We start from the raw sequence: 72,089 nt of genomic DNA, 5'->3' as shown, positions 1-72,089 counted from the left end.
TGGCTCCTCTTTCTTCTTCTTTCATCGTAGATCTGATGCATGTTGATTTATCACGTGTTACACTAGATCTCCTTCCCAACCCAACTCCACATGACAGAAAGAAGGGGCACAGATGGCCTTGAACCAAGAACCTTCTGTTCAGTGGTACATCGACGTGGCAGGGAGTTTGAGGTGACTGTATCCCACCATCTCTCCAAGCCGCTGACCAAAGGTCTGATTAAAATATGAGAAAAGTCTTGTACAGACAAAGGCTGACTGACAAACAGAACAATATCACAGAACAACAACAACAAAAGATTAAATTTTAAACAGTAGAATAAGTAAGTTTTATGTTGAGGCCTACCCTGGTGGCAGCACATTTCTCCAGATTCCGTAGCATGAAGTAGATGAGCGTCTACGACTCCCCCTTGATGGGACACCGGTCCATCACAGGTTACTTCCCCAGCCAAAGTCAAAGGGTGGACTGAGACAGTGCAGACAAAGTGTCTTGTCTGCATTGAACACAAACAGATAGCATGAGCGGGAATCAAACCCAGGTCTACATATTGACAGTACATTTCACTGTCTCAGTCCACCTGGCTGCAAATGTGTACCAGCACTGGCTGGGGAAGTAACCTGCTGTGGACTGGTGGACTCTTCAGGTGGAGTTGTAGCGTATCATCTGCTTTATGGACCACAGTGATATATGAGGTACCAGTGGGGCCTTCACATGAGCATCAAAAGCTTCACCTGAAGTGGACTTTCTAATATCAAATGGAAAACTATTCCACAAAGGATCTAAAGCCTGCTGACTTCCTGACCCTAATAACGCAAATTAAACCTGCATCTTGAGACCACAAGAAGGAACATAAGACTTAAAAGCTTCTGCAAAATAAGTGGGCACACAAACCTGCAGAACCTTAGAACTCAACAACAAAACCTTAAAATCTGCTCATTCACAGGAAGCCAGTGAATGGACTAAAAAAAAAAACCGCGATGAGATCCAAACAACCACATTGTGACTCATCTGAAGACGCCTCCAGGGACAGACCAGATCACCGCAATGTTTTAATCACCTCTATTATATTATATATTATTATATTCAGCTCCAAGGACGATGGTGGATGAAAGATTTAACTTTAAAATTGCAGTATTATGAACCTGGATCTGACTTCTTGAGCAGTATTTGAGTAATGCATGTGCCGACACAGACCAGATCTTCCCGCCCTCCAGGGCTTTGTGAGGCCAATTAGTGCCGCCGCAGAGTTCTGTGGGAGTCAGGCACAAATATCATAAAAGCAGCGGCAGAAAATGCGTTGGTCATCACATCAGATTTGTGACCACATCGCAGTCATCGAACCATTTGTTTTCCAAATGGAAAACACAATGTTTTTACGGTACACGACACAAAGCGTATGATCCCTCATAAACGCCCACTCACTTTTCTCAATGGTATTTTTAGAGGGCTTTAGTTCCAATCGTCAAGTGGAAATGCCCGGAATTGTTTTTGTTGATGCTCCTCTTGTGACTGCAGCGCGGTGACTCGTAATGTCAAGACGGACCAAAGTGAGTAGGAGTCAGGCTCTGAGGGAGGGGGCAGCCTGTGACCAGGGATGGTCTTGTAGATTTCCACTTGCTGCTATTTCAGGGCGGCAGAAGGTCTGTTTCAAGTTTAGAGAGGAGCCACAACATCCTAACAGGCTTTGTTAGGGGAGGTGATGGTCTAGTGGTTAAGGCGTTGGGCTTGAGACCAGAAGATCCTCGGTTCAAATCCCAGCCTGACTGGAAAATCACTAAGGGCCCTTGGGCAAGGTCTTTAATCCCCTAGTTGCTCCCGGTGTGTAATGAAGTGAGTACCTTGTATGGGTGAATGTGAGGCATTATTGTAAAGCACTTTGAGCGTCTGATGCAGATGGAAAAGCGCTATATAAATGCAGTTAGTTAAAATAATTTACCCATGTTGACTCAAAGGGACCGTCTCCTTCACGAGAGGCTCCTGAATATCTGCACCTTCAGTGAGACAGGTTGTCTCCCTAGGGAGGTCTTCCAAGCATGTCCATCTGGCAGGAGGCCTCAGGAAAGTCCCAGGACATGCTAAAGGGACTGTGCCTCTCAGCTGACAAGGGAACACCTCCAAGTCTCCCAGAAAGGAGTCTGAGGACTTGGCCAAGGGTAGAGACGTGCTGGTCTGCTGCCACACCAACCCAGACTCAGATAAAATGCACAACATGAATGAATGAATGAATGAATGAATAATCTGAGTACAAATGAAGGTGCAGGACACACTTAGTCATATTATTAGGGTTTGTTTTGAACATAACATGAAATAAACTAATCAGATTGTCGTCTGTCATTATCGAGGTCTGTGACACAAAGCAGCTGGACACACGAAGTGTCTGACACAGATGGGTCACGTTTAAAAGGTTTTATTGAAGGTACTGGCAAGGTTCAGTACACAAGAAGCCAGTCCATAATCAGAAATGGTATCAGAAACATTAGGCAAAATGGGGTCCAAAAACAGGCAGGCAGTTCAAAAACACAGCAGGGCAATCAAGACAAAACTCAGAGGAAAAGGGTTAGACATGTCAGAAGGCGCAAGGCACAACAATCTGACAGGGGAAGAGTGAAAAAGGTGAGGCTTAAATACAGAGAGGTGATGAGCAGAAGATGAGGAACAGGTGTGAGGGAGTGGGTGTGAAAAGACAGAGGGAAACACCCACCACCGAGCACCAAGTGACAGACAAGAGAAAGCAGTGAAGCAAATCCAATCAAAAAAAAAAAAAACATCACACAAGACATTAGAGTCCCAATCCTGATGGCAGTCATCTCTTGAAGTTCTAATGTGAGCTGGAACCTGGAGATCTACACTCACTGGTCACTTTATTAGGGACACCTGTTCAATTGCTTGTCAACACAAATTGTGAATCAGCCAATCACACAACCTCAAATCAATGCTTTAGGCATCTAGACGTGGTGAAGACGACTTGCTGAAGTTGAAACTGAGCATCAGAATGTGGAAGAAAGCTGATTTAAGTGAGTTTGAATGTGGCATGGTTGTTGGTGGCAGACGGGCTGGTCTGAGTATTTCAGAACCTGCTGATCTGCTGGGATCTTCAGGTGCAACCATCTCTAGGGTTTACAGAGAATGGACTGTGGCTGTCCACTGCCCCTAGTGGTTGGATTGTGTCTAACTGTAATTAGGATGAGTTAAATGCAGAGGACAAATTTTGTTGTATGTATGTGTATATATGTACAATGACAATAAAGGCTTTTTCTCTCTTCTTCTTCTTCTCTTCTCTGAATGGGCGACTGCGTGATGCCATCATGTCAATATGGACAACATCTCTGAGGAATGTTTCCAACGCCTTGCTGAATCTATGCCATGAAGAATTAAGGCAGTTCTGAATAAAAAAGGCAATCCAACCAGGAACTAGCAAGGCCAACCAAAAAAGTGGGCACGAGTTCACAAAAAAAGGTGGTTTGCAGACCGTTTTCCTTGACTTTTGACCAAACTGCTCCAAAATCTAGTCAACTCTAAATATCCATCCCAGTAATATTCCTGCCAAGTTTGAAGGAAATCCATCCAGCTATTTTTGAGTTATCTTGCCCTGAACAAGCAAGGTGTACTAAATAAAATGTCCGGTGAGTGTATACGGTGGCGGATGAATTAGGTTACTGCAGAAACTTCTTGTAGTCCAAGATAATCACCAGTAAATAACAGACGCTAATTAAAATGTAATAAATAATATCACAAAACATTCTTAGTTGTTCCACTATTTTGAAAATCTCTTAAATATGATCAGTTAAATGTCCCTTTGGGGTCTCTGCTTAGTGTGGTACAAATATACTGTATTATAAGTACTGCATTTTTGCAGTTATTCCTGTTAGCCTGCATTATTGCATACCACTTTTTAAAACTGATTCAACTCATCAGGTTGAGTGGACAGAGACGTCTGGACATAAATAAAGGACTCAAACTCACAGCTCTGAATTTTAAAATCGTTTACTGGTCGGTAATGCAGTCCAATAACAGCAAACAAATCATAAATATCAGGCGATAAGGCGTGGTCGACAAAACAGGCAGGTGGTCAAAAACTACAACGTGGCAAACAGGACTTGGAACAAACAGGTACACAACTGGAAGCGAAGGCATAGAGCACAACGATCTGGCGGAGAACTGGTGCAACCAGTGAAGTTTATATATAATCTGGTGATGAGCTACAGATTATGAACAGGTGTGTGGAAAACTCCAAAACAGGGTGTGGCCCAGACATTGTGCACCTCCCACCACCAAGCACCAAGACAGAACAGACAAGAGAGATAGGGAAGACAAAGCCCAAGCAGGAAAACCCCAACAAGAGAAATCACACACAGACAAAACCAAACTAGGCAGAATAACACGGAGCAAGCATGACACAAAGTCCAGATCATGACACAACTTAATATTAAGTAGAAATTGTATTAGTAATTAAATTGTAGTCTGGTTTTAACATGAAGAAAAAAAATCTTTTAACCAATAAATATTTCCAGGAAAAGCAGACCCCACCCCCCAAAAATACTCTGTTCCCTGAAAGTTGATGGGTATTAATTGGTTTTCACAGTGTTTTTATACTTTGACTCATTCTGCACATTCACAGACGTTCTAATTGTCCCCTTTAAACATGGAGTCAGATGACAGCAAAAACACAACAACACAAAGGCAACAAAAGTTCTGATTTTTTTTTATGTGAAAGGACGAGTAACGTGTTTATGTGCGTTGTTTATTTGAGATGGGTTCGTGAACCACCTCTGCCTTTCTCCCACGTGGTTTTCTTCTGTCTCCTTCAGACACCTTCTGGTTCCAGAGCAAGACACAGCAAGCAGAAGAACGTCTTTACTGAGTCTGAGGTTTGGAGACAGTGGGTTGAATCTTCAGTCACCAGAAAAAAAGAAACAAAAAGAAAAGAAAAGGTCACACCTGAGTACCGATCTGACAAATTTAAATTCTTTATGCAGCTGAACTGTTGCCTAAAGCTTCAAAAGAGAGGAACTCAGAGAACCCAGCTATTTGTCAAACAGAAGTCTGTAGACTTTCACATTGTGTTATTCCATATATAACGCTCTGAGGTCAGACAGAAAATTGTGTCCCTGCTCCATCCTGGGGTGTCCTGGACCTGCCCAAGAACCTCCAAAAGAAATAGTCCAGCAGTGACCCGCGGGTCATATGTCTGTAACATCCTCAGCAGATTCCCGGGAAGGAGCAGTGCTTCTACTCCAAGATATTCCAGATGTCGTTGTTCCAAACCCTATGTCGAATAATAAATCCAACCACTGTGTAAAGGAAAACACCTTTAATCCACAATCTCAGTCTTTAGGTCACTGTGGTTTGTTAGAAGCAGATGGGAGTTTGGAACACGTCGGGTAACGGAGAGTTTAACGTTAGCAATCAGTCGTATTAGTGGTGTCAGGAGCTTTGTTTTGCTCCAACTCATAACGAAGACTCTCAGTACATGAAGGGTTTACACACCTTTACTGTGAACTGATACACCGCGTGTCTCCAGGTGTCACATTCCATTCACACACACACACACACACACACACGCTGGTGTCAGGGTCTCATGGAGCAAACAGATGTTCTGTTTGCTTCTTGTGCTTCTGCAGGACTAGCGACCGGTGGTTGTTTGTCCGACTGTTTTTATTCTCTTTTTGACGTCTTGAGTGGCAGATGTTTGATTGTACTTCTTCTTCTTCTTCTTCTTCTTCTGGTGATGATGTTGATGGCTTGTTGTTTTTGGCTTCCGTTTTGCAATTTGCAACAGTTGCAATTTTCTGTGTTCTGCTGTATCTGTTAGCTGTTTGAACTGAGCTGTTTGAGTTCTTTGAATTAACAGTCTTTTTCAAGACTTTTTTACTTTTTTACTTTTTTTTACTTTTTCACCGTGCTCCAACGCCTAAAGAAGACCTCTAACGGTCGAAGCATCGCGACGGAGCACTTTTATCAGCTAACCTTCATCAGCGTTGGCAAGCTAACTAGCTTGCTAACGCTTTCGTTTTTATTTTTATTTTATTTTTTAGCACTGTTGTCGTGCTGCTCCACAGCCTGCCTAGTGGATTTTTATTTTATTTTTTAGCACTGTTGTGTGTTACCTGTGCTGCTCCACAGCCTGTCCAGTGGATTTTTATTTTATTTTTTAGCACTGTTGTCGTGCGTTACCTGTGCTGCTCCACAGCCTGTCCAGTGGATTTTTATTTTATTTTTTAGCACTGTTGTCGTGCGTTACCTGTGCTGCTCCACAGCCTGTTCAGTGGATTTTTATTTTATTTTTTAGCACTGTTGTCGTGCGTTACCTGTGCTGCTCTACAGCCTGTTCAGTGGATTTTTATTTTATTTTTTAGCACTGTTGTTGTGCGTTACCTGTGCTGCTCCACAGCCTGTCCAGTGGATTTTTATTTTATTTTTTAGCACTGTTGTCGTGCGTTACCTGTGCTGCTCTACAGCCTGTTCAGTGGATTTTTATTTTATTTTTTAGCACTGTTGTTGTGCGTTACCTGTGCTGCTCCACAGCCTGTCCAGTGGATTTTTATTTTATTTTTTAGCACTGTTGTCGTGCGTTACCTGTGCTGCTCCACAGCCTGTTCAGTGGATTTTTATTTTATTTTTTAGCACTGTTGTCGTGTGTTACCTGTGCTGCTCTACAGCCTGTTCAGTGGATTTTTATTTTATTTTTTAGCACTGTTGTTGTGCGTTACCTGTGCTGCTCCACAGCCTGTCCAGTGGATTTTTATTTTATTTTTTAGCACTGTTGTCGTGCGTTACCTGTGCTGCTCCACAGCCTGTCCAGTGGATTTTTATTTTATTTTTTAGCACTGTTGTCGTGCGTTACCTGTGCTGCTCCACAGCCTGTCCAGTGGATTTTTATTTTATTTTTTAGCACTGTTGTCGTGTGTTACCTGTGCTGCTCCACAGCCTGTTCAGTGGATTTTTACCTGTGCTGCTCCACAGCCTGTCCAGTGGATTTTGATTTTGATTTTATTTTTTTTAGCACTGTTGTCGTGTGTTACCTGTGCTGCTCCACAGCCTGTCTAGTGGATTTTTATTTTATTTTTTACCACTGTTGTCGTGTGTTACCTGTGCTGTTCCACAGCCTGTCCAGTGGATTTTTATTTTATTTTTTACCACTGTTGTCGTGCGTTACCTGTGCTGCTCCACAGCCTGTCTAGTGGTTTTTTGTTTTGTTTTGGCACCGTTGTCGTGCGTTACCTGTGCTGCTCCACAGCCTGTCCAGTGGATTTTGATTTTTATTTTATTTTATTTTATTTTTTTTTTAGCACTGTTGTCGTGCGTTACCTGTGCTGCTCCACAGCCTGTCCAGTGGATTTTTATTTAGCACTGTTGTCGTGCGTTACCTGTGCTGCTCCACAGCCTGTCTAGTGGATTTTTATTTTGTTTTAGCACTGTTGTCGTGCGTTGCCTGTGCTGCTCCACAGCCTGTCCAGTGGATTTTTATTTTTATTTTATTTTATTTTTTAGCACTGTTGTCGTGCGTTACCTGTGCTGCTCCACAGCCTGTCTAGTGTCGGATTCCCTGTTTGGGAATCCGCTAGCTTAGCGTAGCTACTAGCTCTTAGCCGTTTTAGCATGGCGGCTTCTCCTGTCTCTCCCGTACTTTTCTGCTCTGGGTGTGAAATGTTTAGTTATTCCTCGGCCTCTTTTAGCAGTAACGGTACTTGTAGTAAGTGCAGCTTATTCGTAGCTTTGGAGGCCAGGCTGGGCGAATTGGAGGCTCGGCTCCGCACCGTGGAAAATTCTACAGCTAGCCAGGCCCCTGTAGTCGGTGCGGACCAAGGTAGCTTAGCCGCCGTTAGTTCCCCCCTGGCAGACCCCGTGCAGTCGGGAAGGCAGGCTGACTGGGTGACTGTGAGGAGGAAGCGTAGCCCTAAACAGAAGCCCCGTGTACACCGTCAACCCGTTCACATCTCTAACCGTTTTTCCCCACTCGACGATACACTCGCCGAGGATCAAACTCTGGTTATTAGCGACTCTGTTTTGAGAAATGTGAAGTTAGCGACACCAGCAACCATTGTCAATTGTCTTCCGGGGGCCAGAGCAGGCGACATCGAAGGACATTTGAAATTGCTGGCTAAGGCTAAGCGTAAATTTGGTAAGATTGTAATTCACGTCGGCAGTAATGACACTCGGTTACGCCAATCGGAGGTCACTAAAATTAACATTGAATCGGTGTGTAACTTTGCAAAAACAATGTCGGACTCTGTTGTTTTCTCTGGGCCCCTCCCCAATCAGACCGGGAGTGACATGTTTAGCCGCATGTTCTCCTTGAATTGCTGGCTGTCTGAGTGGTGTCCAAAAAATGAGGTGGGCTTCATTGATAATTGGCAAAGCTTCTGGGGAAAACCTGGTCTTGTTAGGAGAGACGGCATCCATCCCACTTTAGAGGGAGCAACTCTCATTTCTAGAAATCTGGCCAATTTTTTGGGATCCTCCAAACTGTGACTGTCTAGCGTTGGGACCAGGAGGCAGAGCTGTGGTCTTATACACCTCTCTGCAGCTTCTCTCCCCCTGCCATCCCCTTATTACCCCATCCCCGTAGAGACGGTGCCTGCTCCCAGACCACCAATAACTAGCAAAAATCTATTTAAGCATAAAAATTCAAAAAGAAAAAATAATATAGCACCTTCAATTGCACCACAGACTAAAACAGTTAAATGTGGTCTATTAAACATTAGGTCTCTTTCTTCTAAGTCCCTGTTGGTAAATGATATAATAATTGATCAACGTATTGATTTATTCTGCCTAACAGAAACTTGGTTACAGCAGGATGAATATGTTAGTTTAAATGAGTCAACACCCCCGAGTCACACTAACTGTCAGAATGCTAGTAGCACGGGCCGGGGCGGAGGATTAGCAGCAATCTTCCATTCCAGCTTATTAATTAATCAAAAACCTAGACAGAGCTTTAATTCATTTGAAAGCTTGTCTCTTAGTCTTGTCCATCCAAATTGGAAGTCCCAAAAACCAGTTTTATTTGTTATTATCTATCGTCCACCTGGTCGTTACTGTGAGTTTCTCTGTGAATTTTCAGACCTTTTGTCTGACTTAGTGCTTAGCTCAGATAAGATAATTATAGTGGGCGATTTTAACATCCACACAGATGCTGAGAATGACAGCCTCAACACTGCATTTAATCTATTATTAGACTCTATCGGCTTTGCTCAAAAAGTAAATGAGTCCACCCACCACTTTAATCATATTTTAGATCTTGTTCTGACTTATGGTATGGAAATAGAAGACTTAACAGTTTTCCCTGAAAACTCCCTTTTGTCTGATCATTTTTTAATAACATTTACATTTACTCTGATGGACTACCCAGCAGTGGGGAATAAGTTTCATTACACTAGAAGTCTTTCAGAAAGCGCTGTAACTAGGTTTAAGGATATGATTCCTTCTTTATGTTCTCTAATGTCATATACCAACACAGAGCAGAGTAGCTACCTAAACTCTGTAAGGGAGTTAGAGTATCTTGTCAATAGTTTTACATCCTTATTGAAGACAACTTTGAATGCTGTAGCTCCTCTAAAAAAGAGAGCTTTAAATCAGAAGTGTCTGACTCCGTGGTATAACTCACAAACTCGTAGCTTAAAGCAGATAACCCGTAAGTTGGAGAGGAAATGGCGTCTCACTAATTTAGAAGATCTTCACTTAGCCTGGAAAAAGAGTTTGTTGCTCTATAAGAAAGCCCTTCGTGAAGCTAGGACATCTTTCTACTCATCACTAATTGAAGAAAATAAGAACAACCCCAGGTTTCTTTTCAGCACTGTAGCCAGGCTGACAAAGAGTCAGAGCTCTATTGAGCTGAGTATTCCATTAACTTTAACTAGTAATGACTTCATGACTTTCTTTGCTAACAAAATTTTGACTATTAGAGAAAAAATTACTCATAACCATCCCAAAGATGTATCGTTATCTTTGGCTGCTTTCAGTGATGCCGGTATTTGGTTAGACTCTTTCTCTCCGATTGTTCTGTCTGAGTTATTTTCATTAGTTACTTCATCCAAACCATCAACATGCTTATTAGACCCCATTCCTGCCAGGCTGCTCAAGGAAGTCCTACCATTATTTAATGCTTCAATCTTAAATATGATCAATCTATCTTTGTTAGTTGGTTATGTACCACAGGCCTTTAAGGTGGCAGTAATTAAACCATTACTTAAAAAGCCATCACTTGACCCAGCTATCTTAGCTAATTATAGGCCAATCTCCAACCTTCCTTTTCTCTCAAAGATTCTTGAGAGGGTAGTTGTAAAACAGCTAACTGATCACCTGCAGAGGAATGGTCTATTTGAAGAGTTTCAGTCAGGTTTTAGAATTCATCATAGTACAGAAACAGCATTAGTGAAGGTTACAAATGATCTTCTTATGGCTTCGGACAGTGGACTTATCTCTGTGCTTGTTCTGTTGGACCTCAGTGCTGCTTTTGATACTGTTGACCATAAAATTTTATTACAGAGATTAGAGCATGTCATAGGTATTAAAGGCATTGCGCTGCGGTGGTTTGAATCATATTTGTCTAATAGATTACAGTTTGTTCATGTAAATGGGGAATCTTCTTCACAGACTAAAGTTAATTATGGAGTTCCACAAGGTTCTGTGCTAGGACCAATTTTATTCACTTTATACATGCTTCCCTTGGGCAGTATTATTAGACGGTATTGCTTAAATTTTCATTGTTACGCAGATGATACCCAGCTTTATCTATCCATGAAGCCAGAGGATACACACCAATTAGCTAAACTGCAGGATTGTCTTACAGACATAAAGACATGGATGACCTCTAATTTCCTGCTTTTAAACTCAGATAAAACTGAAGTTATTGTACTTGGCCCCACAAATCTTAGAAGCATGGTGTCTAACCAGATCGTTACTCTGGATGGCATTTCCCTGATCTCTGGTAATACTGTGAGAAATCTTGGAGTTATTTTTGATCAGGATATGTCATTCAAAGCGCATATTAAACAAATATGTAGGACTGCCTTTTTGCATTTACGCAATATCTCTAAAATCAGAAAGGTCTTGTCTCAGAGTGATGCTGAAAAACTAATTCATGCATTTATTTCCTCTAGGCTGGACTATTGTAATTCATTATTATCAGGTTGTCCTAAAAGTTCCCTAAAAAGCCTTCAGTTGGTTCAGAATGCTGCAGCTAGAGTACTGACGGGGACTAGCAGGAGAGAGCATATCTCACCCGTGTTGGCCTCTCTTCATTGGCTTCCTGTTAATGCTAGAATAGAATTTAAAATTCTTCTTCTTACTTATAAGGTTTTGAATAATCAGGTCCCATCTTATCTTAGGGACCTCGTAGTACCATATTACCCCATTAGAGCGCTTCGCTCTCAGACTGCGGGCTTACTTGTAGTTCCTAGGGTTTGTAAGAGTAGAATGGGAGGCAGAGCCTTCAGCTTTCAGGCTCCTCTCCTGTGGAACCAGCTCCCAATTCAGATCAGGGAGACAGATACCCTCTCTACTTTTAAGATTAGGCTTAAAACTTTCCTTTTCGCTAAGGCTTATAGTTAGGGCTGGATCAGGTGACCCTGGACCATCCCTTGGTTATGTTGCTTTAGACGTAGACTGTGGGGGGGTTCCCATGATGCACTGTTTCTTTCTCTTTTTGCTCCGTATGCATCACTCTGCATTTAATCATTAGTGATCGATCTCTTTTTCCTGGTTCTTTCCCTCAGCCCCAACCAGTCTCAGCAGAAGACTGCCCCTCCCTGAGCCTGTTCTGCTGGAGGTTTCTTCCTGTGAAAAGGGAATTTTTCCTTCCGACTGTGGCCAAGTGCTTGCTCATAGGGGGTCGTTTTGACCGTTGGGGTTTTTCATGAATGTTGTATGGCCTTGCCTTGCAATGTGGAGCGCCTTGGGGCAACTGTTTGTTGTGATTTGGCGCTATATAAGAAACAAGTTGATTGATTGATTGATTGACTCTGGTTGTGACTGTGTTCACTCTACAGGAGTTCAGCCGGCCTCACGGACTGAAGCCGCAGGTTTGTTCTTCAGTACCATAACACTTGCACAGCAGTATTGGAGCCTGCGATTGTAAATCCACCGGCAAGACATTAGAGTTCATGCCAACTTTACAAGGAACAGGACTGTTTGGGTAAGGACATTGGGGGGTGCACCTGAGAACATGGACAGTATCTCCCTGATCCTCTGTCACTCTGGCCAGTGGAGGCCACTGTGCTCACTGGGACCTTCAAAGCAGCAGAAATGTTTCTGTACTCTTCCAACAGATTTGTGCCTCGAGATGATCCTGTCTCTGAGGTCTACAGACAATTCCTTTGACATCTCAAGGATGATCAGTGGAAACAGGAGGCACGATGGACTAAAGTAGATGATTTACAGGCCAAAGCTAAGTTCTAGTCTGAACAGAGACTTTGTTGGATAATTTATTTGACTTACAGGACTCTGTTGCAGATCTGCTGATTGACAGTTTTTAGGTCATCCCTGTCCTCTTAGTCATGACACACGTGACTGGAAAATCACAGGAGGTGGGGCGGGGGTGTGCCTGAAGGCCAACAGCTGATGATGCCTGGTTTCGTCCAAACAAACAGTTCAATCTTTGTATCATCAGACCAGAGAATTTTGTTTCTTCTGGTTTGAGAGTCCTTCAGGTGCCTTTTGTCAAACTCCAGGTGGGCTGCCATGGGCCTTTTACTAAGGAGTGGTTTCCATCTGGCCACTCTACCATACAGGCCTGATTGGTGGATTGCTGCAGAGATGGTTGTAATGCAAGGTTTTCCTCTCTACACAGAGGAATGCTGGAGCTCTGACAGAGTGACCATCAGGTTCTTGGTCACCTCCCTGACTAAGGTCCTTCTCCCCCGATCGCTCAGTTTAGATGGGCGGCCAGCTCTAGGAAGAGTCCTGGTGGATCTGAACTTCTTCCATTTACAGATGATGGAGGCCACTGTGCTCATTGGGACCTTCAAAGCAGCAGAAATGTTTCTGTACACTTCCCCAGATTTGTGTCTTGAGACAATCCTGTTTTGGAGGTCTACAGACAATTCCTTTGACATCTCAAGGATGATCAGTGGAAACAGGAGGCACCTGAGCTCAATTTTGAGATTCATGGAAAAGGCTGTGAATACTTATGCACGTGTGATTTCTTAGTTTTTTTTAATTAAAACAATTGCAAAAATCTAAATAAAAAAACATTTTTCAAAACACTCACAACCTGCTTGAATGATGCAGGCTTTTTCCTGGACCACTGCTTGAAGAAAGTATCTTCTAAAAACTGGCAGTGGCTTTACCAGACTTCAGACTTCAGACGACTTTATTGATCCCAAAAAAGGGCAATTACGTTTACACTCCAATTACCTCAGACAAGATACAGCAATTAATCCACAATTATTACTTGTTTACTGTAATAATGGCACACATCAAAATGAAAGACAACACATATACATTTGACATTGTTTATGTGCACTGAACTTGAAGTAGTCCATCTTCTGAATTGAGGCAAAGTGGGTGATGGCCGCAGCAGGAGGGGCCCACACCGCCCAGCCTGGGGGTTGAAGGCTGCCGCAGTAAAAAACCGCGCTGCCTTCGAGGTGGCAAGGAGGAAGCCAGGGTGAGGGGAGTGGAGAGACACAGGGGGGGGTAATAGGGATGGAGGGAGGGAGACATGCGTCGTTTGCAGATGAGTTAAATTTCTGTCAATTTCTGTCCGTGTGTGTAAAGTCTGACAGTTTCTGTTCGTGTGTGTGTAAAGTCTGATGTTGCTAGGCAACAGCAGGCTGGGGGGGTAGATGAGAAGGGGGGGCAAATTCCTTCACCAAGGCTGTAGATCCTTCTGGGGGAAGAGCAGGGAATTTGGCCTTCAGGAGCCGATAAGGCTGCCATGTTGATGTTTGGTGGAGAGATACAGAATTCTATTTACTGCACCCCTGACCGTCGAGAGTCCAAATTTATGAATAATATTCTCTGGTCCTCAGCAGTACAATTCATTTGCAATGCAGTGATTTGCTCCGAGATTGAATCCATTTTGCGTTTGAGTTCAAGAGTTCACGCAGTCTGAGATTACACAGCATTGCCCAACTCATTAATTATGATGGACTGATGAGGGGACAAAATTCTGGAAGCAGCCGTCTTGCTAATATTCCTGTGGGTCAGGGCAGCACACAAACCAATCAGCACCAAACCTCCCACCATAAAAGTGAATATGAATGAATCCTCAACGTCTTCCACAGAGAGTGGAGCCACATGTCACACTCCATTCTCTCAGCTGTCGAGAGCAAAGCCCGTTGGGTAGGTTCCATCAGGGCACGCAGGGTCCCCAAACCCTGATCTCCTTGTCGAAAACAAATGGTGTCAATGGCGTTGAGAGACCAGCTGATCAATTCCATAGTTAATCCAAATCATAATTTGAAGAATTCACAGTCTGGTGAAGCTGGGACTTTGAAGGTCGGAGCAGAGATAGAGAGCAGAAAGGAGGAGAGGAGAGGGGAGGAATGCAACCGTCCTAGCCGGAGTCCAAGCTGTTCAGTTGATTTTAAGTCTGTCTTCAACTCGAAAATGTCCAACTAGCTTATCATGTAATGATAGCAGCCCACAGCAGTACCCTCCTCCACCCTGCTGATGTCTGACTCAAAGCAGTGTGTCCATTCGTGATTCCGACACAGGTCCATCCATCTGGTCCATCAAGAGTCACTCTCATTTCATCTGTCCAAACAATCTTTGGAAAATCTGTCTTCAGATATTTGTTGGCCCAGTCTTGACACTTCAACTTGGGGAAATCTTGCTCAGTGGTGGTCATGTTTTGGGTTTGGGCAAGTGTCTGAGCACTCAACACCTTGGATGTTTGGACACTGCAGGTTGGTTGCAGTGTCACTGGAGGATAACTGGTTCCTGGTAGCATCATGTTTAATTCTTCTCAAGTCTTTTCCAGTTAATTTGCATCTCTTCTCCAAACATTTCTGGTGACCCTGTTGACTATTTGCAACAAAATGTTTGTGTTACGGTTCTGTCTTCCCTGTGCACTTCCTGTTTTATTTTTGTGATCACCTTCACTTTGTAGAATTTTTAACTTTCTTCCTGTGTGTCTGTCCAGCTGTTTCCAGTTATCCGAGTCACCCACAGATGTCTCTGGTTCCCAGAATTAGTTCCCCATGTGTATATTGACTCTCTCCACTCGTCTCCTGTGCCAGATTGTCTTGTATTTTCATGCTGAGCTTTCCAGTGTCTACAGTGTTCTCCCTCCCTTTTTGTTGCCAACTTTGCTGCCTGACCCCGATTCTGCTCTTTTGGACTCTGGTGTCTCGTGTGTCCGCCCTGTGTGTGTTGACCTTGTGCCTGTTGTACCGACCCTCGTTTGTGTTTAACCCCTCACGGATTTAGCTGCTTCTCACACTGATCTCTTTGTGTATCTTGTCCCATTCCTGGTTGTTGACCTCAATTGAGGAACATTATATCCACTCACCTGTGTGTTTCTCTGCAAAGGGGTCCTGGGTTGTGCTCCAGTCTTGACAGTTTGATTGTTTGCTGATCAGACCTCAGTATTTTAGCTATTTCACGAGTGTTGCATCCCTCTGAAAGGTATTTTACATTTTCTGACTTTCAGTGTGTTAAATTTCTTTTCTTTTTTTGATTCATTTTGTCTGAGGTAAAGAAGCTGCCTAATAATTATGCACATCTTGATATATATGAATGCTCACTTGCATAATAATTGACTAGCGTATATTTTAGTACAGTATGTTGGCTCACAGACATTTTAACAGGCAGACCCCAGAGGGTTCAACTTTGGGTTAATGGAACCATGATCTCCTTAGAGCTATGTGCTTTCACCTCTTTTATGCTTTTTTTTTTGTTTTTTGTTTTTTACAAATTTGTGTCAGAGCAACCACACATCAAGATTTGTCCTTAAATATAACACCTAATGAAAACCACAAACGGAACTCCAGCATACACAGAGGATGTGGTTGACGTTCTGGTGAGGATGCAAACATCTTATAATGTTATAATAATTGCTGGTACACATCTGTGTCTGTCAAGCAGAGGTTTCCGACTATGTCTCAGCGGCCGCTGGGCCAATCTGCTTGAAACCTGGTACGTGGGTTTGGCTGTGTGTTGCCAGGTACATGCCTGAATTGGGTCACAAATGGGCCAGAACCCTTAAAGTTATTGGGGTCAGAACAAAAAACCTCTTTCTCTATGGGACCCATCTCAGCCCAATTTGGTTCGCAGTTTTGGCTGGGTGTTCCCAGGTACATGCCTGAATTCAGTTGTGAATGGGCCAAATGCACCTCCTCCCAAAAGGAAAAGTTTTCAATCTACAGTATCTATAGTGCATCCAGTGTCGCCGACCGAATGGTCCCCCCTAAAAAATCAGTCTGCTTTTTGCATCTGTGCATGGTTCATCAGCCGCGGTTCAGAGATTATCACATCGTTTCTGCTTCAAACTGCTTCCAGTCATCATCTATCTCAGCAACAGATATCTGAAGCTTTTGTACAACAACCATTTCCACATAAATTCAGCATTATTTCATCATAAAGGCGGCAGAAGCGAGCAGAGTGCCGCAGCTACATGAGCGGCTAGCTGATGTGTTCACTGTGCATCGGCTATTTCAAAGCGTCACAGAATTTCGCAGAGTTTCTGCTTAAAACAGCCTCGTTTCTGCTTAAAACTGACTTTAGAATGATTTAAATCAAATCAAATCAATTTTATTTATATAGCGCCAAATCACAACAAACAGTTGCCCCAAGGCGCCTTATATTGTAAGGCAAGGCCATACAATAATTACGGAAAAACCCCAACGGTCAAAACGACCCCCTGTGAGCAAGCACTTGGCAGCAGTGGGAAGGAAAAACTCCCTTTTAACAGGAAGAAACCTCCAGCAGAACCAGACTCAGGGAGGGGCAGTCTTCTGCTGGGACTGGTTGGGGCAGTCCCAGCAGGTTGGTTTAAGAGGTTTTACCTTTATCATCTGATGGTTAATCATCCCATTGATCCATTTGATAGCTTCGGGTGAAGTGACTCTGTCTTAGACGAGCAGCAGAGCTCCGAAATGATGCATGCGCAGATGCAAAAGGCCTTATTTTTAGGGGCGGACCATTCGGTCTGCAACACTGGCAAGTATCCACAGCGCTTCACTTTTTACACATTGTGTTATGTTACAGCCTTATTCCAAAATGTATTAAATTAATTTTCCCTCAAAATTCTACTCACAACACCCCATAATGACAACATGAAAAAGTTTTTTGAAATTTTTGCAGATTTATTAAAATCAGATGTACATAAATATTCACACCCTTAGTTCGATGCACCTTTGGCAGCAATTACAGCCTCAGAGGTCTACAGACAATTCCACTGACTTCATGCTTGGTTTGTGCTCTGACATTCACTGTCAACTGTGGAACCTTATATGTAGACAGGTATATGTCTTTCCAAATCATGTCCAGTCAACTGAATTTATCCCAGGTGGACTTCAATTAAGCTGTAGAAACATCTCAAGGATGATCAGTGGAAACAGGAGGCACCTGAGCTCAATTTTAAGCTTCATGGCAAAGGCTGTGAATACTTATGTGCATGTGATTTCTTGTTTTTTATTTTAATTGAAAAAAAAACAACCTTTATTCACATTGTCATTATGGGGTATTGTGTGTAGAATTTTGAGGAAAAAAATGAATTTAATCCATTTTGGAATAAGGCTATAACATAACAAAATGTGGAAAAAGTGAAGCGTTGTGAATACTTTACAGTTGCACTGTAACACGTCTTCATGCTCTCAAAATACAACTCAAAATACAAATCATATTTATCTGTAAATCTTTGTTGCTTATCCACAGTGTGACGAGTGTCTGTTTCCGCCAATTGCCCCAAACTTTTCTACTTTCTGATTTTTCAGATTTATTTTATGAGAAATTGTTTAGTTTTCACCAGTAAGCTTTTTTTAGAACCTAATCACAGGTTTCTCCTGGTAATGAATAATGAGCATGTGAGTAATGCAGCAGTAGGATTCGCTGCCTCAGCGTGTAGCCTGATATTACTCACAGGGCATGTGAGGGAGGTCAGATTCTTCCTCTTCGTATCAGTGGAGAAGAACAGCAGAGAGGTCCAGAGTCGATGTGGAGTTTGCAGGCGAGAAGCAGGAAAGCAGAAGCTGAAACTTGGAGCCTAATTGCTTGCGTAGGCTGACACATCTGAATTTACAGCCCATCTGGAGCGCTGCCACTCATTTAAGGCTGCTTATTTAAGAGTTACGAGGAGAAAAATACACAACACTTTTTTTTTTTCCTCCCTTGTTTCTTAATCTGGTTTAGGCCCCTCCCTCTGCTTGGCTGTTGCTAAATTCGGCGTGCCTTGCTCAAACGTAAGAAGCCAAAATGACACCATTATTTTGACTAGACTGTTTTTCCTCCCAGGGAGAGAGGCCAGAGGAAGTGTAGGTGACCCAGACTGGTAAACCGCTGCTCCGCCACCCCCACAGCCACCCTCCACATTCAACGCCTGCCAGCCCTGCATTACTACTACTACACGCCATGACCACAAGCGCTCGCCTCCCATTGGTCACTTTCTTTGCCCATTGGTGTAAACAGTCTGCTGTCTGGCCATTGGCCGGTTCATCTGGGTCGTATTTACAGGCCAGACGTGTGGATGCTTGCATATGCACGCTCGTCGGTGCACGTGCATGCTGTGCACGACGGTGAGTGTTGCTTCAGGTGGTAGTTTCTCCTCCATCAGTTGCTCGACTTCCAGCCCTGAGATCAGCTGAGGAGTCTCGGCGGGCACTCGCAGTCGGTGCCCATAAGTCACCTCACGGATACAAACACAACTTTTTTAAAGTTCAGGCCCATTTTTACAGAAGACGAACGCGGCGTCGATGCCTCACATCTAAAAATGACGTCCGATCTCCAGATGTTGTCTCGCGTTAAGAAGACACAAATACTTTGGGCCGCAATGACTCGAGTGCGTCACTTACGCGAGTTTAAACAGAAAGTGAGCCCACGTGTTTGGACCATGAGTCTGGTTTGGGACAAAAGGTGGCCGGTAAACAGTACAGCTTGTGTTCGCCTCCCACACTTTGGCCCCGATGGCAGAGGGGTTTCACATCATTTCTTTGCAGCAGCAACAATCTGCTCGGTCTGACTGAGACACAACACTCGGTTAAAGTCGTTCTTTTTGTTTAGGTCTGTCTGACAGCTACATTAGACTTAGACACTTGTTTTTTTCCCCTCTTAATCCTTCATGTCCTCTTTTCTTCACACCAAATCCATCAGAGTAAACACTGTTTTCATAAAGGGAATAAGAAAAGGTCGCGGTTGACTCTCTGAGCTCGGCTCGGCCGCATCAGTGCTCAGGTTCCTGCAGGTTCACCAAATCCAAAATTTATGCAAAGTGAGTTAAATGTGTTGTGTGACATAACTGTCTTTGTTTTGCAGGAAAAGCTGAATAAAAGTACTTGCTTTCCAGAGGGGAGGTGTAACATAATGACTCATGTTGAAATAATAATCTCATATTTGCACATGGCGAGACGATGGACGCGGCAGCAGGCGGCTTTCATGCTGAACTTTCCGTGTTTTTGCACCGATGATGATGGTGACTGTCATATTTTCCTGCACAGCTGTTGTGTTGAAGTTCCCCCCGTGTCTTAATAACGGCTGTGGACATCTCCACGCACAGGACAAAGACCTTTATGGACAGCATTTCTTCTTTTTGTTGTAATAATTTTTTGGAGCTTTTTTTCCCCTCCAGTAGGAATATTTTATTTTCCTGCATGTCAATTTGTTAGATTTTTTTCAGTATTAAATAAAATGACTGAAAGCTGAAACAAGAGGTCTGGGTCAATGCTGGATTACAAGATGTGTAAAAGTTCTCTATGGGACTATGTGTAATCGGTCTGGACTTTTATTCTGCCGTGGATCTATATCAGTGGCCAAAGCCTGGAAATTATGAAAGCTTTTTCCCTTTTTTATGTTAATACTAATCTGCAACAGGCAAACATGAGGACTAAACAACATAAACTCCAACAAGAGCAATCAGAGAGTTCTGACATCCACCAATTCAGATCCGGATCACCTCCAAAATTCCATGGAGTCTTCCAAGGTCTAATATGTGTCCCTGGTGAAAATTTAGTGAGAATCTTTGAAGTAGTTTTGAAGTAATCCTTCAAAGCCTATATAAAGTGAAACTTGATCCAGAATCTGGATCTGGATCCGGATCACCTCCAAAATGTAATGGGTTCTTCTATGGTCTAAAATCTGTGCAGTAATTTTGATGTAATCCTTCTAACAGCTAAACACACAAATAAATGCTGATGATTTTATTACTTATCCTTGACGGACGTAATAATGACCGAATGACTGATAATGTACAATGTACAAAAATCCCAAATTAAAAAGATAATACAGAAAAAGGTGCAATTTTGAAATATAAAGTTTTTCCTCTTTTAATTTGTGACAGGTGCAATTTATACTCTGGAAAATACAATATTTACTCCCCTGATGGAGTAAGAAGGAGCTTTAGTGGCCACCAGACTGATGCTTTGCAAATGATAGAACAAGTGTCTTCAGCTACACCTGCTCCTACTTTCTATCATGCATGTGATGAGGATAATCCCCACAACAATTCCAGACATGTCCACAAGGTGGCAGTCTGACAGGCTGTGTGGAGGCTGCACACAAAATGCAGACTCCCAAGCAGGACGTAAGAGTCAAAATTCAGGGTCTTTAATGAAGACAAGAGTTCGGTGTACAGGAAGGCAGCAGAGCAAAGGTACCAGGCAGGGGACAAGACAGAAGACGTGATCATAAACAAGCAGGGTTCCGTACACAAGCAAACTGGGTTATCAGAGCTCAGGCAAAAGGCAGGATCCGGTAAACGGAGCAGAGTCAAAACACGGCTCGGCACAAACAGGACTGAGACAAAGTGCTGGAAAGAGATAAAAATCAACAAGTGGTTAAGGCGTTTGTCTTGAGACCAGAAGATCCTCAGTTCAAATCCTAGCTTGACTTGGGCAAGGTCTTTAATCCCCTGTCATTCACGGTGTGCAGTGAGCGCCTCATATGGCAGCAGCCTGACATCGTGGTGAATGTGAGACATTATTGTAAAGCGCTTTGAGCGTCAGATGCAGATGGAAAAGTGCTATATAAATGCAGTCCATTGATCATTTAAAAAACGAGCAACGAGGGAGTGAACAGACAGTTTAAATAAGGAGGACACGTGAGGGAGAAGGATCTGAAAAAGTGGGCGTGGCTGAACAATGAGAAAGAAGACAGAACAAGTGCAAGAGCGTGAGGGAAGGAAAATACAATGCGGACAGAACCAAGAGAACTAAGTGATCATAAAAAGTAACGGTGGAAAACGTGACGTGCTTAAGACAATAATTAATGTGAGCAAAACGAAAGGAACCAAACTAAGAAATAACGTGACTAGTCTAAAAAGTGGAAAACAAGAAAACTACTGATCATAACCAAAACTAGAATGGGAAAGATAGATAACAGATAATACGACATATGATACAAACTAAACAACCAAGAAATACAACTAAAGATTACACAACGAGAACACAACAGGTAAGACAAAACTAGATCAGGACTGAGCGTAAAAGGTAAAGAAAACTACACAATAAATGAACTAAAGGCTAAACAGTGACTTCAAGATGAACCCGAACAATTTATACTGGAGGCAATAAATGACTGAACCGAATATAAAGCCAGAGAGTAGAGAATAATGAATAATGAATAACCGAAAATGCAATACGTGTGTGAACCGAGAATACAATAAAGAACCACAACCAAGGACAAAAGATAAATGCACAAAAAGGAATGATCAGAACCAAACTAGCATGAGAATAATCAAGTGACAAAAATAAAAACAACTAACAAATCAAGACTGGGTTAAACGGAAGGAAAAGAAAAGGGGACAAATAAAAACTGGAACACAAACAGGACTACAACACAATTGGTCCATTACACAAGCAGTTAGTATGGTTGCCTCCCAGATAAGGTATTCGGTTTGAAACCACCTGTGGAGCTTTGTCCTGGTGTGACGGAGGCCAGCAGGGGTCGCTGTGTAGTAGTAGGCAGTAAACCTCACTCCCCTGATGGCTAAAGGATTCTCTGAGCACTCAGACCAGACCCCGGGTTTTTAGGGCGTCCACCTCCCATGCCAGAGATTGTGAGGAGTCACACTCACAACACAATGCAGAGTAAGCTGCTGCACCTGTACATCTGGAGATGTGTCAAGAATTTTAATCAGTTTATCCTCATGACATGACCTTTTCATTTGGAGATGCACCAGATGACAGCGTTTACTGTTTCTGACTTATTGTCAAAAACAAACTGAACGGATGCACTTACTCATCAGTCACAGTGTTTTACAGGCTACGTGTCGAAGCTGTTCCAAACCCTAATGCCATTCAAAATAATGTAATGTCTTCACCATCATCATCGTATTTATGTCACACTTCCAGGCTAAGATATTTCAAAGTAAAACATCAGAATGTAGCAATAATGTTGGGAAAGTGTAGGAACACGGACCCACAACAGGGGGCGCAAATGAACGGACAATGGAATAGGTCAAATAACAACACTTTACTGTTGCGAACGTGCACAACAAAAACAACAAATTACAACAATGGACAAAGTTCAATTCACAAAGGTGTCGTGTGGGCAGGCTCGAAGATAGGAGACGCCTCTCCAAAGTAGAACCGGAACCACACGGTTTCCTCCGCCACAGGACCCCGGGAATACTGGAGCCGCCAAGTTCCGAACTCCCAGGTGGCCACTGCGTCCGCGTGTCGGACCTGGTACTGCTGGCGAGGAACAAGAACACAATTAAAGGTGGGCGCGTTTGCACCCAGCAACCTGCACGGCAGGGAAGCTACCTCCACCTCTCGTTGGAGAAAAAAAGTCTGCAATCACTCACAAAAATCACAAAGGTTACTGTCAAGCAGTCAGCTGAGATTATTACCTTCCAGGTAGAACGATATCTCGGCGATGAGGTGGAGATGCCGTCCTGCTGATATACCCCAGTGATAATTGCCGTCAGCTGTCTCAGGTGATGGGTGACAGCTGTTACCGAGGCAGCTCCTGTGGGGCGGCGGCGCCCTCTGGTGCCTGGAGCCCGCACTCCAGGCAGGGCGCCCTCTGGTGGTGGTGGGCCAGCAGTACCTCCTCTTCAGCGGCCCACACAACAAATAAATTAATAAAAGTTCAAACATTCATGCAAACAAATTAAAATCACCAAATAAAAAGATGTCATAAAGACCAACGATTATAATTAAAATAAGTTAAAACCATAAATTATTTACAACAGAAAACAAATGTGTTTTAAGATGATCCTTAAAGGAGCCAAAAGTCACTTCTTCTTCTTGTCCCGTTGCGTCACTTTGTGACAAAGCTGAATGTTTGATCATTTTCCACTTATTTTACAAGTCTTCAACCAAAGGTGACTCATTTTTCCGCTTCGTCTTCTCGTGTCAGCAACATTCATTTTTGTGCAACAGCTGGAAATGAGGAACACCGAGGAAGCTCTGCATTAAAAATAAATAAATAAACAAGTCATAGTACATGTGTGGACTAAAAAAAGGTGTGTGTGTGTGGTGGGGGGGGGGGGGGGGGGGGGGGGGGCATTGGATGATTCATGTGAAGTTAGAATGTAGTAAGTGAGCGCCAGCATCCGCTCAGCGAGTTTTTCCCGTGTATGTGCTGGTCTGTTGGTCTTCACACCACACTCATATCGATGATGTCACCCAGCTTTGACTTACGAACGTCTCACTTTGGGCCTTATGTCTTTGGACCCTGAAGAAGCTTTTGTTATCTTGGTGGTCACTCAAAGAATATTCAGATTTTGCACAACTGTTAGCATTAATCTGAGGCAAATTACAATCAGATTACGAGAGACGTGTTGGAATTGCAACCTTTTTGTGTGTGTGGTGACCCATGTAATGTAACATTTGTCTCCTGAGATGGGTCAGATCAAAGTGTGTGTGAGTCCCTTAATACTCGGCACGTTTAAAGCCTAGAGGTGATTTTAGAGATGTTGTAATTGGTCAATAATAAATGTAAATATCTGGCAGAGTAGGACAAAATGGTAATGAGCAGGACGTCCATGCAGGAGACTAGTGAGAGAAGCCACCAAGACATTCATGGTCGATCTTTCCTGTTTCTTGTCAAAGTTTTATTTGGGCTGGTTGATGGAGAATAATCTTATCATCACATGTATGATCAAAATTAGGAGCAGGTGTAGATGAAGTTTGAAAAGCTTCTTTTCCAACACCTGGGTCTGGAAACCACGAAACCACCAAGGTCACCAGTGTGTGTCTCCAAAGACACACAAAGTTACTTTCTGACAGTTATCTTAAGATAAAGGTGATGGAGCATAGAGCGTTATGGATTCACCTTTGATGCAATCTCAAGGTCATATGTAGCTACAGATATGTTACAAGTTTCAGTGGCTGTGATTGGAGAGAGTCAACATATAATAACTTTTATCAGTTGCTTCATTAGTAAGAGGTTCATGTTAGAGTGGAACAGAAGAAAGAGTGTTAATGAAATAAAATCAAATAAAATCCAGGCTTCAGAACGTCTGTTACCCAAACAACAGGAAAAAAGGAGAGAGGAAAGGAGGTGAGGGAAAGTTACTGGAAGTGGGAGGGGTGAGTCTGGGTGTGGGGTTGTCATCCCATTGAGGGAGTAGCTGTGGTGTTTTGATCCACATCCAGCAGATGTGGGAGAGCGAGTGAGAAAGAGAGAGAGAGAAATATTTCCACCCACCCAAAAAGGAGACATGCTCATAAACAGCCGGCACAGCGAGTGAAAGTCAGAAGGACACCAGATCTCAGGGAGGCCAGAACCGGTTCTGAGGCAGAGAAGATGTTTTATTAAAGCCGAGGAGGAGCCGCACAGATTTACTGAGATTAATAAAAAGACAGACACACAGCCACAGGCAAAAAGTTCAGTACAGACAAAAGGTGCTTGTGAGTCCTTCCACACACACACATACACACGCACACACACACACACACACACACACAGTCTGAGGTCAGTGTGAGGAGCAGAATCGAGTCACCTCCACGGGCAGGAAGCAGCAAGCGGGTGGATGGATGCCTTCTGCCGACTCAGCGGCCTGGACCCTTTGTGGGTGAGTTTAAATTCATCTGTACTTCTTCAACATTTTTATCATGAATTCTTCTGGAAAATTCAATCTATTTTGAATAAGCTGCAAATAATCATTAGCGCCAGTTACAGTTAAAAAAATATTTGTCAGATACATTGTGTTTTAATCTGCACCATTAAAATGTTTCATTGTGTTTTAATCTGCACCATCAAAATGTTACATTGTGTTTTAATCTGGATCTTCAAAATGTTACATTATGGTTTAATCTGGATCTTCAAAATGTTTCATTGTGTTTTAATCTGCACCATCAAAATGTTACATTGTGTTTTAATCTGCACAATCAAAATGTTACATTGTGTTTTAATCTGGATCTTCAAAATGTTACATTGTGTTTTAATCTGCACCATCAAAATGTTTCATTGTGGTTTAATCTGGATCTTCAACATGTTTCATTGTGTTTTAATCTGCACCATCAAAATGTTACATTGTGTTTTAATCTGCACCGTCAAAATGTTTCATTGTGGTTTAATCTGGATCTTCAACATGTTTCATTGTGTTTTAATCTGCACCATCAAAATGTTACATTATGTTTTAATCTGGATCTTTAAAATGTTTCATTGTGTTTTAATCTGGATCTTCAAAATGTTTCATTGTGGTTTAATCTGGACCATCAAATCCTTTCTGTGTTTTTGCACAATTTGTTCTAGAACAGCATTTCCCAATCCTGGTCCTCAGGAGCCAAAGTGTTCAGCCAGCTGTTGATTGGCTGAACACAATGTACGTTTGTCTCTGATCAGGGACAAATGTAAAGCAGACAGTCCTTTGGGTCTCGAGGACCAGGACTGGGAACTGAAATGATAACGGAGATAATGTTGGTCTCACATAAAAAGAACCAACAAAACTAGCCCATTTGATCCGTGTGCTGCAAAACATGTTCTGCTTAATGACATCACAGAAGGAAGTCTGAACTCATGTGGAGAACTGTCCTGTAGAAGGTGCTAATGAGTTTGGACGTCTGCACCATCTCGGCCGAGAGGTGTGTGTCTGCTCACCTGTGTAGTTCATCACTGGGGGTAGTGTCACACCCACTGCTTAAAAAAAAAAAAAAACACAGCATAGAAAACGAAAAGAAGCTGCAAATTTTCTTGGCTGTTTGCAGATGTTAATGTTTGATGTAAACATGGACAGTTTCTTGTTACTTTATTGCGATTGAAGTCCATCATACAGCAAAGATGACGCACATTTACGAGTCAAACCCTGCTGTTTGATTACCCATAATTCTTTTCACTGTGCCATCCAAAAGCAATGCTGGCATGTGGTAGTAATGAATGTTGGCACCGGATCAGAACCACCTCATAGGTTGGTTCTGCTAATGTGCACAACTATGTGTGCGACACATTTAATGGCCAACTGGAAGAACTGAAGGTTTTACATTGATGTCGTTTACATTCTGGTTTGTAAAGAAATATTAAGACAACCTGCTGATCCAAAACATCACGGTCCGGATCTGATTCAAACAGTAAAAACCGTCCTACAACAAACAAGCAAAGAAACAAACACAACAAAAAACAAACTGAGCAGTGCCTCCTGCTGGATGGTGCTCTTTGGAATGTCAGATTTGTGATATCACTGGTGTGTGTGTGTGTGTGTGTGTGTGTGTGTGTGTGTGTGTGTGTGTGTGTGTGTGTGTGTGTGTGTGTGTGTGTGTGTGTGTGTGTGTGTGTGTGTGTGTGTGTGTGCGTGCATTTCATTGACAAATTCCTTTTATTTTTAATTGTAAAAATTGGTAGAACATCTGAACATTAACAAATAAAAGGTTTGTGGTGGAGCAGGAGGGGGCAGAACATCCAGAACCTGAGCAGCTTCTGGATGTTCTGGAGGTCAGACCTTCAGTTTGTGGTCTTTGTGTGATTCAGCATGTGGAGCTGCTGCTCTGCTGTCGTATCTTCACACACTCCAAAATAGAAGAATGGCTGCAGTCCAGCTGGAGCACTGAAGCTTTGCTGGGTCCCATGTTGCTCATTTCTCCCTCACTGGTTCTGTTTCTCATTAGACTTTTGTTTTGTTTTGTTTTAAACTTCTGCAAACTCTGAAAACAAACCCACCAAATGTAAAGAAGAGAGAGAAAAAAGTGTCATATTCTGAAAAGGATTTGAAAGTTCAAAGGTCCTCAGCTGCACAACATCACAAAGTCAAAGGACATTTAAATCATGAATTTAAACCTTTATGGTCTGAGTAAAATGTACAAATGTGAAGGCAAAAAATACATAGAAAAATGTGTTGTGATAGAAAGGGTTCCTTCATGACCTCTGCTAAGTGACAGCCAACAGAGGACGCACAGGTGAAGTGGGTCAGTTTGGTTTGTCAGTTTACAGACGGCAAAACCCAAAAATGCCAACAAAAAAAAGGGGGAGAAAAAAAGGAAAAAAAAAAAGAAATGAGCAAATGATCCACAGGTCAACAGAGTTCAGCCAGTTTCAGCGTGATCTCAGTCTCTTAGACATTCTGCTCTCTCTCTCTCTCTCTCTCTCTCTCTCTCTCTCTCTCTCTCTCTCTCTCTTGCATTCTCACCTTATGACATCACAAAGATCTGATTTTGATGACCCTGCTCTGTCTTTTGGCAGAGGTAGTGAAGTTCAGTTATTTAACACAGTGTGAACACATGAAGTGATTTGTTCGCTCTCCAAGTAACACATTCTTATTGTTTTCACTTCTCTGTGTCCGTCCATCTGTCCACGTGTGAACAAAATAACTCCAAAGATTTTAATCCAATGTGGAACAAACATGGTGGAAGGATGGCCGGTCAACCAAAGTAGAAGTGCTTTGACTTATAGATATCGTTGACTTATAGATAGATATTGTTCCCCAAACAGGGTCATCTTCACCAAAACTCAAAACCAAACAATTTACAAACAGATTTCCATAAATAACATTAAAATGGCTCAGGATATGTCATATTTTTGCATAGTAATGAAGCGGTCAAGAATGAGTGCTTTTGGAGGTCATGGGTTTTGCATCTGAACTGTTCATATTGGGACCATAAAGTTCAAGTTGTGCAGATCATCTACAGTGTCTGGAAACACGTTTGGATTCAAAATCCCAAAAGAGTGTGTAAACAGATTTAGATCAGAAATACTTTGAGTCTGAAGGACTTGACAACCTACAGGTTAAGGCAGGTCCCCCCCACCCCGCCCCCAGCCATGTCGTGCATCAGAGCAGTAAATGCGCTTTGACCTCTACAGATATGAGACCCTACACACACAGAAATCAGTAAATGATGTCAGACCAGCTGCACGTTCTGTGCACGTGGACAACAGGAGTGAAACCTTCATCTGACGGTACTCCAGGGCTCGAACAGTGGCACTGCGTCGCTGTGCGGGACATGATGAGCTGTAAGAAGGTTTCTAGGAAGTGCTTCAGTAATCATGTGCAGAAGTCAGAACTTCCAGCTCACATCATGACTGTTTTATGATTAAATGCTTCAGTGTGCCATCCGGTGCCATTTAACGTAATCACATTAATTAAACCGCCTGTCTGCAATGCTGCAACAGCATGGTATTGTTTCGACTGATGTGCCTGAGTGTGCGTGCGTGTGTGTGCGTGCGTGCGTGCGTGCGTGCGTGCGTGCGTGCGTGTGTGTGTGTGTGTGTGTGTGTGTGTGTGTGTGTGTGTGTGTGTGTGTGTGTGTGTGAGCGTGTGCGTGTGCATGTGTGTGTGTCCAAGCTTGATGGGACTATTACTTGGATAGATTATGTTTTGGAATAGTTTGGTCAAAGGTCAAGGAAAACATGGTCCATAAACCCACAAACCGTCTTTTTTTGTATCTCGATTACAAAGGAGCCCAGATGGATCATCTAAAGCACATATTGGCCAACAAAAATGCTTGTGACTGACTGATATGAATGACTTCACAATGAAGTTGCACAATGAAGTCATCCATGGCGTATTTTCCAGAGTATAAGTTGCACCTGTTAAAAATGCCTCTTGAAGAGGAAAACCCATATAACAGTAGTAGCCAGTAAACCAGTATTGATCAGTATGTCTGGTATTTATATTTGTGTATTTATATTTGCAAACTGTTTTTTTTTTCTTTTACTTTCACTTTTGATACTCTGTGTGCTTCTTACCCTGTGTGCTGCTATACAATGCTGCTGGAACCTTACTTTCCCTGAGAGAATCTTCCCAAAGGATCAATAAAGTTCTGTCTAATATAATCTAATCTAGTCTAATCTAAACCAGTTTTAAAAAATGCAATTTATACTCCACAAAACACAGTGGTTAAAAACACCTTTACAGACAGATGTATATATTTACTTTTTACATTTTTTATTGTGTTATGTCGGGCAAAGAGAGTATACATCAGCCGTCTGATGACTTTCATTCACACACACACACACACACACACACACACACACACACATATATATATATATATATATATATATATATATATATATATATATATATATATATATATATATATATATATATATTTTTTTTTTTTAGTATCAGGCCAAGTCTGTGTGGTGTCATAATCCTGCTCAGCTGCAACATGTCACCACAGGCATTTTTGAGAAGACAGAAGACAAACATGTAATTTTTTCACATTTAAATGAAACCAGTTCATTTTGAATGTTATTAGAAATTACAGGAACGTGTGTCAAGTCAATGACAGATGTGCTCTGAGCTGGTGTGTGGCACACAAGGCAGAAACATTTGTCCTCATATCCCGGTGCAAATTTTATTCAGCTTATTCTGAACACATGGAGGGGATTTTTTTTTTTTTTTTGTGCACTTCCTGTCTGTCAAGTTCACCGAATGCAAAAAGGACATTCAGCAGATTTTCAGCTTGCTCCAGTTTCACGTCATGTTAAGAGAAACGCTCTGCAGCACCCGAGCTGTTGGCACCGGCTGCTGCTCCACAGCCACTTCAGCCAGGGAGAGAAACGGGATCAGTAATGAGCAAAACGCTCAAGAAACTGCTGGGATTGTGTCGAACAAGTTGAATTTCTTCCATAAATGTGTTGATGTGCGTGCCAGCGGCCGCAGGAGTCAGACGGGTGTGTGAAACCAGCCTCCCACTCGCCCCCTCTCACATTTATCACTTAGATGGATTTTGGAACGTCGGTGCTCACAGGCTGCGGTAAATGACTCGCTGAAGTCAGACTTATTCCTTTGTGAGTCTAAGTGAACCCAAGACGGTGAGAAACAGGTAAACTGAGGTCAAACTCCAAAACGTGGTGGTTCCCTTCATGTGACGCAAACAAAATCAATCTGTAAGACTCCCAACAGCAGCACCTACCTGTAAGGATTCGCCTAAATCTCACCTGCCACAGTTCACTGGCGAGGTCGTGGGCAGACTCTTACATAATGAGCCCGCAGTTGCAAACCAGTTGTGGCCTCTTGTCCTGTTTGGGAGTCGACCAAACGGCCAGACTTCTCCACTATGCTAAAGTCTTTAAACCACTTCCTGTGGTGACTACGCAGGGCAGACTGGTTTGGACCGCCAGACACCCTGCCCCTCATTAGACCAGCGAGGTGATAAACAAGGGAAGCAAGTCAACAACAGGCCACTTAGTTAGCCACTTAGTTTAACCGCAGGCAGCCTACGGTGCAGTCGCCATTCCACAGCCTCAAACACGCCTCATCTGCCGTCTCACATTGTTTAAATGTTTCATTATTGGCATAAACAATTAAATGCCAGAGCACATTACATCATCATCTCATGAGACCAAAAATTCCAGGACTGACACAGCTTTTTCGGAAATGACGGCAGCGCGCGCACTCGTGCTTTGGCACGTGTTCTGGTTTCACTTTCCAGCACTTTAACAAACCGGGATTAAGATCAAATCCAGCCACGTAGTTACATTACAAGCAAACATCTTCAACACGATACACAGTGCTGGTCAAGATTATTGATGAGCCTGAATTCCTGGTGCACAGATCAGAATATCTTCAGAAATAAGTGCAAAGGAACCCATTATTATTTTAATCATAGTGAATAAAATGTCAAAGATACTGAACAAGAGCCAAACAAATGAATTCATACTGTGAAATATGTTGTGATTTTCCTTGTGGAGTGATGAGGGTGGACAGGATGTAGAATGAGCACATCAGAGGGCTGTAGGGAGGGTATATAGGGAGAAGGATGCTGAGGATGGAGATAGCAGACAGGAGGAGAAGAAAGAGGCCAAAAAAGAGGATTATGGAGGTGCTGAGGGAGTACTGTGATGGACAAAGGAATATGCAGAGGACAGGGTCAGATGACGCTCTAGCGCCCCCTAATGGGCACAGCAGAAAGACAAAGATCATGACCTGAAACCTACGGATATAAGATGTGTGCTGTGTCAGACTAAAGTGTCAAAATAATTGCCATGGTTCTTCAAAAGTGATGCTGGACCTCAGAGTTCCATCAGCCAAATGTCAGTTTGTCTAAATTCTATATTTTGATCTGTCCCAGGACTGGAATCGGACATGGTACACAGCCAACCCAGATCTGACCCAGTGTTTCCAGAACACAGTTCTAGTTTGGGTCCCGTGTGTCTATCTGTGGCTGCTGGCCCCCTTCTACTGTCTCCATCTCTACTGCCATGACCATGGACGCATCCAGATGTCCTGTCTCTGCCTCGCCAAAATGGTGAGACTTTAAACATTGTCATGACAAAAAGGTTCTTGTTCAGGTGCTCTTGGTGTGACTGACAGCAGAAACCAAAGCAGGATCATGTCTGTTTCAGGTGCTGGGTTTCCTGTTGGCCTCCTTTGGCTTTGTGGAGTTCTTCTACATCTTGTTGGAAAGGAGCCAGGAGATCCACCAGCACATGGTCTTCCTGCTCAGCCCCATCATACGCAGCATGACTGTGGTGAGTACACTTTGTTCTTGTACAGATGTATGTGACGATGTTCCAATATTACTGCTCGTTCAAATCAGATTCATTGCATACGTGATTCCAATCTCACTGATTCACTGTCCACATTATATATTGCAAGAGACCAGATCAGATCTGTGTGTTTGTGTTGCAATCTTCATTTTCTGTCTTATCCACATCGGCTGCTATAGAACTGACATAGCGCTCAGCAGTGTATGTGAATGGAGTAGGAACGGGAGCCAGCATGGAGCGGCATTATTAGAAAAAAAAATTCTCTGAAGTTAACCTCTTGCTTCATCTTGCTCCACTGAAACATGCCTGACCCAGAATGTATCCGTGTTAGAACACTCTGTAAGAATCTTGTTGAGTCATGTGCAGCACACTGGGTGCATTTCAGCTGCCTTCAGCTGCTCAATCTTTCCAAATCAGTTATTTCTGGTCATCACTTTTATATTCTGTATATTCTGTGACTGTTTATATATATATATATATATATATATATATATATATATATATATATATATCATTATATATCATTATTATTATTATTTGGACAATTTGGGCTTGTGTGTGTGTGTGTGTGTGTGTGTGTGTGCGCGTGCGTGTGTGTGTGTGTGTGTTTGTGCATGCATTTATTATTACCTCCATATGTGATTTGATTCAGTTTTGTGTTATTCAGATTATCAAAAAAAATCAATCTCAATACAATCAAGATGTGCTAAAAATCATGTTTTGGCTGGCAATCAGAACATGGACTTAGGGTCCAGTTCAGACCAACATGACATCATCTTGATGCAACATAGGACAAAATGAATCAACAAAATCAGCACGTCTGCTATCAAAATGAATTGCTGGGACTGATTTAAAAACGTTTGCATTGTAAAAATTTGAGTTATAAACCATTTTAAAAATGTACATTTTATGGGGCAAAATGCAAAATTCTTTTAAGAAAAATACTTTGATTTCACAGATTACAGGTGTCTGTGATGGACGGGTGATTTGTCCTTCTCCTGCTGAATATAAAAACTCCGACTCCCACCAGTCCCAACTGGGATAAACTTTTAGGTGGATTTTTGGGGGCGATTTTAGAGCATTCAATGGTTGTAGCCTCGTATCAGGTTCAGATGAAGTTCATCCACCCTCTTGGTGCACAACCACCAAATAGAAGCAGGATGAGACACAACTGCAGCTTATGTTTAAGCTAATTACACAGACTGCTTCAGACTATTGGCTGCTGGTTATATACTATAGGTGTGCGGTGGCACGGCAGGGTCTGGCCCCGCTTCCCTCTCTGTGTGCTGCTTGTCTGACCAAGTATGTATTTAAGTCACGTGTTTAAATTCGATGCCTCTGCAGACAGCAAGAAAAAGAAAAGGAAACTCATTAGAGTCACTCTCACAGTAATAAAGTATTTTTAAAACCTTTCCTGGTTCTTTTATCTGTATATATACATATAGACCAGGCCTCCAGTTTTATTACAATCAACCATTAAAAAAAAAAAAAAAAAAAAAACGCACACACACAAAAAAGAAAAAGTCATTTTAACACTTCCTTTTTTTTGAGTTATCTTGCTCCTCTCAGTGATCTTAAAATACTGTGTAAGGGCGCTGACTTACAGATAGCAATAGCTGCAGCAGTGGCTGATCCAGAGAAGGGGTTGAGGGGGCTGCACCCCCCCTGCAACCCACCTCAAGCTGCTTACCAAAACTGTGATTAAAATATGGGAAAGGGCTTAGATAGATAAAGGATGGTTGTTCAATGCTTCTGCATGCAGAATTGGAAGATTTCACTGTTTAAAATAAAAATTGTTCATTAAAAACCACGACGAAAATCATGACTCACCCCCCCCCCCCCCAGCTTCCCAGTTTGCCTTACAATGCAGAAAAAAAGGCTATCAATTTTGTTCTTTTAAATGTTCCAAGAGGAACCTGCCATTAGCACATCCAGCCAAGTCAGAACCCCCCCCCCCTTCAGCTGAAGTTAGATGCACCCCTGCACAGGAATACCCTGTTCCTGGGAAAGATCCTTGCAAGCGATTGAGTGCTGGCTGCTTGTTGCTCAGTGACCAGAGTGGTCTGGATTCACATCCACCACACCCATATCCGCCCTCTGAGAGCGCTCAGTGACCATCTGCAGGGCTTCTTTCTGTCCCATGTTGATTTTGAAAAAAGTGTTTGATTCAGTTACTGGGCTGCCCTGTTGGATATACTGAGATTTTGTGGGATCCCCAATAAGTATATATGTATACGTATATGTACTCTGGAGCTGTGACTGTTGTGTGGAGGTGAACTTTCTGAATTCTACCTCATAAGTTCTGGTATTCATCAGGCAGCGTGGTGGCCAAGTGGTCAGTGCACTTGCTTCCAAAACAGAAGGTTCCCGGTTGAAGACCACCCCTGCCTGTTCTCCGTATAATGTGGAGTTGCTTCAGGAAGGACATCCAGCATAAATCTTGAACCAAATCAGCATGCAGATCCATACCTGATCTGGTGTGGTCACCCTCAGTATTTTTCGGGAAAAGCTGAAAGAACTTACTAAATTCCACTGAATCCTTCTCTGTGCTTCCCCTGGACTGGGAGTTGGGTAGAGTGGGGAAGCACAACGACTTGGGTTTCTTTCAATGTGAGCAAAGTGTCAAAGTGATCTTTTTGTAATATGTAAACTGGTTGCACCACAGGAGAAGCTGAGCAAGCAGGCATACCTGGGTTTGTGATGGTCCTGGACCAAGACTAAGAGCCAGGCTTTCAATGACTTCTTGGCCATCATAGGTGAATGCGCTGAACTTGACAGGTTCACGTGTCGGCAGTGACATTCATGTCTCTGACAGTTCGGCCATGAGGTCAATAGAAGACTGCGAAGAATGTCAGGAGTCATGAGGTCACTGGACAGAGGTGTTTGGTGTTTGGTGATGCCTGTATGTTTGCAGAAAAAGAAAAATCCTGGTGCTTCTTGTGTTACTGTACGATTGTAGGACTTGGACTGTAACCAGTGACCAGGCGGTGACTGGATGTCTTTGGTACCATGTCTCTTTGGAGGTTCTTTAGGTTCTGCTGGAATAACATGATGTCAAAGGAACAGTTACTGAGGGAGACTCAGTGGAGGAGGATCTCTTGCATTGTGAGGGACATCCTGTCCATGTGGTGTGTTTCTCTGTGCATGATCCAGCATGCAGGTGCCTCAGGATCGAGAACCCCAGTAGGACACGTCCGCATTTGCTGGGGCAGATAGATGGTGGCGTCCAAGAGTTGTGGATGGTCCGGTTGTCTGCCTGGGTGGTTGCCATCCAGGACTCAGGCTGGTTCTGTAGTGCAGTCACAGCCCCAGACCCGATGGTCATCAGCTGTAATCTGCTCGTAGCATATTTTAAATTGTTCTGCAGACTGTCCAACTTTAAAGTGGCTTAAAACTAGAAGCAGATCAAAATCAATGTCACAGGATTTATTTGAAAACTGGGTTCAACTGGTTTAAAGTGAAATTATAATGGTGAAGAAAAAGAAAAGGAGACTTTTTACTTTTTATGATTAATCATTTAATCATTGAAACAGTGATGAGCTGAATGTATATAAATCAAATCAATCTTCTGTTCTAAATAAACCAAAGAAACAGTAAAATAAGATCCAGAATCTTCAGTGTGCACGTCTGTGGGGGGGAACTGAGTCCCGTCCTCATCCATCATCCTTTAATCTTTTCCAGTGGTTTGTTGTTTTTCTCTCTTCAAACATCCTATAATCTCCTAATGAGCCTCACTGGATCCTGGCGGGATGTAGGCCGGAGATTTGGACTGTTTGCTTCAACAAGTGGACTTTAAGAGGACAAGTAGCAGAAGATGGGTGCAGGTCGACGTCTGGGTGGCGCGATCGTGTCACTGTGAGTCCGACAGGAAGGTGCAAGAAGGCCAAACCCAGAGAGGAAGGGTCACACAATGCTGCCTCTCTCTGCAGCCGGGTGCTGGTCCTGATCCTGCACAGTCTCAGTCTCAGCAGCTCAGACAGACTTCGCCACCTGTGGTCGCTTCAGACTGCTGAGCAAACACCAGCACGTGTTCGGTAAAAATACCCTCACAGGTCTCTTGTGTTCGACGATACGTTTCAGCTATTTCCAGAATCTCACTTATCGCACCAGGGGGCAGAAAACAAACATGAATCTAATTGAGAGCAGGTCACCGATTTTTAAACCCACTTACCAGAACGCTCTTTATTTTAGGATATAATTTTCTACACGCTGATTGCAGCCACCGCCGCCCAGGACTGGAACACTGCGCTCTTGTTGCTATGAGTAATTATTTTTTTGGTTGCCCTTCAGTTCGTGTGTACGTACGGGAACCGTTTCCTCCGAGTCAGTCCCATGAATGAATGGTGGTCATACTGACTATAACCAGCATTACCATGACGTGAAAGGCGTGTTCCTCCCCCGGCACGCCACGCTTGCCGTGTAATTATACAGTACGGTTTGGACACAGATGTGTGGGAGGTTTGAAATGTGACCATCTTCCCTCAGATCCAGACGCAATTTCAACTTTACACTCAGCTCTATAAATATTTGGATATTTGTGAAGTTTCTACCTGACTCAACATGCTGGAGTTAAAAACTAATAACAGGATTAATTCAAATAAGCACTGACATTTTTTAAGAGTCCTTTGCAAATTATTTGCTGTCTTTAAATGCCTGCAGTTTGTAAAAATGTCACACGAGCCTTTGGGGACTCTAACCTTCCAACCGGTGCAAAGCAGCATAACACACCATGCAAAGTGTTATTTTGACACTGTATGCCCGCGTCCTCTACATCAGGATCACACTTGCGCTCATGTGGTGCAACTATATTGTCCTGGATGTCAGAGGAAGGAACCCACGCAAGCACGGGCAGAACATGCAAACTCCACACAGAATGGACACAGGCAGGAATCGATCCCATGACCTTTTTGCTGTGGTGCAACAGTGCTAACCGCTAAGCCACTGTGCTGCTAGTTGATTAGGCAATTGTCCTAAAAATTTCAGTAAATATTAAAGTAACAATTGTCCTACAGTCATCATAAAACATTAAAGGTTACTAATAGTAATAAAGCTGAATAATTCCAGAGAACAGGCCTCGTCTCTTCTCCAAATATTCCAAAAATATTCACGTCACCTGAAAGTGATTTTCTAATTTCTTGAAATGTGTAGACATATGAGGATGTTTTAGTGCGTTTATTGATTAAATCACTGTGTAAAATGTTATGTACGCTGGCAAAATGTAATGATTTCTGAGAATATCGAGTGTGTCCATGAAACAAGTGCATGAGAAGCAGCAGGAGAAATGAAGATGTTTGTTTCCATTCAGAAACATCTTCCAGCTGGTTGACGCTAAAAGCTGAAATAATCGCCGCACCACTGGTTCATAACAGGACAGAACTGTGGCTCATCCCAGTGGAACCGGTGCGGTTTCACTCGGAAACCTAAACCAGCCTTCTGCCCATGTGGTGGTGTGCTGGCGTGACAAAGTGACGTCTCAACCACTGAGACGGCGGCTGGGTCTTACGGCAGTTCACGGGCACATGTGAATCCAGTTTAGTCACTTCGATCAGGCCAATTTTCCTCCAAACATTACATTATGGACTTCTCCTCCAGGATATAACACAATTAAGCAGAAACAATGTGTGCAGAATGCCAGAAAACTGTCATTTTCCCATCCCATCAACGCTTGTGGCGAGGGAAATCCCTGAGCCTGTTTCTTCCCCAAAACCACCAGCGTGGCTTCAGCAGATCAGAAATGTCTGATTATGTCTTCTTATAGTGCCGCTAAAAATATGTCCGGTGACATCAACATCTAATAAAAGAGACAAAATGTTTTCTTTTCTTCAATTGATTTTAAGTGGAATAACACTGGAAGCAGCCTGGACATCCAGTTTTTCCAGACCTGTGTTTTGGTTTGATTTTAATCTGATGGTTTTTTTATGTAACTCAAATCAGAGGAAGGTCTCTCAGCGGGCCTCAGTGAGTCCCCGTACTGACACCGTTACACAGAACCAGATCACCATCAGCGAAAAACACAGCAGAGAAGCAGAACCTCCTCGAGTCAACGTGACCCCACTGATTTACTGAAACAAACATACGGAACTAGAGTTATTTTCTTCTTCTTGTCCTTAGAACAGCACATGAATTTTAATCTTAAATCTCCGTACGTCTCTCACTCTTTTGTCTGTCTAGATCCTGGCCCTGTGTATCATCCAGCTGGAAAGGATAAGAGGCTGTCGGTCTTCAGTTTTCCTCTTTTTGTTCTGGGTCCTGGCTGTTGTTTGTTCCCTGGTGCCTCTAAGAGCGAAGATCCAACTGGCCATGGACGAGGTATGTGGCCTTGTGGATTATCATTGATTTAGTTTCTCAGCTCATCCAACACCATCCCATCTAACATCATCCCATCCAACACCATCCCATCTAACACCATCCCATCCAACACCATCCCATCTAACACCATCCCATCCAACACCATCCCATCCAACACCATCCCATCCAACACCATCCCATCCAACACCATCCCATGCTATTCCATCCCACATCATTCTATCCCTATACCATCGTAGTCAACACAGCCAATCCCACACAATCCCAGCCCACATATATCATCCCATCCAACACTATCCCATGCTGTACCATTCCATCCCGTGTCGTTCTTCACCCATAGATCCCATCTAACACCATCCTATCTCATACCATAATATAAAAGTGATGAATGTTTATGAGTGCAATGAAAAGAATGTCTGATGTGAATCTGATTATAAGTAGAAAGATGGAATGTTCCCTATTTCAATCAATGAAAACATTCATTTTTTAAATCAAATGAGATGGAATTATTGATGCATCATAACATTTTAAATGCATAATTGTTATCTCCATGTCTGATGTATTTGATGATGCTGCACAATCCACACACCACTCATTTCTACCATCATTTTATAGCTATAGATATTTTAGATAGTGAGTATTTGTTGAAGTAAATGCACAGTGAAGTTTGAAGACTGTGAACCTGCAGAGGGAAAAAAAAAAACTGTACAGGGACATCAAATCAGACGCCGTCTCACACAGTCTGCCCAAAGTCTAGACGCCAGACTCCAGCAGCACAGCTTGAGATAAAGCCTGTGCCAGCAGAAAGTCTCTGCTTCATCCTCCCCTTTTAACCAAGGTAACCTAAAGTTAAGTGAGTGTTGGAGGATGACACCGCCAATTCTGGTCGAGCCTGGGTGTGTTTAAGTTTTCGTTTTCTTCCTGTGTCCGCATCAGACACTGCAATCATTGTTCTACAGGGTGAGCATCTATTTGAGCGCACACAGCCGTGGGGCAGTCGCATTTGCATTTCTATAAAAACACACACACACTCACACACACATCCATATTTCTGTTTTATCGTCCTGAGTGTGACATTCCCACACTGCCTGGTGGAGAGTAATGAAGGCCTTGAGATAGATGCTGTTGAGACACGGCAGCCCAGGGTCAGACCAGACGAACGTCCACGTTGTGTTTATGGACCTACGCGGCCATAAACACGGCCAGATGGAAATCTATGCATTCACGCATAATGCCAGACCAGCTGGAATCCAGACAACCGCATGTGTGCACGTAGGAGCTCAACGTACTTCCTCTGCACGTCTGTGAAGCAGATTTATGTGGCTTCATTCTGGTTTTGAAGCTGTTTTATAAGAGAGCAAAAAAAGATAGCGGCCGTTATTACGTCACCGTGAGTTTGCAAGTTTTACTTTGTAGGTGCTGGTGTGGATGTTCGCTTCACAATCGGTGTGTTTTTGTTGTTGTTATTTTTCTGTCTCCGAGATACGGAGGGCGTCACATGAGATTGGCAGCTGTGGATCGTGGGATGCTACACTGACCTCGAGATGCCACGCCTGAAGCTGATGCAGCAGATGCTGTTTTGATTTCCTGTTTCCTGTTTCTTCAGCTTTGTGAAACTTTGTAAAAACCTTGTAAGTGTTAGAATGGCTTAAGCAGAGGGTCACTCCTCTGAGTCTGGTCTGCTTGAGGTTTCTTCCTCAATATCATCAGAGGGAGTTTTTTCTTACCACACTGTCTCCTGTGTGCTTGCACTGGGTGTTGGTAAGGTTAGACCTTACTCATGTGAAGCCCTTTGAGGCAGCTTTGTTGTTATTTGGTGCTATGTAAAATAAAATTCTTATTTATTATTTTATTTATTATCTTTTTATTAACTTGATGAGCTACAAACAGCTGCACACAGTCACAGACATCAAAGAAAATGCTACAAAGACTAACTCAAGGTCTCCATGAAGCTGCTTGATGTGAACACCAACAGCAGACAGGACCTTGATCGCCTGGTTACAACAGCAAACAAACAAGCGAAGCTCGCAAATCGAGAACCTTCTCCACAGACATGTTCTCAGATCTGAACTGACCAGACTGCAATCACATGTGCCCAGAGTGGTTTGCTTCTCTGCCCCCAAACCCAACCGCTAGACCAGGTTCAACCCTGAGATCAGAACGGTCCAGTTTGATCATGAAGAACAAACAACAGCAATTGTCCTGCTGGAACAACTTTGTTGAGGAGTATACTGAGGGGATTTAAGTGACTGCATTTGAGACGTGGTGCGTTTCTCTGGTGTCCCATAAATGGACAAAGTCAAGAACACGCCCATGTGTCACCTGGTTGCTATCGAGTGGTGGAGATGAACCAGTTGTCTGCCTGGGCGGTTGCCATCCAGGACCCACAGCATGTCTGTACTCCGGTGGAAGAGGAGACAAGGAGACACCCAGACCTGACCTGAGTCCTGATCCACAGTACGTCTGTGTGCACAGAGTCAGATTCACATATAGATTTTAAAATAGTTGTAACAAAAGTGTGTAATTGACACTGTGGTGCTGAAGGCGCGAGTTGGAAGACTTCCTGCCCGTGGACCCTTGGCCATTCTTAGCCGTTTGACCTACATTTTACATTTTGCCACCCACTGCCCGACCTTCCCGACCCTGTTTTTCACGATGTGGCCAGATCTGCCTGGCTCCTCCACAGCTCTTTCTGGGTATCGCACCACAATTCAGAGACAGTCCTCTCACTGTTTACCATGGCCGGGACTTTCATGCACACTTGTGGTGCTGCACAACAGGCCGGCCATGACAGTGGTGCCGACCCAATGGTCAACAAGCCCCCTGCCAAAACCGACAGTTTCTGTATGTCAAGAATGTCGTGAGAGTCATGAGATGCCTGAGCGGGAACATTCCAGCTCCGACTGGCCTCACGTGTGGATTCAGGCAGCTTTAACTGGTGTCTCATTTACATAAAGTGAACCATAAAGTCTTTAAGGTTTTCACTCAGACTTGGCTTCAACATTTAAAATGCACTTTACTGCATCTGTGATTTTTCTGTAAACCACATCCTTCAACGTGAAAGCAGAGCGCTGTCAAAGCCATCGAGGAGAAAATAAACAATATGGAATACCACAGAATGCCGCAGGATTATGAACGATGTGAAACAGTGAAAATAAGATTTTATTCTGATTGCATTTCCTGTCTGGTTGTCCACCTGTGTGCTGATGTCCGTTTGTACCCTGCAGGGCATAGCGTCTGACATTGTTCGGTACCTGGCCTTCTTCTCCTACTTCACCATCCAGCTGGCCCAACTCTTCCTGTGCTGCTTTGCTGATCAGCCTCCGGAGGGGAAAACTGTCTTTGAAAAGGTGAGCACACAGCAGCCGATCCCAGTTCTGGGAAAAATGTCCACCACATCAATGGTGCATCTAGAGCAGGGTTTGAGGGGGCTGCCCCCCCCCCCCCCCGAACTGCTTACCAAAGGTGTGATTAAAATATAGGAAAGGACCGGATTGACTGGTTGATCCATGCTGCCTGATATACACGATTAGAAACTTTCCAGTGTTCAAAATAAAAACTGTGTATTAAAAACATTGAGTCAGTATTTAGCTTCTCAGATTGTCTTAGAATGCAGGAAAAAGGCTAAATGGACTGCTGTTATATAATGCTCTCCATCTGAAACAGAAGCCCAAAGAGTTTTACAGTGATGCCTCACATTCACGTATACACCAATGTCAGGGTGCTGCCATACCAGGCACTCACCTGCACACCAGGAGCAACGTACGGATTAAGGACCTTCTCTCAAGCCCATCGCTTTAACCACAAGACCATCGCCTCCCCTATAGCCTAAAACTGACTCTACAGGGTAAGGCTATGTATTTTTCAAATTTAGTACCCTTTCAGCAAAGCCAACAAAGTCTCTACCCCCCCCCCCCCCCCCCCCCCCCAGAATCTAGATCCGCCACTGCAGGAAAAAACACCTGAACAGTTATTTTTTGTTTTTAGAATTTCTATCTCAACAGTTTTCCTTTTGGAGGAAGTGAAGTGATTCGCCTCCTCTCTACCTCCTGTTCCGCCCCTTATTTTAATCTTTTGGTTTAAGCTGAATCAACGCTTTTGTCGTCGTTCTCTTGCATTCCATCAACCTGACTGACTTCAGTGTTGGATCACTGCCGAGGCCAAAGTGTTTTCAGCCAAGATCATCACGTCAAAATAAAAGGGCAGATTGCTGGAGTGCAAAGGCTGTTGGTTCTATTCCCAGGTACTCCTGTGTATGCATTTAAGTGTCCTTCAGTGAATGTGAGACATCATTTGAAAGATTTCTGGTCTGGTGGCCACAAAAGCCACTGCTGCTTGTGAAGAGTCACCACAAACTATTGCATTTTTCATTGATGAACTACATCTGAACAGTTATCAATCAATCAATCATTAAAACAGGTTCTGTTTTTTTGTTGTGAACTGAAGCATTGATTGATGGGCTGCGATGTAACACCTGAGTGTGAGAATAACAGAGCTGATAGGTGAATGTCTCTGAGAGATGTGTGGGACAAACAAGTGGGAAAGTCCTGACAGTCTGCCGGCAGTGTGTCCTCCGGATCCTTCTCTGGATCCTTCTCTGGATCCCTCTCTGGATCCTCTTCCTTCTCGCCTCACACTCTGGTTAGAGTTACTCACAGGAAGTGAGGGTGGTGGTAATAAAGAGTGCACAGAGTCCTCTGAGGGGGTGGCAGAGCTGGGCGGAGCTCTGCGTCCACCGCTGGTGACACATTTCCTCTGCATCTTCATGAGACCTCATAACGTCACCGTGCCAACACTGAACTCTGGTTCTTCTGTCCCGTGGGAGTTCACAGACGGAGCTACAGGATGGCTTCTAGAGTTGACTCGCTGACAATATCTTCAAGCGAGTCTTTATAACACATTCATCCACATGAACATGAACACATTTCTTCAGAAAACACTTCACAGCTTCAAAATGTTCAACAGACAAAATGAAGCAAAAAAAAGTGATTCATGTTTTCGAAATTAAATTAAACTTCTTCAGAAAATGGTTTTGCGACTTTGTAACACTCAAAAAAGTGACAGCTTGATGGACAAAATAAATGAAGCAATTAGGGGAGGTGATGGTCTAGTGGTTAAGGCGTTGGGCTTGAGACCAGAAGATCCTCGGTTCAAATCCCAGCCTGACTGGAAAATCACTAAGGCCCCTTGGGCAAGGTCTTTAATCCCCTATTGCTCCTGGTGTGCAGTGAGCGCCTTGTATGGCAGCACCCTGACATCGGGGTGAATGTGAGGCATAATTGTAATGCGCTTTGAGCGTCTGATGCAGATGGAAAAGCGCAATATAAATGTAGTCCATTTACCATTTTCTGAGGTTCTTCTGTTGCATTTAATATGAAGCTTAAAAAGTGCCACCTGTAGGTGGCGTACACTACATCCATTTGCTGGCATACTGTTGCTGCACACCAGATTCAAGAATGTCAGATGAACAATAATCTTTCATGTAGGAGGCTCGTTTTCATTCCTTTCCCACGTCTTTACCGGAAGAAGTCGATCATTTTCTACCTGCTTTATTTGACAAACTGCGACCTCTGAAGAGCTCAAATGCTTCACAAACTGCACTCCACCGCTGCTAAAGGGCTCCGCCCCCTTTTCGCTTCTCCTGTTTTTTTGTTTTTTGGTTTTTTTTTTTTCAACTCTACATGCATATGATTGATTGCTTGATGTTTAAAAGTTCTTAATGCTGTGCTAGTGACATCTAGGTCTGTATCATGTCATACTCACGGTGAACACAAGGTGGCAGTATTGTTGTCCAAGTTTTATGGGTTTCATGACCTGCAGTAAAAAAAAAAAAGTGAAATAAAAATAAGAGTGAACAAACGCTCGTGTTGTTGAAACAGTCTGTGAGTATTGTTTCTGATTATTATTAAAATAATAAAAATAAGGTCCACCAACCAGAGAACAACAGAAAAATGAAATTCTGGCTCTAACTCTGAGTGAAACAGTTGCTCTATAAATTATTATTCGTCTCGTGGACGGTGGGTTCCATCCAGGTGACATTAATTCCGGACTCCACTTTAACATGAAACAAATGATTCAGTGATTGTTAAAAATACTTCAAATTCTACAACAGCAGCTCCCCCCCACCCCCCAAGATATTTTTCTGGTTCTGCCCCTGATGTGCCTCCATGCATGAAGCTGTTTACATTCATACATTCACTCCTCGGTGAACTTTGGTGGTGAAGTGGTGACTCAGTCTATAATCTGTTGCAGAACCCTTGCCCTGTGAAAGACGCCTCCTTCCTGTCAAAGATTCTCTTCTCCTGGTTTACTGGGTACGTTGGTTCTTCAGAACCCCTCATTTTTTGACTTGTTTACAGTCATTTTTGTGTTTCTTAATCATCATGTGTGAGTGAGTGAGTCATCCTTGTTCTCGCTCCTTCAGTCTTGTGGTGAAAGGATATCGCACCCCACTAGCAGCAGAGGATCTGTGGACGCTGCGAGAGGAGGACACTTCCCACAAGATCATCTCTGACCTGCAGCAAGAGTGGACAGCCGAGTGCGCCAAACTCCAAAAGTGAGACACGTCACTTTCTGCACAAAATATTTTCGGTGCACTGGATTTCTAATGACTGAGAGAAATGGATTCATATGAAGTCTCCCTAATTCCCAACTTGTGGTCCACCAAAGATCACAGGTCCAAACTTGGTGGAACAACTGAGCATCAGCCAAGAACAAAGGGATTTGATTTTGAGAGAAATTGGACAAAAGTCAAGGTCACAGGCCAAGTTTAAAATATGGGCTGAATGCTGAATGACTATTCTGAGGAATTGGTTAAAGATGCACTTATGGTTCGCGTTAAACACTAATATGGAGTCACACATCATCTTTTGACCTTTAACCTTGAATGACTGAAAGGTCAAATTCATCGTCATGGTTTAACTCCACCTGACAGGAGCTAATATGGATTTGATAGTAAAGGTGTTCAGTTTTGTAGTGAACTAATCAGATGTCACACGTGACGGTGTCACTGAATCTCGTAGTTAAACGTGTGGGCGTGGCACTCATTCTGTTGCAGACAAAGTTAGATTTGATTAAAACTGCAGCGTCGTTTTGGTGGTGAAATGTGAGACACCTGGAAATATATTGTCAGTTTTGTGCAAACTTTGAAAGAGTTTTGTGTTTCTGGTCATTTTTAAGATGAAGTAATGTGCAGCATTAAGAAACGTGCACTTGTTGGCTTTTTCTTTGGAATGCAGGCCGCACTCACTCGCTCACTCGCTCGTTTTTTATTGTCGTGCACAGTAAAAACAGGCAGTTTTACCACACAATGAGACTCTTACTCTGTTCATTCTCAATCAATCAATCAATCAATCAATCAATCAATCAACAATTTTATTAATACCGCAAGGGGCAATTTCATTTGAGCAGTCCGTTAAAAAAACACATAACAATATATAACAACAATAAAACTAATAAAAACAAATAAAACAGACTTAAGAAGTTAAAATGAATAGCAAGAATAAATAAAACCATGGCAGACCTACGGAGCATTTAAAAGTCAAATTGCTGAAGGTATAAACAACTTTAAAAACCGGTTGGTTCTACACACCGGGGACGCATAACGGCATCCTAAAGGAAGCGGATAAAACTCTCCTATAAGAACATAACCTGACATGGACAAGATGATTTCAGCCTTCCGGAGGATCTGTTGATTACAAAAAGAGTGTGAGTCTCTTTGTTTCACTCCGATAATCTTTGAACAGATTTTAACAATGTTGTTCAATGTTGTTGTTTTCTCCTTAGGAAATTTACATTTAGAAAGTTTAGAGGATGTGCGGATGTGCAGTTTATGCAGTATTGGCAATTTTGTGCCATATTGTGTAGTTTTAAGCAGCATTCCTGCTGTGCAGGAGTGGTAAGGTGCATAAATAGTGAACAGAGCTATTGTAATAAATACTTAGAGGATGGTAATAATAATGAGGAGGAGAAGAATGACAGTGAAATAACAGTCAGTCAGGTGGTGGAGGGGTCAGTGTGTCAGAGAGTTATTGAGAAGCCTGATGGCCTGTGGGTAGAAGCTGCTCCCCAGCCTAGTAGTCCTGGACATCAATCGGAGGTCACTAAAATTAACATTAAATCGGTGTGTAACTTTGCAAAAACAATGTCGGACTCTGTAGTTTTCTCTGGGCCCCTCCCCAATCAGACCGGGAGTGACATGTTTAGCCGCATGTTCTCCTTGAATTGCTGGCTGTCTGAGTGGTGTCCAAAAAATGAGGTGGGCTTCATAGATAATTGGCAAAGCTTCTGGGGAAAACCTGGTCTTGTTAGGAGAGACGGCATCCATCCCACTTTGGATGGAGCAGCTCTCATTTCTAGAAATCTGGCTAATTTTCTTAAATCCTCCAAACCGTGACTATCCAGGGTTGGGACCAGGAAGCAGAGTTGTAGTCTTACACACCTCTCTGCAGCTTCTCTCCCCCTGCCATCCCCTCATTACCCCATCCCCGTAGAGACGGTGCCTGCTCCCAGACTACCAATAACCAGCAAAAATCTATTTAAGCATAAAAATTCAAAAAGAAAAAATAATATAGCACCTTCAATTGCACCACAGACTAAAACAGTTAAATGTGGTCTATTAAACATTAGGTCTCTCTCTTCTAAGTCCCTGTTGGTAAATGATATAATAATTGATCAACATATTGATTTATTCTGCCTAACAGAAACCTGGTTACAGCAGGATGAATATGTTAGTTTAAATGAGTCAACACCCCCGAGTCACACTAACTGTCAGAATGCTCGTAGCACGGGCCGAGGCGGAGGATTAGCAGCAATCTTCCATTCCAGCTTATTAATTAATCAAAAACCCAGACAGAGCTTTAATTCATTTGAAAGCTTGTCTCTTAGTCTTGTCCATCCAAATTGGAAGTCCCAAAAACCAGTTTTATTTGTTATTATCTATCGTCCACCTGGTCGTTACTGTGAGTTTCTCTGTGAATTTTCAGACCTTTTGTCTGACTTAGTGCTTAGCTCAGATAAGATAATTATAGTGGGCGATTTTAACATCCACACAGATGCTGAGAATGACAGCCTCAACACTGCATTTAATCTATTATTAGACTCTATTGGCTTTGCTCAAAAAGTAAATGAGTCCACCCACCACTTTAATCATATCTTAGATCTTGTTCTGACTTATGGTATGGAAATAGAAGACTTAACAGTATTCCCTGAAAACTCCCTTCTGTCTGATCATTTTTAATAACATTTACATTTACTCTGATGGACTACCCAGCAGTAGGGAATAAGTTTCATTACACTAGAAGTCTTTCAGAAAGCGCTGTAACTAGGTTTAAGGATATGATTCCTTCTTTATGTTCTCTAATGCCATATAACAACACAGTGCAGAGTAGCTACCTAAACTCTGTAAGGGAGATAGAGTATCTCGTCAATAGTTTTACATCCTCATTGAAGACAACTTTGGATGCTGTAGCTCCTCTGAAAAAGAGAGCTTTAAATCAGAAGTGTCTGACTCCATGGTATAACTCTCAAACTCGTAGCTTAAAGCAGATAACCCGTAAGTTGGAGAGGAAATGGCGTCTCACTTATTTAGAAGATCTTCACTTAGCCTGGAAAAAGAGTCTGTTGCTCTATAAAAAAGCCCTCCGTAAAGCTAGGACATCTTTCTACTCATCACTAATTGAAGAAAATAAGAACAACCCCAGGTTTCTTTTCAGCACTGTAGCCAGGCTGACAAAGAGTCAGAGCTCTATTGAGCTGAGTATTCCATTATCTTTAACTAGTAATGAGTTCATGACTTTCTTTGCTAACAAAATTTTAACTATTAGAGAAAAAATTACTCATAACCATCCCAAAGACGTATCGTTATCTTTGGCTGCTTTCAGTGATGCCGGTATTTGGTTAGACTCTTTCTCTCCGATTGTTCTGTCTGAGTTATTTTCATTAGTTACTTCATCCAAACCATCAACATGTTTATTAGACCCCATTCCTACCAGGCTGCTCAAGGAAGCCCTACCATTATTTAATGCTTCGATCTTAAATATGATCAATCTATCTTTGTTAGTTGGCTATGTACCACAGGCTTTTAAGGTGGCAGTAATTAAACCATTACTTAAAAAGCCATCACTTGACCCAGCTATCTTAGCTAATTATAGGCCAATCTCCAACCTTCCTTTTCTCTCAAAAATTCTTGAAAGGGTAGTTGTAAAACAGCTAACTGATCATCTGCAGAGGAATGGTCTATTTGAAGAGTTTCAGTCAGGTTTTAGAATTCATCATAGTACAGAAACAGCATTAGTGAAGGTTACAAATGATCTTCTTATGGCCTCGGACAGTGGACTCATCTCTGTGCTTGTTCTGTTAGACCTCAGTGCTGCTTTTGATACTGTTGACCATAAAATTTTATTACAGAGATTAGAGCATGCCATAGGTATTAAAGGCACTGCGCTGCGGTGGTTTGAATCATATTTGTCTAATAGATTACAATTTGTTCATGTAAATGGGGAATCTTCTTCACAGACTAAAGTTAATTATGGAGTTCCACAAGGTTCTGTGCTAGGACCAATTTTATTCACTTTATATATGCTTCCCTTAGGCAGTATTATTAGACGGTATTGCTTAAATTTTCATTGTTACGCAGATGATACCCAGCTTTATCTATCCATGAAGCCAGAGGACACACACCAATTAGCTAAACTGCAGGATTGTCTTACAGACATAAAGACATGGATGACCTCTAATTTCCTGCTTTTAAACTCAGATAAAACTGAAGTTATTGTACTTGGCCCCACAAATCTTAGAAACATGGTGTCTAACCAGATCCTTACTCTGGATGGCATTACCCTGACCTCTAGTAATACTGTGAGAAATCTTGGAGTCATTTTTGATCAGGATATGTCATTCAAAGCGCATATTAAACAAATATGTAGGACTGCTTTTTTGCATTTACGCAATATCTCTAAAATCAGAAAGGTCTTGTCTCAGAGTGATGCTGAAAAACTAATTCATGCATTTATTTCCTCTAGGCTGGACTATTGTAATTCATTATTATCAGGTTGTCCTAAAAGTTCCCTAAAAAGCCTTCAGTTAATTCAAAATGCTGCAGCTAGAGTACTGACGGGGACTAGAAGGAGAGAGCATATCTCACCCATATTGGCCTCTCTTCATTGGCTTCCTGTTAATTCTAGAATAGAATTTAAAATTCTTCTTCTTACTTATAAGGTTTTGAATAATCAGGTCCCATCTTATCTTAGGGACCTCGTAGTACCATATCACCCCAATAGAGCGCTTCGCTCTCAGACTGCAGGCTTACTTGTAGTTCCTAGGGTTTGTAAGAGTAGAATGGGAGGCAGAGCCTTCAGCTTTCAGGCTCCTCTCCTGTGGAACCAGCTCCCAATTCAGATCAGGGAGACAGACACCCTCTCTACTTTTAAGATTAGGCTTAAAACTTTCCTTTTTGCTAAAGCTTATAGTTAGGGCTGGATCAGGTGACCCTGAACCATCCCTTAGTTATGCTGCTATAGACGTAGACTGCTGGGGGGTTCCCATGATGCACTGTTTCTTTCTCTTTTTGCTCTGTATGCACCACTCTGCATTTAATCATTAGTGATCGATCTCTGCTCCCCTCCACAGCATGTCTTTTTCCTGGTTCTCTCCCTCAGCCCCAACCAGTCCCAGCAGAAGACTGCCCCTCCCTGAGCCTGGTTCTGCTGGAGGTTTCTTCCTGTTAAAAGGGAGTTTTTCCTTCCCACTGTAGCCAAGTGCTTGCTCACAGGGGGTCGTTTTGACCGTTGGGGTTTTACATCATTATTGTATGGCCTTGCCTTACAATATAAAGCGCCTTGGGGCAACTGTTTGTTGTGATTTGGCGCTATATAAAAAAAAAAATTGATTGATTGATTGATTGATCAGACTCCTGTAGCATCTGCCTGATGGTAGGAGTGTGAAGAGTGAGTGTTGGGGGTGTGTACTGTCCTTGATGAGGTTGTGGGTCCTACGTAGGACTCTGGTTTGGTAAATGTCCTGCAGTGAGGAATCCAGTATTCACAGACTCAAAAAACCAACATGGGTGTCTGTTACATGAACCCAAGTCTAACATGTAGTTTCTGTGATAGAAAATCAGGTTTTATTGGTTGAAGACTTTCAGATCATGTAGTTTTAACATAACATGCAACAACATAACATTTAACTTGCTCAGTGAACAATAAAATTATGGAACGTATTTCCACCCAAGCACTAACGTAGCCAGAAACCATGGTAATTAAGTAACAGTAACGCAAATTCATCATGTTAACCCAACAAATTTACATTTATGTCACTCAGCAAAACATGTTTCTGGCTAAGTTTGTCCATTTTACTTGGGGGAGGGGGTAGTTTCCATAATGTTATTATGTTCACTGAGAAAGTTATTTTTTTGAGTGCATTACTGTCACAGTTTAATGGCCAAGAAATCAATTCAGATTTACTGCGGTAGAACTTCCAATCGTCACTGCTTGAAACAATGTGCCAAACACTGGAAGACTTCACAGTGATTGTTATGAACTGAAATTGCAGCCGTCTAGTCACCAGGAGCATTATGGTCCAAAAAAAGTTGGGCAGGAGTCCCTGGAGGACCAGCAAATCCATAATGTCAGAACTGGTGCCCTGTGCCGTTTTGGAGGCTCGTTAACGTCATCCCTGCTTTGAAGTTTGGTCATTAATAAAAGCAGCTACGCCAGAGACTAATGCCATGTGAGACGTTTCTTTGGGACATCGCCGGTGCATGTGTTACCTATTAAGCGCCGACATGGTGTTGGGGCATCTCCTCCACAGATGCCTCATCTCTAACGGTGCATTTTCTTGTTCTGGCAGGCAGGAGAAGGCCTTGGCTTCTGGAGCGGCATTGGGGAGCCGACTGCCAGACCAGGCTCAGCTCCTCAGGAAGCTTCAGAAGGAGCAGAGCTCCGGATTCTTCCTGCTCAGAACACTGGCACGAAAGTTTGGCCCCTACTTCCTGACCGGCACGCTGTGTATCATATTCCACGATGCCTTCATGTTCGCCATCCCTCAGGTGCTGAGGTAAGTCTTGGAGGGTCGAGACCCAAAAACACTTCGCTGCAAACTGTTAGTCAGCTGAGGTGTTGAGATGTTGCTCAATCCGGCTTGATGAAACTGTTGAGGTTTTTGGTTTGAGGTTCCTGAAAGCCCAAAACCAACATTTAGTCCCTCAGCAGGAGCATTCCCACAGGAATGGTTCAGACTAGTTTGGAAGAGCGAGCGTGGTTTTACTCTGATAACAAAAACGCCCCAAACAAGCCGGTCACGAGGAGCCTGTGGATAAACGTGTGGATCACTGAGTCTTTATTTTTAGAAAGAGATGTTGTTTACATTTTAAAAATAGATTTTTTTTTTTCTGCTTCAGGCTCTCAAACTCGGTGGCATTTATTCTCCTGCATTAAGAAAAAAACTGGACAATATTTCAGAAGATAAGCACAGTTTAATAACAATAATGATTAAAAAAAAAAACATTTTTCAGATGGTTTGTGGTGAGACTGAAGGATTTGCTTCTGGATTAATATTTTTTCTGTTAGATTCTAACAAAACCCCAAACCAAAGACTCGCTACCAGCCACAGTTTTGCAGGTGTCACTTGAACTCTTTCTAAAATAATCAAGGAAAGGAATATAATGCTGCAAAAACAAACTCCTCAGTGATCATCTTTATTTCATTATGCACAATTACATCCACACAGCAGTTTGGAAGAAGCAGGCGGCTGCGGCCTGCACCGCCCGCCGCACCGTTCCAGCAGTCAGGCAGGAATGTTGTTGATGCACAAGTGAGAATCCCAGAATGTGTTAATTACAATCACAGACGTGTCAGCAGGAAACGGAGACGAGGCCACAAGCCTCTGACTCCGATACGGAGGGCAAAGAGGTGCTGCAGTGTGAGGGGTGCAGAGGAGAGGAGGCTCCAAATGTCAGGAATCCTGGCACACCACAATAAGGGAGCCGCCGGCCAAGTGTGGGGCCGAGCCGGCCACAAGCGCAGCTCTGTTGTGCAAGTGGAGCTTCACCGTGCGGAGCAGCCGGCCAGCAGCCACTCAGCACTCAAGGCCAGCTTCAGGCACACAATGAAATACCAGATTGTCAAGAAAAAAAGAAATGTGTCAGCAGAGCCCAGAGCTATCCGTGCCTGTTTCAAAATAGAACCCAAATTCTTGGTAAAGGTTTTCCAAGTCGCTCCGCAGTAATGAGGATCCAACCCCTCCAACGCCAGCTCTGTAATCATTTGAAACCTGTTCTACAGCTGTGCTTTTATGAGCATCGTTCATCTGCCAAAGGTAGCATATGAGAGATGATTGTTTCAAATGGACCTTCGAGGAAAGAAGCTGGATGAGGCTAGAGGACTGAAGGTCCACAGATCTTCACAATTCAATCCAAAACATTCCAAAAGTCGATGTGTATGATCCAGCTCACAGATGCCTCAGGTGCTGGAGAAGATCAAAGACACGCCCACATGTCACCAGCCTGCAGCAGATAGATGGTTCCTTTGGAGACGTGGGGATGGACCGGCTGTCAGCCTGAGTGGTTGCCATCCAGGACACAACGCTGTTCCATGATGTGGTGGACACAGTCCTGTGTCAAAAATGGTGGTCAGAATCCAACCCCTCATCCACGTCATGACACCTGGGTAAGAGATCAAGTAGGGGCTTGCCTGTTGGGGTGAATTACAGTGCACAGTAAAATCACCAGTGTAAAACTAACACTGACAGTGTTAAATTAATACTGCCAGTGTACATACGGTCCTACTCTGGGACTATATGTACACTGGCAGTGTTAATTTAACATTGATGATTTTACTGTGTGGGGACCTTGTGTTCCCCGTGGCTACTAGGGTAACCACAAAGGCCCAACAGGAACCTTGAACACAAGATGGCTAACGGGGCTCTGGTGAAGTCCTCAAAGGTGGATCAGGAGAAGGAGGTGATGGCTTGTAACTCAACAGGTGTGAAGGCAGATGAAGGCTGCAGCAGGTCCTCAGACCCTGATCACCTGGGATTTCTCAGCCATCGGACCAGGCTCAGGATCTATCAAGGACTGTGTGTATGTCAGTGAGAAACGATATTCCCACGTCAAACAAACCCACGCTCAGGCGTCTCTGGATCACTCTAGATAGAATTCCACCATTCTGTCCAGGAATTGACCAAGAGTCAGTCTTCCTCACCATTGAGGGATTGCCATGACAGCGACGGCGGATGCAGTCCTATGTGGCACCAGCTCATACTCACAGACTTGACTTGACTGTCCAAGAGTTTCCCGCTTTTCTGCTAATAAAAGTGGCACCATCAATTCCACCAAACAAAAAGGTTACATTCACTTCTGGCTGTTTTCACGTTATTGGCCAATCATTTTCAGTTTTGTTTATCATTGGAATCATTTGCATTTTGTTTGAACACGTGATTAGTACGCTTATCTGTCCAGACCGCCCGTGCACCATTGTCCTGGTGGAGTTCCGAAACAGATCCGCTGTGGCGTACCCAAGTCAAAATGTTAGAAGCCACAATAAATCATTTTCAGCAGGTCTCCACGTGGAAGAATAACGAGCGAACACACAAATGGTTTTAAGGCCTCATTAAAGTGAAAGTGTTGTTGATCCTCCTCCACAGTCTGCTGCTGGGCTTCATCAGGGATGAAGACGTCCCGCTGTGGAAGGGGTATTTCTACGCCACGCTGATGTTCCTGCTGTCCTGCCTGCAGTCACTCTTCAACCATCAGTACATGTACACGTGCTTCACTGTGGGCATGAGGGTGAAGACGGCCGTCATGGGCCTAGTTTACAGGAAGGTGAGGAAAATATGTCCCCTGACGCATGACATCAATTATGTCTCACATGCTGACACCAAAGACGTCCCTCCATTCTAGACTGGAGACGAGGACCCAGTGTATAATTTCCAGCCTTTACCTCACAAAAATGACACACGCACAAATCTTTGCAGTGGTTTAAAATGAGATTGTTGGATGTGCATGCATGTCTTAAACTGCGTGTCTCTGTGGTTGTCGTCCCAGTCTTTGGTGATAAACAGTGCAGCCCGGAAGACATGCACTGTGGGAGAGATTGTGAATCTGGTCTCAGCAGACACTCAGAAGCTGATGGACTTCGTGGTCTACTTCAACGCGGTCTGGTTGGCTCCCATTGAAATTGCCCTCTGTCTCTTCTTTCTCTGGCAGGTACGAAGAAACTGAGCTTCTGTTGTCTCATAAAGAACAATACCAGCAACTTTGATATGCTCAGGTTTCATATGCACAACATATTACTGGGAACAGGACATTTTATTCATTGGTCAATATGTGAGCCATCACAGCGAGCTGGTTTTTCTTTTCTAAAATGTATCTTTTGTCACATGCAGAACTAAGAGCTGCAGGAAAGAACTGACAACGAAAAAGATAAACACATGAAATGCAGACAGTGTTTGTTATTTTTTATGAATTCATGTTGTATAATTGCTTTGATTTTGTGTTCAAGTCCCCTCCATGATTACGATGCAGCTGAGTGTAAAACTTTTCCTGCAGTCTGTGAATGCACCTCTCAGGATATCAGCTGGCTGAACAGTGTTTATTGTGCAGAAATATACTGCTAATATGTCGCTTCTGATGGATTACTTATCCCCTCGGCATCTCAAGTATCAGTGTGTTGAGTTGTCCAAGAACGATGTGAACCCACAGGGACTGTGCTGCAGGTTTATTCAGTGTGCAGAGTTCACATTCTTCTCCTTTCCTTCCTGCAGCATCTTGGCCCCTCTGCTTTAGCGGGAATTGCCACTGTCATTCTCATCTTCCCGCTCAACGGATTCATAGCAAAGAAAAGGAGCAAACTGCAGGTAAAGTTTCATTCTGACTTTGGCTGTGATGCCACAGCTGGTTCAGATAGTGGCTGCAGAGCTGTCTGGGTGTTTGGCCTGGATGCTGCATTTTTGCTTGTCCTTTTGATGTCTGCACCATATAATGTGTTTAAACAATGACAGGAAAGAGTAGGCAGCAGCAAGACATCATTTTTCATTTCTTTGGAAAAACTACAGACGTCGTGTAAATTTGAATTCTATTTTCTTTTAACTTGTTCTTGAACGCGGTGACCACATTCCTGGCTTCTTCTTGCAGCTTTGCCATAAAGTTGCTTAATGTAACAAACATTTTAGGGCAATAAATTGTTATTGAAGTGAAAGGGCAGTCAGAGAGTCTGCGCCTCCTCGAAGCCAACAATCCTGGATTTTAAGAACAGTCGCATGTTCGGAGTAAATCCATGCTGGTCTGCAGGAACATTCATCAAGATGACTTGATTTAGTCTCTTAACTTTTGAAAAACTGATCAAATGAACGACATCAGAGGAGAGATGTATAATCTGCACGCTCAACACACCACAATATAAATGTACAAGTAAATATACACATATGTAATGGTGTTTCTGAATATGTTTGACTTCATCATATGACTTCTATGAGACAATTCAAGTCAATTTAATTTATTTATATAGCAGCAAATCACAACATAAGTCATCTCAAGGCGTTCCACAAGGGTAAGGTCTAACCTGACCAACCACCCACCCCCCAACCCCCAGCCCCCCTCAGCAAACACTTAGGCAATAGTCAAAACTCCCTCATGACTTCATTATGAAGTCATTCATGCCAATCAATAACACTGGTCAACACAATTTTTCTTTCCTGGAGCTTTTCAACGGATTTGGGGTAATTTGGGGGCACTTAATTCAAATCTGATGTTAGTTTTTGCCAATCACATCACGGTTTTGATGGCACCATAAACAATATTACAGCTCTTGTTCACATTTTGCAAACCTGGTTTAAAAACTTTGCTTTTGAAGTTGCTTTTGTGCAATTAGTGGCGTCAAACTCGTGAGTGAATGAGCAACTTTTGTGTAATCCATCAATATGGAACATGCAGATTGCAAAAAACCTGATGTGAGAGAGGAAATCTGAGCTCAGATTCAGGTTCAGCACTGCAAAATGACCCTAAACTGGTTCTCAAAGTCCATGCAAAAAGAAAATTTTTTTTTATTTTATTTTATTTATTTATTTATTTATTTTGACCAGTCCATCCATCCATCCATCCATTTTCTTCCGCTTTATCCGGAGTCGGGTCACGGGGGCAGCAGCTCAAGCAAAGCCGCCCAGACCTCCCGATCCAGACACACCTCCCCCAGCTCCTCCGGGGGAACCCCAAGGCATTCCCAAGCCAGCCGAGACATGTAGTCCCTCCAGCGTGTACTCGCGATCTCGTTCTTTCGGTCATGAGCCAAATCTCATGACCATAGGTGAGGATTGGAACGTAGATCGATCGGTACAGCGACCGCATCACTGCAGATGCTGCACCAATCCGTCTATCGATCTCACGCTCCATCCGTCCCTCACTCGTGAACAAGACCCCAAGATACTTAAACTCCTCCACTTGAGGCAAGGACACTCCACCGACCTGAAAAGGGCAAAGCACTTTTTTCCGGTCGAGAACCATGGCCTCGGATTTGGAGGTGCTGATTTTCATCCCGGACGCTTCACACTCGGCTGCAAACCGCCCCAGTGCACGCTGAAGGTCCTGATTTGACGAAGCCAACAGAACCACATCGTCCGCAAACAGCACAGATGAGATTCTGTGGTTCCCAAACCAGACCCCCTCTACACCCTGGCTGCGCCTAGAAATTCTGTCCATAAAAATAATGAACAGAATCAGTGACAAAGGGCAGCCCTGGCGGAGGCCAATGTGCACTGGAAACAGGTTTGACTTACTACCGGCAATGCGAACCAAGCTCCTGCTGCGGACTTACAGAGACCGGATAGCCCTTAGCAAAGGACCCCGGACCCCGTACTCCCGGAGCACTCCCCACAGGGTGTCCCGAGGGACACAGTCGAACGCCTTCTCCAGATCCACAAAACACATGTGGATTGGTTGGGTGAACTCCCATGAACCCTCGAGCACCCGATGGAGTGTGTAGAGCTGGTCCAGTGTGCCGCAACCAGGACGAAAACCACACTGCTCCTCCTGAATCCGAGGGTTGACCATCGGTCGAATTCTCCTCTCCAGTACTCTGGAATAGACCCTACCGGGGAGGCTGAGGAGTGTGATCCCCCTATAGTTGGAACACACCCTCCAGTCCCCCTTCTTAAACAAAGGGACCACCACCCCGGTCTGCCAATCCAGAGGCACTGTCCCCCATCGCCATGCAATGTTGCAGAGGCGTGTCAGCCAAGACAGTCCCACAACATCCAGAGACTTAAGGTACTCAGGACGGATTTCATCCACCCCAGGAGCCTTGCCACCGAGGAGCTTTCTAACCACCTCGGTGACTTCAGCCTGGGTAACGGATGAGTCCGCTTCTGAATCCCCAGTCTCTGCTTCCTCTTCGGAAGATGTGACAATGGGATTGAGGAGATCCTCGAAGTACTCCTTCCACCGCCCGACAATATCCCCAGTCAGGGTCAACAGCTCCCCACCCGCACCGTAAACAGTGCTGGTGGAGAGCTGCTTTCGCCTCCTGAGGCGTCGGACGGTTTGCCAGAATCTATTCGAGGCCGACCGATAGTCCTCCTCCATAGCCTCCCCGAACTCCTCCCAGACCTGAGTTTTTGCCTCTGCGACCGCACGGGCTGCGGCACGCTTGGCCTGCCGGTACCTGTCAGCTGTCTCTGGGGTCCCACCTACCAACAAAGATAAGTAGGACTCCTTCTTCAGCTTGACGGCATCTCTTACTTCCCGTGTCTACCACCGGGTTCGGGGATTGCCGCCGCGACAGGCACCAGAGACCTTGCAACCACAGCTACGAGCGGCCGCATCAACAATGGAGGTGGAGAACATGGTCCACTCGGACTCCATGTCTCCAACCTCCACCGGGATGTGGGAGAAGCTCTCCCAGAGGTGGGAGTTGAAGACCTCGCTGACAGAGGGTTCCGCCAGTCGTTCCCAGCAGACCCTCATGATACGTTTGGGCCTGCCAGGTCTGACCGGCTTCCTCCCCTCCCAGCAGATCCAACTCACCACCAGGTGGTGATCGGTCCACAGCTCTGCCCCTATCTTCACTCGAGTGTCCGAGACACGTGGCCGAAGGTCAGATGATACGACTACAAAGTCGATCATCGACCTGCAGCTCAGGGTGTTCTGGTGCCACGTGCACTTATGGACACCCTTGTGCTCGAACATGGTGTTCGTGATGGACAAACTGTGACTAGCACAGAAGTCCAACAACTGAACACCACTCGGGTTCACATCGGGGAGGCTGTGCCTCCCGATCACCCCCCTCCAGGTCTCACTGTCGCCGCCCACGTGGGCATTGAAATCCCCCAGGAGAACAATGGAGTCCCCAGTCGGAGCGCTATCTAGTACCCCTCCCAGGGATTCCAGGAAGGTCAGGTACTCTGCACTGCTGCTTGGCCCGTAGGCCGAGACAACGGTGACAGACCTGCCCCCGACCCGAAGGCATAGGGACGCGACCCTCTCGTTCACAGGAGTGAACTCCAACACATGGCGACTGAGCTGGGGAGCAATAAGCAATGCGACCCCAGCTCTCCATCTCTCCCCGTGGGCAATGCCAGAAAATGAAGCGCGCAGCCCCTCTCCAGGAATTGGGTACCAGAGCCCAAGCTGTGCGTGGAGATGAACCCGACTATCTCTAGTCGGTATCTCTCAACCTCCCGCACAAGCTCAGGCTCCTTCCCCCCTAGCGAGGTGACATTCCATGTCCCAACAGCCAGGGGCTGTGAGCATGGACCGGGCCGCCAGGCCACCCGCCCTTGATCGCCACCCAATCCTCTCTGCACCTGACCCCCATGGCCCCCTCTGCAGGTGGTGAACCCACAGGAGGGCGGGCCCACGTCGCTCTTTCGGGATGAGCCCGGCCGGGCCCCATGGGCTAAGGCCCGACCACCAGGCGCTCGCGCGCAAGCCCCAACCCCAGGCCTGGCTCCAGGGTGGGGCCCCGGCTCCGCCATACCGGGCGACGTCTTGGTCCTTGATTTTTTATTGGTCATGGAGGTTCTGAACTGCCCTTAGTCTGACCCGTCACCTAGGACCTGTTTGCCTTGGGAGACCCTACAGGGAGCACAAAGCCTCCGACAACATAGCTCCTAGGATCATCTGGGTACGCAAACTCCCCCACCACGATAAGGTGGCAGCTAGAGGGGGAGCGGACCAGTGCTATAGATATTTTACTGATCAATATATGCTTTAGATGATCCATCTCAGCTTCTTGGTGGTTGAAAAATACACAACCCATCAAAAGTTTGGAGATACTTTCCAGTTCAACTGAATGGGAAAATTTGCATTTAAAAAAACAAAAAAGTGTTTTTGGAGCATGTTTTCGTTGACTTTGCCAAGTAAAAAGTCACTGTTTCAGTTTGTCTTCCTCTGGTTGAGACTAATTATTCTACAAGGTCTTAAAACTACAGCTGCCACAAGTTAAGAAAAAAGCAAGTTCTTGCTCTGCTGGTTTTGACTGACCTGTAAATGTGTTAACTTGGTCAACAGGAGGTTCAAATGAAGTTCATGGATGGTCGCATCAAACTGATGAACGAGATCCTGAATGGGATAAAGATCTTGAAGTTTTATGCCTGGGAGAAGGCCTTCCTCGAGCAGGTTTTGGGCTACAGAGAAAAGGAACTGAAGGCCCTGAAGAAGTCACAGATCCTTTATTCCATCTCCATTGCATCCTTCAACTCCTCGTCTTTCCTGGTGAGTTCACAGACACGAAGGAGCTCTTGGATGCGTTGACTTGTGCATAGGGACGGTAACATTTAGCTTCTTTCTTGCACCAGATTGCCTTTGCCATGTTTGGAGTCTACGTCATGCTTAATGAGAAGAACGTCCTGGATGCCCAGAAGGTTTTTGTCTCTATGGCACTGATCAACATCCTGAAGACCCCCCTGAGTCAGCTTCCATTTGCAATAAGCACGAGTATGCAGGTAATTGCTTGCAGATGAAGAACATTGAGAAGATACGTGGGTCAGATGGTTAACAGTGTGGCTGTGTTTCAGGCTGTGGTTTCACTGAGACGTCTGGGAAAGTACCTGTGCTCTGAGGAACTGAAGGTGGACAATGTCTCAAAGGCACCACTGAATGCTGGTAGGAACTCCACCCATTAATAATCCATTAATGTGAACGTATCGATCCATTAGATATCTGAACTAACTGTTCAACGACTTCCGTAATTCAGTTTCCGTGCAGACATCATAGGCTGTCATGATCAGTAGAAGGAGGCCACTGGGTTTAGATGTTTGTGTGTGTGGAGCACCGCTGCCTTGTATGGATCATGTGCACTGCCATTTACTGGGTCCCGAGACGGGATAATTATTGGGTCCTTCCATTTATCGGTTAAACATAAATCACAGCAAGAATTCAGACACACGATTCATAAAACATGCACTCGTCTGTCTGTGATCTGTCGACACGTCCTGAGACAGCTCGTGAAATGGTAACAAGTCTGTAATTTGTCTGATTAAGGAAATTCACTTGTAATTACGCCCAGCAGTCTGACGAGCGGCTTTAGGGGGGATTTTTGTTCTGACAGCTTGTTTATTGCTCCCTTTGGGAAAAAACTCCATGTGCCGTCTTCAGCGTGTGTTCATGTTTTTCTTTGCTCAGATGGGGAAGATGTGGAGATAGAAAATGGCACCTTCAGCTGGTCTTCAGAGGGCCCGCCGTGTCTTAAAAGGTAGGAAAGATCTAAAATGTAAAGAAGAACTATCTCGGGTAAAGTCAAGGCTTGAAGGATGGTTCACTTCTTCCATGTCAGGATCAATGTTCGGGTGCAACGGGGTTCCCTCGTCGCTGTGGTAGGACACGTGGGGAGTGGGAAGTCATCTTTGCTGTCCGCCATGCTCGGGGAAACAGAGAAGAGGAGCGGCAGTGTGACTGTGAAGGTAACAACCTGATGTTAACTTTGTTGGTGAAGTTCTTGTTATGCCTTAAAGACCTTAATGACTCCTCCAAATGACTCCATCATTCTCTAATCAGCTGGTTTGCTATAAACCCTCTGAAGTGGGCGTGTCTCCACCCATAACAAACAAGGTGCTGAAACAATTTGACGAGACAAACCAGAACTATGAAGCTGAAATTTCAAATCCACTTCCTGCAGCTTCTGTCAGTATTTCTACATTTAATAAAAAACACATAACTTTCTTTTTAACCATTTTGGACAAAGGGCCATCAGACTAATGACATCAAGATTCACGCTCAGTGCACCATCTGATGAATCTCTAAAAACCTGTCTGGTCTTGGTAAGTTGGACTTTCTGATTGAGTCTCTGCAGCCCTCACCCCCCACCTCCACCCCAGGAGTCCCCAAAAGGGAACAAAATGCAATTTTCACACTGTTCAATTTATTGCAGAAAAACGGTTCCATAACCTTTTCTCTAATTTGGCATTAAGATTGTTTTGAACTCAGACAAAAAAAAAAATCTCATTGTCCTCAAATCCTTATAAAGGGACCAACCCCACCCCCCCACCCCACCCCGCCCCAAAAGGGCCCATATGATTCCTTGTGTCATTGTTTCACCTACACATAGATTTTCATTGACTTTTAATCATAAATGCGATTTTCCTCATATCTGGTAAAAATTCCTCTTTCTTTGTCCAAAGGATTTCAGGGTCTCAACCTTGTTTTTTATAATTTAGGGTCCTGGTGCTTCCTGTCGCACTTCATGGTTGTAAGACATGAACACTAACCTGTGACCTAAAGTAATGACGAGATGTCTGAGTCTGGTCTGCTTGAGGTTTCTTCCTCAAATCATCAGAGGGAGTTTTTTCTTACCACTGTCACCTGTGTGTTTGCTCTGGGGGTTAGTAAAGTTAGACCTTACTTGTATGAAGCGCCTTGAGGCAGCTTTGTTGTGATTTGGCGCTATATAAATGGAAATAAATTGAACTGAAATTGATGCCTTTAAAACCAGGTCTCTTTGGCGGATCCTTGGGTACCAATGGAATGACTTTGTGTAAAATGAATGGTTACTTTCTGCTGCATTTTACCTGCCTTGGCATCCAAGCTCCAACACGGTTCCAGTGGCATGTGCTCCCAGATCAGATCTGACCTGACCTTTGCTGTGTTTTCACAGGGTTCTGTGGCATATGTACCTCAGCAGGCCTGGATTCAGAACGCTACAGTCCAAGACAACATCATATTTGGACGTGAAAACCTGAAGACGTGGTACCACCGTGTGCTGGAGTCCTGTGCTCTGCTACCAGACCTGGACATCTTACCTGCTGGGGATGCAACAGAAATTGGAGAGAAGGTCAGAAAATCATTACATTTATCATCTCAGACTGTACATTCACAGTGCAAACTTCCACCACCTTCCTCAACACAGGGGGCCAATCAGGAGACTGATTTCCTATTCCTATTTGTGATGTCATAAAGCAAGAATTGTTGAGTTTTTAGTCTGCAAACAGACATGATCACATGAGAGACTGCATGTGTTATTGCTGCCTCAGCCAGCCTGGTTGGATTCAAACCCAGAACATTCTTCCTATGATAGTAAGTAAAGTAAGTCCCTTCGGCTGCTCCCTTGTTTGCACTTGGGGTCGCCACAGCAAATCCAAGGTGGATCTGCATGTTGAATTGGCACAAGTTTTACGCCGGATGCCCTTCCTGACGCAACTCCACATTACATGGAGAAATGTGGCAGGGGTGGGATTTGAACCCGGAACCTTATGAACTGAAACCAAGCGCATTAACCACTTGCCACCACCCCTGCTGGTAACCTTCTTCCTATGATGAAAAGCACAATCCTGCCTGCTATTGAACCCTCATCTCAGCTCTTCCCCTCTCAAACTGGTATTAGCTGTGCAACAGTGCCTCCTAGTGAAGAAACTGAACACGCATCATGGGACTATATCTAAATGTTAGGATGAGAGAATCAGCATCCAGATCTAGAATATCCCCCAAATCTAATCAGTTATTCCTCATACCAAAACCTGTAGACCAATTCAAAAAGTTCTATGGGAAAGTTGTGTGTCTTACGTGCACTGTTCATGAGAGTCGAAAGAGAAAGTTATGTAAAATATCTCCAAATGTTTTTGCTTTCGTTTCTTTCCAACCTCTGAGCTGGTTGTGAACCTGTTGGATCTTTATCGTCCCTGCAGGGACTGAACCTGTCTGGTGGGCAGAAGCAGAGGGTGAGCCTGGCTCGGGCTGTCTACAGAAAAGCTGACGTGTACTTACTCGATGATCCGCTGTCGGCTGTCGATGCTCACGTGGGTCAGCATATCTTTGACAAAGTCATCGGTCCAAAAGGAGTCCTAAGAGACAAGGTAAGACATGGTGCCAATTAACCTGTTGCTATGGAACTAACTATAGTTTTACAGGACTTTTGTTATTCTGATCAAATTATAAACTAGAGTCTGACCAATATGGATTTTTAGGGGGCCAATATTGGGAAGTAAAACATTTATGATACTGTTATATATACCTTAAAATGATTGATTGTTGGTGTTTGCTTTGATGTTGCTTGATGTTTTACAGTGTAAACATGAACTTTATTATGAATAACTACAAATCAATAACCAACCAATGTACATCACGCTGCCTCCACTGGAATTGGCATTGAGCATGTCACATCTCTCAGCATTTGCGTAAAATAGACTTCTCATGTATTTTGGCCCCGCCTACATGATAGGATAGCAGCCACTTGTCTCTTGTTGCAGTAAAATGCCAAATCTGATTGAAAATGATTGGCAGCTGGTCGCTTTGCCTCTGTCTCTTGAAGCTAATATGATCAAAGGGTGATGGGGGCCCCGGCCCTGCTTGACAGCATTAAAACAATGCTGTTGGACAAACTATGTAAGGACACCATTTCAACAGCTGAAGTGTTTTCTGCATTGTTTATTCAATAAACTAAAAGTTTTCATATCAGCATAAATAACGCAGACACTAATATGTTCGTGAAAGGCTCATAATGAGTTGACCGGTATATCAGTCAGGTTCTATTATAAACCATTACTGATCTGAACAAAGCCTCAGGTTTGCATCAGATTATTCTTGCTTCTTATTTTCCTGACTTCTTTGGATTATCTGTCCAGACCCGTATCCTGGTGACGCATGGGATGAGCTTCCTGCCACAAGCTGAACTCATCCTCGTCCTGGTGGATGGAGAAATCACAGAAAGCGGCTCCTACCAGGAGCTCCTTAGCCGCCACGGGGCTTTTGCAGATTTCATCCACACGTTTGCCAGCACAGAACGCAAAGAAAGCGCCATACAGAGAGGTGAAGGGTCATTTCCAACATCCAGAGCAAAATGTAGTTCTTATAGTACTGATGAGTACAAAGGTATACAGGACATCTTTTGTAAAAAAAAAAATATATAAATATTTCTTTAATAGCTGGTTCCAGGAGGTCCAATGCTCGACTCAGCATGGTTGACTTCATGCCATGTTCCAGAGACCTGTCCCAGGAGCAGCTCATTGGGTATGTGAAGACAGTCTATGATACAGATACTTAGGAAGCTTGACATTCCAAGTATCCTCTTACAAACTGACTTCTGGCTTCTGAATGTTCCCCAGAGCTGACAGCACCAACACCAACCTGCAGAGTATGGAGCCCGTGTCTGAAATGAACCAAGAACAGGTACCTGCGGACTTGGGCAAGCTAACGCAGGCTGACAAGGCTTGCACTGGAAGGGTAAATTAAAACAGTCATTTTGTCAGGCTTCAAGCACGCGTCTCTTTTTGTTAAAAAATAAAAACATATTCACATGTTTAACTTCCTTTATGTGACAGGTGAGGTTGGACATGTACAAGAAGTACTTTAAGACGATCGGCTTGGCCCTCATCATCCCTATAGTCTTCCTGTATGCCTTCCAGCAAGGTGCCTCACTGGCATACAACTACTGGCTCAGCATGTGGGCTGATGACCCCATTATTAATGGGACCCAGATTGATACGGACCTCAAACTAAGTGTCTTTGGTGCCCTGGGTTTTGCACAAGGTAAGAAAATAGTAATTCAAGTCATAGGTCTTCAAAGTGGTTGTCCCTCTATCGATCACCAAACAGGGTCATTCAGTTGAGCAGTAGTGGATGACAAGAGGTCTGCATACTGGTGACTTGGTAAGGTCACCTCATGCCCAAGGGATTAGCTGGCTGTGGTTTCCTGGGTGGATGTGGCCTTAATTATCTTAGTGTGGAAAGAAAGCACTGGATGGACAGAGACAGGAAGACTAGCTCAATTGAGAGACTTCTCTCAACTGAGTTGGGAGTATTCAGCAGGAGCGCTGTTCCCTCACCAAGGAAATCAAGGCATCTTCAGACAGTCATCAAGCAGACAGCAGCTAAAGAGCCACTTGTGGACAAAATGACCTTAATGACTCTACTTGGAAACAGTAATATCATCTTCAGCTGTTCACCCAGATGACTCTTTTTGACTATCAGTGACGACTTTGTCCATGAACTTATGTTGATGGTCTACTGAAGAAGCCGTTTGGTTGTCTGGAGAAACATCTTGAAGTCCAGCTGCTTTCAACTCATCTTCTAGATATCTTTTGAGGCGGCAATAGCTCATTTGGTACAGCGAGTTGTCTTATGACCGAAGGGTCGGCGGTTTGAATCCGCCTCCCAACCAGTCAAAAATCTGTATATTGCCATTGTGTCCTTGGGCAAGACTCTTAACCCACCTTGCCTATGTATGAATGAGGTGGTGGTCGGAGGGGCCGTAGGGGCAGAGTGTCAGTTTGCCCCAGGGCAGCTGTGGTTATGGTTGTAGCTCACCACCACCAGTGTGTGAGTGAATTAATAATGTAATAATTGTAAAGTGCTTTGGGTGTCTTGAAAAGTGTCTCTACAAATCCAACTCATTATTTTGCAGTTTGAGGAGCTTTATTTGCTCAAACGTCTTTACTTTTCTCTTCAGGTATCGCTATCTTTGGTACGACTGTAGCCATCTCGATTTGTGGCATCATAGCCTCTCGCCACCTGCATATGGACCTGCTGAACAATGTGCTGCATTCTCCGATGTCATTCTTCGAGAGCACGCCCAGTGGCAACCTACTCAACCGCTTTGCCAAAGAGATTGACGCCATTGATTGCATGGTGCCTGACGGCTTGAAGATGATGCTGAGTTACGTCTTTAAACTCATGGAGGTCTGCATCATCGTGCTGATGGCCACACCTTTTGCAGCCGTGATCATCCTCCCTCTGGCTTTTCTCTACGCGTTTGTCCAGGTACAGTTTCTCACCACGGATGACTTTCACCTGTTTGTTTTCTCTGAGCACATCATTTCTGGGTGTTATTGGAAGTAAAAGTCCTGAAATCCAAAATCAACCATGCTGACTTTCTGTTCTGCCTGCTGACAGAGATGTTACGCACATTCACTATGAATCATGGGAAAACCCTGAGCTCTCCCTGTCATTGCTCCTTGTTTCATTAAAGCTGATGTTTTACTTTTCCACTGTGGGCTGCAGAGCTTTTATGTCGCCACATCCTGTCAGCTGCGGAGGCTGGAAGCTGTAAGCCGCTCGCCCATCTACACTCACTTCAATGAGACCGTGCAGGGCGCCAGCGTCATCCGGGCCTTTGGCGAGCAGTCCAGGTTCATTCTGCAGGCCAATGAGAGGGTAGATTTCAACCAGACCTCCTACTTCCCCAGATTTGTGGCCACCCGGTGAGATGATATGTTATTATAGACTTTAATTTCATTCATATCAACATTTTCTCAGATTACTGTTTTTTAAAGGATGGTTTATTTGCATCGTCTGGCAAAACACTTTCTGGCTTTTCGTAAATCCAGGCAGTGGGATGAAATGTTGGATTTCACCTGATAAATCCTTGATCCATCCACAGGTGGCTGGCGGTCAATCTGGAGTTTGTGGGCAACGGCGTCGTCTTAGCTGCAGCCATTCTCTCTGTAATGGGAAAAAACACACTGAGTCCAGGCATCGTGGGTTTGGCTGTGTCACACTCACTCCAGGTAACAGACTCTGCACACACACACACACACACACACACACACACACACACACACACACACACACACACACACACACACACACACACAGAAACCAGTGCTGCGGAGTCAACTGTTCAGACATGAAAATGATGACGGTACTTTTGGTGGCGGCCCACCTCTGCTGCAGCGTCATCATGTTCAAGTCCTGGACTCAGCGACCGTTGCTGCATGACTCCGCCCCGTCCCTCTGCTCTTCAGCAAAATCTTCAACTGCAGTCTCAATAACAGCATTTTAATTGCCATTTCTTTGAAATGTATCTGCTGCCTGAAGCAGCCTGCTGGATTTCTAAACATCAGTCACTTGATTCATCTCTTTGTCAGAAGCCTGCTGTGCATGACTTTAAAAAATGTTTTCTTCATTATTTCATGTTTTATATATGTTTGTGTGTGTGTCCAGCTGGATTATTTATTTTGACTCGGCTTTGCGTTGGATGTTGCAGGTGACTGCGATCTTGAGCTGGATCGTGAGATCGTGGACGGACGTAGAAAACAACATTGTTTCCGTGGAGAGGGTCAATGAGTACGTGGACACGCCCAAAGAGGTCAGCATCTCCACTGCACAGACACACGGTGAGTTTCACTACAACGCGCTAAAATCCATCACTAAGTAAATCCTGGCATGCTCACACAGGCCAGCTGGACCGTGGAGGGCAGCTCGCTGCCTCTGGCCTGGCCCCAGAGAGGCACCATCGAGTTCCAGGACTACGGACTGCAGTACCGCAAAGGTCTGGAACTGGCTCTGAAAGGCATTACCTTACGTATTCATGAAAAGGAGAAGGTGAGTGCAAGATCTAAAAACAACTGTTGGCGTGTTTTTTGCTGGTGGTTAACATTTGAAACAAATATTTTCTAGGTTGGAATTGTGGGTCGGACCGGAGCTGGGAAGTCCACGCTCGCCCTTGGGATCTTCAGGGTTTTAGAAGCAGCAAAGGGAAAGATCCTCATAGATGGAGTCAACATTGCTGACATTGGGCTCCATGACCTCCGGTCACGGGTTACCATCATTCCTCAGGTATGAACAGACAGTGAGGTCTGGCCTTTCCCACATCAGGAGCTTTCTCAAAATCAAACACATAATCAGACTAATGCCAAACTGTCCTCTCTACCAGGACCCTGTGCTCTTCTCAGGCTCCCTCCGGATGAACCTTGACCCCTTTGATACATACACAGATGAGGAGGTGTGGAGTTCTTTGGAGCTTGCGCATCTCAAGAACTTTGTCTCCAATCTGCCAGACAAGCTCAACCATGAATGTTCAGAGGGCGGAGAAAACCTCAGGTACAAAATGATGCAGTGACATAGACATCAATATTATATTTAGTGATGTCAAACTGGAAGCCTGCGGGCCGGATGAGGTCCACAAACTGTAAGATTATGGCCCCGGCTGTTCCTTATCATTTAACAGTAGAAATACTTCTGTCAGTACCACGAAAAGCTATTTAACTGATCGACTACATTAAATGTTTTTAAAAACAATTAAACTACTAAACATAGCATGAAAACTATATGAGATGTTTATTAAAACATGCATGAAATGAACCTTAATTTAGAGTTAAAATGCATAAAATTTCCGCTTTACAGACTTCTGAACGGTCCAAGTTGGGCTGATTCAAAACCTGCCAACACCTCTTGAGACCTAGTCTGGTTCATCGCAAACATCTTCAACACTCAATAAATGTCTAATCCATGATCTTCATCTTTCTTCTGGAACTTGCAGTCTGGGGCAGCGCCAGCTTGTGTGCCTGGCCAGAGCCTTACTAAGGAAAACCAAGATCCTGGTTCTGGATGAGGCTACAGCTGCTGTGGACTTGGAGACAGACACACTCATCCAGTCAACAATCCGCACACAGTTTGAGGACTGCACAGTCCTGACTATCGCTCACCGTCTCAACACCATCCTGGACTACACCAGGTAGGTCCCAGAGCACCTGTGCCACATAATTACCACACACTTTCTACAGTCTACATAATCCACTAAACCAGGGGTGGCCAAGTTCGGTCCTCGAGAGCCACCTTCCTGACACTCTTAGTTGTCTCCCTGCTCCAACACACCTGAATCCAATGAAAGGCTCATTAAAAGTCTGCTAACGAGTCTTTCATTGGATTCAGGTGTGTTGGAGCAGGGAGACAACTAAGAGTGTCAGGAAGGTGGCTCTCGAGGACCGAACTTGGCCACCCCTGCACTAAACAATTTTGGGTGTATAAGATGCAAATTTCCCACCTCCCCACAGCCTGCAAATGCTGCCCCTGCTGATGGTCAGTCCCACTACACCAGCTCCAACTGGGGAAAGGTGCATGGTATATATAATCATCACTCCCTAATATCACAAGCAAGCATCTGCAGGGCTTGATGAGGTCACAGCTTAGATGCCAAACTCAAACTATATTCTGCTGCTGCAATAAAAATGCTTCACCGTGAATTATCTGACTGAAGTCCAGTTCTCTGCTTACCTTAGCCTCACTGTCCTCCTCTGTTTCTGGTGTTCATTACAAATCGACTGCTGAGGAGCAACTGGGTCTTGCAGATCAAGCGCTTTGTAATGATGGTTTCACTTGTTTACTGATTACAACAATTGGTGTACTGAGTTCAGTGATGTTATTTAGCCAGTTAGCGTCTGCTTACTGCAGCAGTATTTGTGCTCTATAATGTGCAGATTAAATTGATTTTTGTCCCGAGCAAAAAGATGTCCCTTGAAACATCTAAAAGTAGGGCCTAGGTTGGAAAAGGTCACACGTTTCCTTTAACCGCATGCTAATCACCAGATTAAACCTTTTTTTGTTTTGTTGTTTCACAGGGTGATTGTTATGGACCGAGGTCACATCTCAGAAATGGACTCTCCAGCCAACCTCATCGCTCAGAGAGGACAGTTCTACCGAATGTGCCGGGAATCCGGGCTGGTCTAGCCCGGCCCCTGGAACCCCGGTGTAAAGACAAGGCACCTTAATGGAGCGAGACTCTTCCGAACAAATCAGCCATTCCAGAGCTTTTGCGTGGCAGCTTCAAACTCCTCTCCATCAGGGCATTTCCTCCTTACAACCCATGTGCAGGTTTTAAACACAGAAAAAGACATTTTGCATTAAAATAATAAATGAAATAAAGAAGCTACAGGGGATTTTTGAGAGTCTGCAAGAAATAACGAAGTGGAGCCAGTTTGTTCCATGAAGGGTTGAAGCTGAGGTCTGGACTGAAAGAGGAGCACAAACTTGAGTGATCATCTTGTTGAATGGCAGCAAAAGTATTTTTGTAGTTTTAAGAGTTAATAAAGCACATGATGTTTGTTTGTTCGATGTTTTCTCAGGCTTAAATGTTGATGTTTACTTTGGATACAAAAAATAGTCATTTTTATGAATTGGTTGAACATTGTCTTGGTTTTTTCCTGAAACTGGAAGAGAAAATATTCTGACACACTAACCTTGGAGCTGCCCGTCCACGCCGGCAGCGTTGAGGTTTTCACAGCCATCAGAATCTGAGCCTGCGGGAGCCGATTTGGACTTTTTATATGTCAGGGGGAAAAAAGAAAGAGGAAAACATTGACATGAGCCAAGACATTGTTTATTTCTGTCAGCGTAAACACACCAGAAGCATCCCTTCAGACCTTTGTGGTCGTTTTTAACCTGACGCCTGTCGTGCAAACCACCATGAATGAGGAGAATGTGTCTTGAAAACAGTGGTGATAAATCTGAGTGAGACTTTGTCACCACACGTCTCAGGCCGTGCACACAAAAAACACCCAGAGAGCTCCGGATTGTTGTTTTGGTGCTGACATGACGGGCTGTAAATAACGTCCATGTGGAACTTTGCTCTCAGTTCAAAGAACTCCATGAACTTTTCAAAGAGAAGAAGCATTTCCTATTTTTGTCTTACTGGTTTAGACAATATATATTCTATGAGAAGGCTGAGAATTTATTTATGTCCTATGAGAAAATGTATTAAGTGTCCTTAAACCTCTGAGGATTGTATTTATACTTTTTATAATAAGCTTGTTCATTTTCACTGACTTTACTGTTGATGTCTGTTCTGTACATCATGCTGGACAATAAAAACTGATTTAAATTGATGCTTCAGTTTGTTTGTGTGTGAGAGGAACATCAGAATGCATTTATTAAATCTGTACCTGCAAGAAGATCAATGTAGCTGGTGTAGTAATTATATGAAGTTATTACATCCACACTACATGATTTATTGTAGCAGGAAAGTTTTCAGTTTAGTGCTGTATTATGTCTTTATTATCAAATTAATATTACATTTTTGTGTGAAACCTTGTAAATTGATGAAACATTGTAAATTGCAACACTGGACAAATAATTTAATAATACTGAAATTTTATTACTTTAATCACAAAATTTCTGAGGGAAGTAGCGATATTATTATTATTATTATTATTATTATAATAACAGGAGTCATCACTGCTCACAGGAGCTGTAGTTGTGACTGTAGTAATAGCAGTAATAGTATTGTATCATTAGTTACTACTAACTGTAGTATCCCCCCCCTGTCTGTTGTATACTTGTCTCAAGTCCTGTATTTCTGGGTGCTATTTGTTTGTTTGTTGTTATCTTGTTTACATAGACATCTGTGCCCCAGTATGATTAGTCCCTAGGCTTATCCTTATGGAGGTTTATTTGTTTGTTTATTTTTGTTTTTTACTTATGGATTAATGCCTAAATTTCACTTTGTGAGATTAATAAACTTTTATGTTATTATTAGTAGTAGGAGTAGTAGTAGGAGTAGGAGTAGTAGCAGTTTTTCGTTATTGTAGTAGTAGTATTAATATATATCTACAACTATAAGCAACAGGTTTATCACCACTTCCCACAGCAGCAGGTAGGCAAGGTTCTTAAAAGTGGGCATCCATC

At 43.7% G+C, this 72,089-nt stretch overlaps 1 protein-coding gene across 1 annotated transcript; it reads left to right on the top strand.

Moving 5' to 3' along the window:
• The first annotated feature begins 24,724 nt into the window (after positions 1-24,724).
• abcc6a (ATP-binding cassette, sub-family C (CFTR/MRP), member 6a) lies at positions 24,725-71,291 on the top strand. Its single transcript, XM_034187870.1, has 31 exons — positions 24,725-25,115; positions 31,552-31,728; positions 31,826-31,951; positions 38,141-38,278; positions 41,503-41,625; positions 44,528-44,589; positions 44,700-44,831; positions 51,122-51,328; positions 53,915-54,092; positions 54,315-54,476; positions 55,034-55,126; positions 59,772-59,975; positions 60,059-60,205; positions 60,278-60,365; positions 60,885-60,954; positions 61,036-61,162; positions 62,353-62,529; positions 63,380-63,547; positions 64,316-64,499; positions 64,616-64,700; positions 64,796-64,913; positions 65,012-65,219; positions 66,139-66,449; positions 66,690-66,889; positions 67,069-67,195; positions 67,675-67,776; positions 67,866-68,012; positions 68,088-68,246; positions 68,344-68,510; positions 68,950-69,144; positions 70,028-71,291. The coding sequence occupies exons 1-31, from the start codon at positions 25,074-25,076 to the stop codon at positions 70,134-70,136; spliced, it is 4,533 nt and encodes a 1,510-aa protein (XP_034043761.1). The 5' UTR covers positions 24,725-25,073; the 3' UTR covers positions 70,137-71,291.
• The last annotated feature ends 798 nt before the right edge of the window (positions 71,292-72,089 follow it).

Source organism: Thalassophryne amazonica, chromosome 15 (genome assembly GCF_902500255.1).
Source record: "Thalassophryne amazonica chromosome 15, fThaAma1.1, whole genome shotgun sequence".
Taxonomy (NCBI): domain Eukaryota; kingdom Metazoa; phylum Chordata; class Actinopteri; order Batrachoidiformes; family Batrachoididae; genus Thalassophryne; species Thalassophryne amazonica.
The sequence above is the reverse complement of the archived record's forward strand: the minus strand, read 5'-3'. Positions and strand labels throughout refer to the sequence as shown.

Excerpts from the sequence above, each read along its gene's own strand:
- abcc6a (XM_034187870.1), top strand. The coding sequence starts at position 25,074 with ATGGATGCCTTCTGCCGACTCAGCGGCCTGGACCCTTTGTGG. Across the intron at positions 51,329-53,914 it reads GCCATCCCTCAGGTGCTGAG|TCTGCTGCTGGGCTTCATCA; the intron begins GTAAGTCTTGGA and ends CCTCCTCCACAG. Across the intron at positions 68,511-68,949 it reads GAGGGCGGAGAAAACCTCAG|TCTGGGGCAGCGCCAGCTTG; the intron begins GTACAAAATGAT and ends TGGAACTTGCAG.